Consider the following 72,089-nt stretch of genomic DNA (forward strand, 5'->3'; position numbering starts at 1 on the left):
ATCATTTGATTGCGATTGGTAGTGTTCTTGACAGCTTAAGTGCAAGGTCGCTAGAGTTTCTAGGCAGTGTTTGATGTCGAGTTCAGGTCCGTCTTTGGCGTCGAAGGCGAGGGTGCAGTTGGGTACGACAACTCTCCTCAGGTATGGCTGTTCTCATCCCGTCTCTCCTTTGATTGTCTTGCGCTTAAACGACAAGGAAGAATGCAAACTTGGCAAGATCACCGATTCCAGCTTCTTCAGGCGACGTCTCGGGGACTCCGGCGTCTGAGGCAACGAGGTAAAACCCACCTCCTCGGGGTTAACGTCAATAGAAGAGAACGGTCATTGGTAGTTTAGTGATTATTGAACTGTCTAGCAGAACGCGCCGGATAGGTGGTGATGCGAAACTAGATTTGTAAAATATTGATCTAGATTATTTTGGTTGAGTCCGGTTTGTATTTCGACTTTGAAACCCTTTCGGGATTGATTTAAAAAAAAAATTATATATTTTTGTTACTCCCTCCGTTTTTTAATATAAATCGTTTTAGAACTGTGCAGAAAATCATTAACTTTTGAGAAAATGACTAGGATAGCACAAAAAATGTTTTTGTCACAAATATAGTCTATAAGAATAAAAATGACCAAAATAGCACTTGATGTTTTATCAAAAGAGATAAATATACACTTATACCTCAATGGTAAATTAATTTAGACATTAGGGTTTAGAGTTAAGGGGTTGGGTTTAGGATTTAGGATTAGGGTTTAGGGTTTAGAGTTTAGGGGTGGGGTTTAGAGTTTAGGGTTTAGAGTTAAGGGGTGGGGTTTACGATTTAGGTTTTAGGGTTTAGGATTTAGGGTTTAGGGTTTAGAGTTTAGGGTTTAGGTTTTAGAGTTTAGGTTTTAGGGTTTAGAGTTGGGGAGTGGAGTTTTGGGATAAGATTTCAAATTTAAAAAAATTAAAAAAATTTTAAATTTTTCAAAAGGTAAAATGTTATTTTGGTCATTTTAGTTTTTGAAGGCTATTTTTGTGACATAAATTTAGAAATGTGCTATTTTGGAGATTTACCCTTAATTTTTTATATTTTCTAAACAAAAACATTATTAATTATTTACCTAAACACAAATCAACCAATAATAAAATAGAAATTATATTATTATTGGTCATATAACATTAAGTGTTAATAAATTTTAAATAGAAAATCAAAAACGTCATATAATTTGAAACATAAAATTTTCTGTAAAACGATTTATATTAAAAACCGGAGGGAGTAATATTTATCGTATTGTTGTTGGATTTTAGGAGGAATTACGTTGCGACATCACCAGGGTTATTAAGTAAGGGAGGTTCCACCAGAGTTACGGTGGGGAAGCTCGAACAAAGTGCAAATCGTGGGGAAGCTCGAACAAAGAGCAAATCAAGAGGCAGAGTCTGCGTGGGCTCCAGATTCAGTCACGGGATATTACAGACCTTCTAATTGTGCGGATGAGATTGATCCAGCGGAGCTTAGGGAGATGCTTTTGAAAAACAAAGCCAAGCCTTTGTGAGGATTTTGATTGGTTGGTTCTACGGGAGGCTGTGTCTTAGGTAGGGGATTGTCATGATTCCGTTTGTTATGTTCGTCACTCTGTCTATTTGCTATGGAGACTTGAAGTGAAATAAAGATAATATTAATCAGTTAAAAATATATTTGGATCCATTTTATATAAGTTCTGAACAAAGTGTTTCGTAAATATGCTGACTTGTCTTTTAAAAGAGATCTGAATGTTTTTTTAGGATATTACAATTACGGGAAAAAGATCACGTAGACGATTCGACAACCGACAATACTATCTGCATTATGAAAATTTACGTCTAAGTGCATCACCAGAACCGCCCTATGAAGATTGAAGTTCCATTGTAAGCATTTCTTCTATACCTTGTGTAGATGCATTAATGAACCCTTAGTCAAACCACTAGACTAAGGGGACTTCCACGGTTCTGAATGTTTAAAATTAATATTTGAGACGATTTATCATTTTAATCAGAAAATGAAACATATTGATTTGTGTTATAAATCATGGAGTGGATTGCTATTAACCAAGACCAGAAGAGAAGGCCCATCAGCCACGTCTAGGCCCAGCCGCGGCCGCGACCAAGAGGAGAGAGAGTCGGTCGGTTTAGACCCTCTTAGGATTATGACGTTTCTTTTTTCTTGTTATCTTTAGTTTTCCTATTTCCTTTTGGATTAGGTTTTGTACTCTTTCCATTTATCTGTTCTTTGTATCCCCTATATAAAGGGAACTTATATTCAGAAATAAAACACACAGTTTCCCCATTCTTTTACAACACGTTATCAGCACGATAGCCTCCAGAACCCTGAGACAAAAATCAAAACCTAAAAGCTTAAAACCGGCGACTTCTCTTAAACCCTAGAGACGTTCTTCGTCTGTTCAATAACCCAGACGATCCATCTCAACCCCTGAACGTCCCTAGCTCACGTCCCAGCTCAGACGAAACTTGTCCAGCTCGCAGATCGCACCCGAGACACCTCGCACCCGAGACAAACCCCCCAGCTCGCGTCCGTCCCGATTCCGCGACCCGATAGGAGGCAGCAAGTGTCCGTTCGTCTCAGCTTGGAGTTTCATCCGTTCATGTTCTCTCTCTTTTCTTTGGTGGTCCGGTTCTAAAACCTCTACAAAGCAAAGGTATAACTTAATCTGAGAACCTAGAAAGATCAAAACCCTAATCCATTATTATGGAAACTTTGTTCTTGATGAAACCCTAGAAATTACAAATTTAAAATCTACATATCTTATAACTAGCAATATAAAAATCGATTCCATTAGAACATAATTGATTGATTATTTGTTTCTGATCCGAATTTGAGAAACCCTAATTTTGGAATCGAAAAACCCTAAACCTAAACTTGAATCCGGTTTTATTTTGTTCTTGATTGATTGATTGAATTGATAAAATCTGAGGTTTAGGATATTTAGATTGATTGAAATAATTTGATCTAGAATTTAAATCTTAAAGGCCTTGAAACCTTAATTTTGAAATCGAATCCTACTAGTATTTAAATCGGAAACCCTCGGATTGTTTTACATTACTTGCATACATATGAATCTGAATATGGATTGCATTCATACTGTTTAAATAAGAATCGACCAGCATGTAGTTTATACAATCTTGAAACCGTTTGCATTAGATAGAACTGCATGGCCGTGTGGCTTGATGATTGATTCGCACCATAGTCGATTAGATTTTCATAAATGCGTAAGACAGGTTTGTGGCCGAGCTTGTTAATTACCCTGCGGCCACATGATCACATTGTGAACCTAAATTGTGAATGATAATGTGATTCAAATGTCGAAAATCTCAAACAGAGACTATGCAGCCCTTAATCTCTCCGAGATAACTACTTGCAGTGGGCGCTAGATACAAAGATCAGTTTAAGGTCAAAGGGACTTGGTGATACAATCATCAATGGCAACAATGAGGCCGATAAGAATCGGTACAGGGCTATAAGTATTATACGCCATCATCTCATTGAAGGTCTAAAAGATCAGTACATTACGATGGAAAATCCACTAGAGCTTTGGGATGCTTTACACCATAGATATGATCACCAGAAAACGGTGTTACTCCCAAAGGCTAGAAATGACGGGAAGAATCTAAGATTCATGGATTATAAGTCAGTGGATGAGTACAATTCAGTCTTATTTAAGACGGTCTCGATGCTGAGACTTTGTGGTGAAGTTGTAACCGAAGAAGAGTTACTTGAGAAAACATTCTCTACATTTCATTCATCAAACATAATACTGCAGCAGCAGTACCGAATGAAAGGCTTCGCCACATACACTGATCTGATCTCGTGCCTGCTACTGGCCGAGGCAAACAATGAGCTCCTGATGAAGAACAGAGAAGCTAGACCTGTTGGAACAGCCCCATTACCAGAGGCCAATGGGGTTGAAAAGAAAGATCCCAACGAGTGCAATTACATCCAGAATGATAAGAGATCACACGGCAAAGGCCGAGGTGGAAACAAGAACCGTGATCATGACAATTACTCGAACAAATACCTGGCCGTCCGGAAAGGAAACCACAATAACCGTGGTCGTGGTTCCAATCCCGGCCGTGGCCGAGGCGGTTATGGCCGAGGTCGAGGCGGTATATCCAAACCGTCTTACTCGACCAAATCAGTTTGTCACAGATGTGGGATGAGCAACCATTGGGCCAAGAATTGTAGAACTCCTAAGCACTTATGTGAGCTCTACCAAGAAAGTCTTAAGAACAAGAACCCGGAGGCTCACATGGTTCACGATTCCGGATATGAGGCTGATGATGTTTCCGACACTGCTAAAGATGACCTAATGGATTTTGAGACTTCTGATTGTCTCAAAGACTAAAAATTTTCGATACGACTTGTTTTATTGCTTTAGGATTGTTTTATGATTGCTTTGGTGTTTTTAATTTCATTGTTGGTGTTCCGAAACTTTTTTAAATGAAAGTTTTTAAAGTTTTTATAAAGTCCCTGAGATTAGAAATCTTATTACTTATAGAAATGAAAGATGATATGAGCATACTTGTGGTGGATAGTGGCACAAGTCACACAATACTTAGAGACAAAAGATATTTCGTAAATCTCACAATGCAAAGTGCAAACGTACACACCATTGCAGGTGTAGCCGGCCTGATTGATGGTCACGGCCAGGCACGTGTATCGATGCCTAATGGCACTTATCTAGAGATCAAAAATGCCTTGTATTCCTCAAGCTCTAAAAGAAGCTTATTGAGTTTCAAAGACATAAGGTTAAATGGTTTCCATCTTGAAACATGGGGAGAAGGAAATGAAGAATTCCTTAATATAATTTCGATCACCAAAGGCAACAGAAAGATCCTAGAAACCATACCTGCAATGTCTACTGGTCTATACTATGCAAAGATCAGTATGATCGAGGCTAATGCCTGCGAAATTTTCACTCTGTGGCATAATCGGCTTGGCCATCCCGGTAATAACATGATGCGAAAGTTGATGATGAATTCACAAGGGCACACGTTCAAAGGAGTTGTCCCAAACAATCTCACATGTGCAGCATGTGCAGAAGGGAAACGCATAACTAGGCCATCACCAGCCAAAGTTAATAAAGAGATAATAATTTTCTGGAAAGGATTCAGGGAGACATATGTGGACCAATACACCCACCTAGTGGGACTTTCAGATACTTTATGGTTCTGATTGATGCATCAACCAGATGGTCACATGTTTGTCTATTATCCACACGAAACCTGGCATTTGCACGCCTGCTTGCTCAGATAATAAGACTGAGGGCACACTTTTCAGACTTCCCTCTAAAGACTATACGTCTAGACAATGCTGGTGAGTTTACGTCCCAGGCGTTTAATGAGTATTGTATGTCCATGGGGGTAAGTGTAGAACACTCCGTGGCACATGTACATACACAGAACGGCTTGGCCGAATCCTTCATTAAACGTATCCAGCTGATAGCCCGACCATTACTAATGCGGTCTCGACTCCCGGTATCAGCATGGGGACATGCAGTATTACATGCAGCAGAACTGATTCGCATCAGGCCATCTAGTGTGCATAGATATTCACCATCCCAGTTAATCACGGGTCATGAGCCAGACGTGTCCCACATCAAAACATTTGGATGTGCCGTCTACGTTCCAATTGCTCCACCACAGAGAACTAAAATGGGACCACAGAGAAGGATGGAAATATATGTTGGGTATGACTCCCCAACCATTATAAAGTATCTTGAGCCAACAACCGGTGATTTGTTTAAGGCCAGATACGCAGACTCACAGTTTGATGAGTCCACATATCCGACCTTAGGGGGAGATAACGGCCGGTTGAGCAATGAAATCGAATGGTCTCGACCATCAATATCTTGGCAAGATCCTCGGACTAAAGAATGTGATATGGAAGTCCAAAAGATTATACATCTTCAAAAGCTAGCTAATCAGTTGCCAGATTCATTTGCTGACCCAAATAGAGTGACAAAGTCATACATACCGGCTTGTAATGCACCAATAAGAATAGACATCCAGAAGGGACAAGGTCAAGTGGCTACAGAGTCTAAACAACGTCTCAAACGTGGTAGACCTATTGGTTCCAAAGATAAACAGCCTCGGAAGTCCAAGAGAGGTGATGGATCCGAGAGCATCAAGGAAACCGTCCAGAACATTGATGGACCGGCCGAGCCGACCAGAACGGTTGAGCCAAGTGAGCCGGCCACACCTAATGATCTGACCGTTCCAAATGATGGGGTTCGGGACGCCGAACTTCATGGGACACAAGGGCCGGACAGTCAAGAGATCTCTATAAACTATATAATGTCTGGAACAAAATGGAACAGAAATGATATCGACGTCGATGATATTTTTGCTTATAAAGTAGCACTTGAGATCATGGAAAAAGATGAGGATCTAGAACCCACGTCCATATATGAATGCATGAAAAGATCAGATTGGATCAAATGGAAAGAAGCTATAAACATGGAGTTAGAATCATTAAAGAAAAGAGGCGTTTTTGGCCCTATAACCGTGACACCTAGAGATGTCAAACCAGTGGGATACAAATGGGTCTTTGTGAGAAATAGAAATGAGAAAGGAGAAGTAGTGAGATACAAAGCACGACTTGTAGCACAAGGATTCTCACAATAACCAGAAAAAGATTATGAGGAGACTTACTCCCCTGTGGTGGACGCAACTACATTACGATATTTGATCAGTCTGGCCGTAAAAGAGAAACTTGATTTACGCCTAATGGATGTAGTAACTGCGTATCTATACGGTCCACTGGATAATGAAATTCATATGAGAGTTCCTGAAGGTATTGAGCTCAAAGATAAGAAAGGTTCTCGAGAACAGCATTGTATTAAGCTGAATAAAGCCTTATATGGTTTGAAACAATCAGATTGAATGTGGTACAACAGATTATCAGAGTACCTAATGAAAGAGGGTTATAAGAACGATCCAATAAGTCCATGTATTTTTATAAAGAGATTCGACAGCAAGGGCTTCATGATCATGTCGGTTTATGTGGACGACCTGAATATAATAGGAACCTCTGGAGAGATTTCCCGAACAGTCGAATGTCTAAAGAAAGAATTCGAAATGAAAGACTTAGGAAAAACTAAGTTCTGTTTGGGACTGCAATTTGAGTATGTAGACAAAGGAATCCTTGTGCATCAAAAGACATATACAGAAAAGATACTCAAGCAGTTCAATATGGACAAGGCTCATTCCTTGTCGAGTCCTATGGTCGTGAGGTCCTTAGACCTAGAGAAGGACCCATTCGGACCAAAGAAGCCGGACGAAGAGACACTCTGACCGGAAGTGCCTTACCTAAGTGCCATTGGAGCCTTAATGTACTTGGCTAGTCATACTAGACCGGACATCAGTTTTGCCGTGAGTTTACTGTCTAGATTCAGTTCATGTCCGACACTTAGGCACTGGAACGGAATAAAACATCTGTTCAGATATCTGCAAGGAACAACGGACCTCAGATTGTTCTATATGAGCCGACCAGGAGATAGCTTGGCCGGGTATGCATATGCTGGGTACTTATCTGACCCACACAATGCTAGATCTCAGACAGGATATGTGTTTATGCATAGTGGAGCTGCAGTATGTTGGCGGTCCACAAAACAATCCTTAGTGGCCACATCCTCTAATCATGCCGAGATCATAGCCATGTTTGAAGTAAGCCGAGAGCTTGTTTGGTTGAGGAACATGACCGGCCATATCTTAAAAGAGAGTGGCCTGGCCGTGGGAAAAGAAAAGGAAGAGCCAACGATCATCTATGAGGACAATGCAGCTTGTATAGCTCAGCTCAAAGATGGATACATTAAGAGAGATAGAACGAAACACATCCTGCCTAAATTCTTCTTCACCCACGACCTGCAGAAGGCTAAGGAAGTACAAGTGGTTCAAGTTCGGTCCAGTGACAATTCAGCCGATCTTTTCACTAAGTCTCTGCCAACCTCAACATTCAAGAAGCTGGTTCATCAGATAGGAATGCGCCAGCTGAAGGATCTTCAGTGATGCCTTCATCAGGGGGAGTGTCATGTGTTGTACTCTTTTTCCTGTCTACGGCTTCCATTTTTTCCCACCTTGGGTTTTTGGTTTTTCTAGAGAGGTTTTAATGAGGCAACGTCGTGCATGATACAAACCCATATGGTTATAGCATCCAAGGGGGAGTGTTATAAATCATGGAGTGGATTGCTATTAACCAAGACCAGAAGAGAAGGCCCATCAGCCACGTCTAGGCCCAGCCGCGGCCGCGACCAAGAGGAAAGAGAGTCGGTCGGTTTAGACCGTCTTAGGATTAGGACGTTTTCCTTTTCTTGTTATCTTTATTTTTCCTATTTTCTTTTGGATTAGGTTTTGTACTCTTTCCATTTATCTGTTCTTTGTATCCCCTATATAAAGGAAATTTATATTCAGAAATAAAACACACAGTTTCCCCATTCTTTTACAACAATTTGTCCCACTTTATAGTTTTTTGTACAACATCAAAAATAACAAAGAAGATCATGTATGGTAGTATTATTTCATGGTTGCTTTTTGTGTCTCGAGGCAGCTAAGAGCTTAATACAATGTAAATAGACTCTTCTTTTAGGAACTGGTCGAGTTAAAACCTATATGACCTTTGCATGGTTTAATCAGCTATGAATTTCGTGAAACTGAGGGAACAAGCGGTTTTTCACGGAGATGAGGATAGGGTTCCTTCTTTTGCCTTTCAGTTCGGACTGGGCATAATTATCCGTTATTCAGCACAATTTCGCTAGCTGTTTTGTACCCGGCTTGAAAACAAATATTTAGTGTTGTCAAGTAGAGTATCACATATCTAAAATTTGTTACTCGCTAATAAGAGATATGGATGTTTAAAATTTAATATTGAGGTGGTTTATCATTTTAATCTGAAAATGAAACATACTGACGGAAATAGCTAAATTAGTTTAAAACGTCAATTAAAAAAAAGATAATTTCATTGTTGATTATATATTTCGTCCCATTTTATAGTTTTTTAACAACATCAAAAACAACAAAGAAGATCATGTATGGTAATATCATGGTTGCTTTTTGTGTCCATAGTCTTGTTGAGGCAGCTAAGAGCTTAATACAATGTAAATAGACTCTTTAGGGGACTAGTCGAGTTAAAACTGATATGACCTTTCCTTGGTTTAATAAATTATAAATCTCGTGGAACTGAGGGAACATGCAGTTCAACTGTTATTTGAGCCTTCACGGAATCGAGGGTATGGTTTCTTCTTTTGCCTTTCAGCTAGGGCTGTACATAATTATTCGTTAATCAGTCTAATTTCGCTATTTGTTTTATCTCGGCTTGAAACAAGTATTTAGTGTTGTCAAGTCAAGTATCAAATATCTAAAATTTATACTCGCTATACAAGTATTAAGTATTATTAATTTGTTCCCGTTTACTTGTTAATCGTTTATTTCATATAATAATTATACTTAATAGGTGTTGTTAGTAATTGTTTCTTTATAAAGAAAACCCAAATATTTGTTTTAAAAATTAAATTCTTCACTACAATATTAAAGCCAAATAGTCTATTAGAAGAAAATGAGTTTTACCGTACTTTAGATTTAATAGATTCAAATAATCAAATATTTTAAATTAAATAACGGATTTGATTAAGTAACATAACAAGTCAAACAACTAACTAGCAAGTATCAAAATTTTGACAAATATTTGATATGTCGAGTACCTGTTTTAAACAAATCAAGTCCAAGTAACAAATTTGATTACTTAAAAAAGCCAAACCAAGTAATAAATATAGAAAAATTAACGGCTACTTATCCCGTGCCCAGCCTTGCTTTCAGCTGCCGTAGGACGTTTTTAAAACAATAACATGGTTATGATGGCAGAAGACAAGAGGGAGATTGTCTGTCCTCTCGAATGCGCAAGTCAAAATACCAAAACTAAAGGAGAAAGATAATAGGTTTAAAGAGTCAAGTAGTGGCCGGGACTTTATAATAAATAAACACTTATGAGAAGAATCAGCTCACACTATCTGGTTCCCAGGTAGTATAAAAACTGGAGGGCATGACTAATCTCCCAAAGGCATCATGCCTATTAGCCCAATCTAGTTGGATATTTATTTCAACTGAGTTTTAAGTTTTGCAAACTATAGGGCATGACTCTGTACAGATTCTACATCCATGTCTGAATGATGGGGTTAGTAGGATTATATAAGAGTTACTACTAAGCTTCAAACCAAATGAACTTTGTTTGTTTTGGCTTACAGTTTTCTAAGTGACATTTAGAGACGTCAGACGGGCCAATCCGCGTTCAAGTAGCCCAACCAGTAGCGAGTTCAACTACTCTGCGGACTGCGGGCTGGTCCGCTGTGGATTGCATTTTGTATATATATGTCAAAGCCCGCCCACCTAGTTAAGCGGTTTTGTGGGCCATCCCACGGGTTCAAAATATGTTATCTAGTTTCCATGCTATGAATTTCATTTTAGAATTATATAGATTTATGCTATGAATGTTGATATGAAATAAGTTTAATCCTAAGTAGTTATAGTACTTTAGGGTCAATCTAACCTCTAGATAATTTCAATCACTAAGAATGCAAGCCGTACAACTAATTAATCTAAATGCAATCAAGGTAGTGATGTAAACAAGTCATAAGTAACTAGCAAGGCAAAACAAAACTCAAAATTTCAATCAATAAGAGAAAATTGGACTCATGGGATTAAGCATTTGACTTAAAGTAGCTAAGATCCAATCTAGAGTGGCAAGCTATAAATCAAAATATTTTCTTAAGTCTAGACAACAATCATAAACAAGTTCTTTGTCAATGTAAATGTTCATTTACTTTCATTAATCAAACATCAAATGTCTTTGGTTCAATTCACTCAAGCGATCATTAAGAACAAGTTTGCTAACTGTCTAAGCTTCTCTAACATCAAATGTCTTTGGTTAAGCAAGCAAAGAGCAAAGTTGAGTTGGTTCAGACATTTCATCAAACACCTTCCGGATATGAAATGTCTAGAGTTCTTATTTAGAGAGATTAAGACCATCATTAAAGGGGATCCTTAACAATGGGATCCTTAACAAAAAATAATTAAATATTTGAGTGGGCCCCACAAAAAAGTTAAGGATCGGTGATAGAAAGCACAAAATAAGGACCGATCTTGGAGGGGTTTTTGCACTGTTCGCGGGGCCCTCCGACACGTGGCGGCCTGCGATTGGTTCGCTTTTTAATTTCTTTTTTCAGACAAAAAAAACAAAAAAGGTTTCCTAAGAAACCGTGCCACCGGTGTCAGCGATAATTATGCTCTAAGACTAAACTAGCATTAAGAGCACTCAACAAGCAAGAAAATAGATGGATCTAATACTAAACACCCTAGATCTTCACTTAATCACTCTAACCGATGAACCCAAAAGGTAACTACTCACTAATAGACATGAATAACCCCAAAACATAGATGATTGAAAGTTAATCATGATTAGTGATCAAGATAATCCAATAAACACAAGTGATAAAGATGAAAAGAAGCTAAAGATTGAATCTTTCACCAAAATAGATTTTGTGTTTAGAGAAAAAAAATAAGTCTCAGTATTGGGTCTAAAATATTTATAGAAGTTTAAAAACGAGCTGGGTCAACCCAATAAAAAAGTGGTCTTTTCGTCTGTAGCGACTTGGTCTTCCCACTACATGCTGGTCGCTACGAGACTTTCAACTCTTCAGGATTTGTATCGACCTCCCCATGTCGCTATGGAGGTCGCTATGCTGACTCGCAGGACATCCTAGTGACTAGATGACGTCGCTAGGACCACGCCGCTAGGATACTTGGTCGTCTTTAGCTTCAGTCTTGGTCTGCTCGTAACGACCACCCCTGGTCGCTACACATGTCGCTAGGGAGAATCACGTGGCGTCTTAGCGACTTGAAGTCGCTACGATACCTAGCACCAGAAAACGATCTACGCTCCAAACATCTCTATTTTGATCTCAAAACATCTCAAATGTCTTCAAAGTCACCAATAAGCATCTCCAATGCCTGATATAGACATATGTAATGCAATGCAACCTAAATGTACACTAAATGCATCCAAATGATCAATATGAAAACTAAAATGAAGCTTAAAACCATGTAAATACATAAGATATCAAATGTCACTTTTAGAATGAATAATACTTATGAAAAAAAAAAGTGACATTTTTTTTGTAAATGACATACATTAGTGCATTGGATTGAAAAACGTTTATTTTAAAAAGAAACGGTAAGAGAATTGTAGAAAAACGAAAGATTTTAAACAAACACTCTTACAGGTTAAACTTTTGCATACAATATATTCGTTTTCAATTATCATCCAATACTTGTGCTCAAAATTAACAAAGTTGAGGATAACCAATTCAATAATATATAATGAATTGAGATACAAAAGCCAAAGATCATCCTTAAGCCTATATCAGCTGATACAAAACAAGTGAAAATTAAGGCGTTTAGATATTTGATTACAAAATTCTCTTCTTTGTGTTTGTTGTAATAATTAGATTCCAAAGTTCCTAAAAGAAGTATAAAACCTAATTTATGTTGTACAAATATAAAATGCGATTTTCTTTAGATGTTTTGGTCATGCTTGTTTTTTTTCTATTTTTTCTTCGTTTTTATTTTAAATGGCTTAAATTTTTTTAGTTATCGAGAATAAAATATTTAAGAAAACATATGTGTCTCAAGCTATTCACAATCTTTTTATTCCATGAGAATTAATCAAGAAATATTGTAAATAAAAGATTGATGAAATTTAAAAATTAAAGAGGAAAAATAATATGGTTAAGATATTTTATGAACAAATAAAATTTAAAACATCAAAATATTTATAAAAGTTTAGTTGCCATTACTTATAACTTTTTCATAAATAAAAATTGTTGCTTTTGAAGTCAATAAACTTTTAATCAAATCAAAAGATTTTGAAGTAAATAAACTTTTAATCAAATAAAAATATAATTCAAGCGTTAGTTCAGATGGAAAAGTTCCAAAACAAATCATCTATCACAACTCACAAGAGGTCCAATAACAGTTAAAGTTAATATGATATATATGTAGTAGTTTTAGACCTAAAAAATATGAGTTTCCCATCCACAAATGGTATAATTGATATATTTGCGATTTATAGTATTTTGAAAAGTAATGGTCAACTTAAAATATTTTAAACAATTTCTCTAAAATCGTTTACTAATATTCACCTAATAACATATTGCATGAATACTTTGTTTAAATAGGAAGAATATCAGAAAATAAATTTAAAAACTGAAATACATGAATGAGGGTAAATATTTGTTGGGGGTCAAAATTGGTAACGACGGAATCAACGCCCGAAAGTTTCCGAGAAATATTTCTTCTAAAAAGAGAAGTAGTAAATCAAGACTAAAGCCTCATATAGGTTTAAAAAGAGTTATACGAGAAGTTCTCATGATAGATAGTCCGATCTATTGGCAAGTAACTTCCGGGAGACAAACAATGAAACGGAAAAAATGCCGACCATCATTCCCTAACCATCTGAATCTCCCGAAGATAGCCAAAACTCGACCTCGGCCTTAACCGACTTGCCATAAGGCGAGCCGGGACTCGCCATATGGCGACGCCCCGCTCGCCATATGGCGACGCCCCGCTCGCCATATGGCGAGCTGGAACAGCATCTTCCCGCTCTTCATATGGCGAGCTGGGACACCATCATCCCACTCGCCATATGGCGAGCCGAGACAGCATCATCCCGCTCACCTCGTCTCGTCTCGCCATATGGCGAGCAGGGTCGTCTTCGTCCCGCTCGCCATATGGCGAGCATGATTGCACTTCATTAATGTCATGCACTCTCGTCTCGTCTTCATAGCTTTCTCCTTCAAGCCTCGGCTATACTGTCTCTTGATTCGTCTCGATTGGAGTTACCGTTGGAACTTTACGATAAAAACCACAAAGATTTGTTTCCTCGTATAAGTTCAAATTGATCGTATAAATGGCAACGGTTAACTTAACACCTTAGTTTTCTCGACTACACGATTAATTCGAGTTATTTTTAAATAACCGATGTCGCACCAAAGGTAATCTTTCAAAGAAATCGTAAAAACGTTAAGTCAAAACACGGCCCAAAAAGATCTAAAATGCGGCTAAAAGTCCACTTACGATTTTAGGCGAAATTGAGCCCAAGGTTACTATGACGGCCTATCTTTTATTCGCAGGAAAAAGATAAATGACAAGTTTCGAAGATAAATGTTAAGTTTCAAGGGATAATCATGAATATCGAAGAAAAATGAAATATTTCTGCGAAGTGATAAACTCGACCTGGGGGCAGAAAAGAAAAGCCCAAACCAACCTAGGAGGAGTATATAAGGGATGCCAAGGCGGAAGGCGCAATAAAAAACTTTTAGACACATAAAATTTAGCACTTAGAGCAATAGGCAAACTTTCCGTTTTTGTTATCGAGCCGTGACTTAATTAGGTTTTTGCAGTCTTGAGTTGTTAGAACTAGGGAACTCACCGAAAGCTCTTGTGGCCAAGGCTCTTACCTTTTTTATACACTCTTACGCAAATTCGGAATAAGACTTCCTTTTCTCTCTTTTCGATCTATATTTATCGTTTTTTTATTTCGTGTTTCTGATTGCTTGGCGTGTGGTTTAGCAGATATCTGAGACCTCTGGAAAAGTTAGGTTTTCTTAGCTTTTCTAATTTAACGGAAATTGACTGTGTGAATTTCGGTTCCACAATATTAGTAATGCTTGGCTCCTCCATCTTAAGTTGTTCTTTTACTTTTGAACATCTTAAAGCTCTGATAAAGTGGTAAGAGTGAAAAATTGAACTCAAGCTTCTGCAAGCTTGTCAAATGGTATATAGAATCTATTGTGCGATTTGAATACATTCATAAGAGAAAACTAGTTTTTGACATGCGCATCCGCGTGGGTGTATGTTCATGTTTTTTAACATTTAAGAATATCATAAACATAATTGTTTATGTTCTAGTTGTATATCCATAATTTTTAACAAAGTTGTGTCATGCTCGATGTGTTTTGCGATCATTTATAAACTAGAGATTGTGTTTTATCCTTTATTGTTATTTTATTGATTATACTTGGAAAACCAAAATTAAAATATAAAAGTTTCAAGTATACTTGTTGGTTTTATGAAATTATAATATTAATATTCAGATTTAAAGTTGAATATGCTTAATAAATTTTTATATTTATATATTAAAAAAATACATTATTTAGACAGAAACATTTAAAATAGCGCTTGCATATTACGAAATAAGAACATACAAAAATAAGTAAAGGCTTTTGCTAATTTTATACAGCAAGACTAATTTAAATTAAACAATTGTCCCATTTCGTTATCATTAAAATTTGGTACTGAACAAATTTACAATATGGATTGTCGTGGACTTAAAACATGAATAAAAATCCATATTTTTTCTTGGAAAAAAAACAGAAACTCAGTTGCTTTCTACCGACTTTTCACATCTACGAAGAAAGTTTAATCTTATCTCTTTGTCGGCACCAACCCTTTGCATGGTGATTTCTTTCTAAAAATCAAGAGAAATTGTTCTTAGATTTAACACACCCTCGTGGTCAGAAGATAAATCAATCGATTACTACTGCAGATTTCTGCATAAAGGTTTGCTAACTACAGTCCTCAAAAAGGTTTATTTTTGGGTTTTAGATAAATGATGACCATGTTATATACAATTTTAATTCAAATATGTAGAAATTAGATGATTAATATTTCTTTTCAGAAATATCTTTTCATTTTGAAAAAATAACTTGCAGTTTTATTACATTTTAGAACACTACTTTTGATTTTATATTTCTGATTAATAATATTTTATATTTTATTTATATATAATTTATTTGCGATCAAATTTTACAATTAAGTTATAAATTTATCATAATATGTTATATTTGTGTCAAAATAAGATAATTCATTTACTTAAATTGTCTGAATTGATTTGAATTTTATTTTAATTGGTTTAAATTTTAATTGGATAACCCACAAATTAAGTAATGAGTTAAATGTAATTTCCCTAAAATTTACTTATGAACAAAGTATTTTCAAAATAATGAGTAAGATTGTTTTTTACGACGATTTAGGAATGTTAACATAGTTATAGGAATATGCAAAGTATAAGTCAATTTTAAGGATTAATTGGTATCTTAACAGATTGTAGAGAATAATCTGGCATAAAAATTATAGAAAATTACCAGTAAATATTAGTAGAATATATTGGTTGCTTTCATATATTAATTCGTAAGAAAAAAAATAGACTTTAATTTATTATATATTTACATACTAAAATGTAAACATTGTCTATATATGATTTTATCTTATGATCTAGAACGTAATTTAGACTATCATAAAAAAAATATATTGTCAAATGCTAGTAGTTGTAATTATATGTAAAAGCATATTATATTTCATATTATTGTATAGTATATCTCTATTTATAATCTCACGTCATTTAAATATTGAGTAATATAACTTTTGAGTTATTTGTATTGTTCTCGAATGGCCTAAAAATTAATATCAAAACTAGATTAAGACCCGCGCATTGCGCAAGATGAACATCGTATATAAAATTATTTTACATATTATATGTTCTTTTATATATTATAAAATAATATATATATATATATATATATATATATATATTGGATAATGAAAAAGTAAGTAACTATTGCGTATATAAATAAATTGGTATGAATATGTAAATAAATTTTATTAATCCAAACGATCACTTTTTCTATTTTCTATTTTATATAATAAAATTTACATAATATATAAATAGATAAATAGTATATTTTTAAATGATGCATTCCAATTATTTGTATCTTTTTATAACAAAAAATGTAAATCGCTGATAACAAATTTTCATTGTGCAATGTTTTTGAAAGTCTTAGTAATTTATAATTTTTATAAACATTCAATGAAAATTTTAAATTTTAAATATTAAGTTTTCAGAATTTGTTCAAAGATTTTATCAAAAAGAAAAATTGTTCAAAGCAAATTTCAAAATTAAAATCTTTGTGTATTTTCTATGGTATATAGTTTAATTAAAAGATATTAATATATAAGAGACTTTCTACTTACATGATTTTGTAATAATTTGTATCTTGTCATAAAAAATTAAATCATGGATCATAAAAATTTCAATGTGAGACTTTTTAAAAAGTTCAAAATATAAAATATACGAAAATTTTAATTTTTTTATTATATGGTTAATGTGATTGTTTAATTTATTTTAATAACTTAAAGTTAGAAAAAATGATAGAGAATACACTAATTTGTATCAAATCTTTATTATTCAAAATCATTAATTGTCATATATACTTTAGCCACATTAGGCAATTTCGTAATTTTTTTTAAGGAAATAATTGAGAACATTAATAATTAATTTATAGTTAGTTTAATAAAAAGCTTATTATATATTTAGATGAACCAACATATTTCTATAAGAATTCTAAGAATCATTGTGGTGATGATACGTGGTTACCTCAAATGTTGTAATGCTTCTGTTTTAATATATAGGGGATGATCAATATATTAATATTATGATTAGGCTAGATTTATATAATAGTAGGGAAACCTAGTGGCAACACATTAATCCCCTACGTATTAAAAGAAAAACATTACAAATTTTGAACTATGACACGTGTCATCACGAGAATCAATTTCAAAATCTTTAGAAAAATCGGTTGGTCCATCTAAACATATAGTATACTTTTCATTAACCTAATCATATAATTAATTATTAATATAAAAATATTCTTCATTATTTCCTTAAATAAAACATACGGACTTACCTAATCTGATCAAAATATATATGATAATTAATGATTTTAAATAAAAAAAATTTGATAATAATTTATACATCTTCTCTCATTTTTGTTCTATATTAATATTATTAAAATAAATTAGACAATCAAATTAACCAAATAATAAATTTTTTGATTTTTCTATATATGTTATATTTTGAATTTTTAAAAACGAATATAAATTAATAAAATTTTAAAAAATCTCACTTTGAAAATTTGTGATCAATGGTTGAATTTTTGTTTATAACAAGATACAAATGTTCATAAATGTATATGAGTAAAATGTCTTATTTAATAAATATTAGATTATATATATATATATATTAGTATCGTTTGACTTAAATTATATATTATATAAAATGCATAAATATTTAAATTTCAAAATTTTTATTGAACAAATACTTAGAATTTAATAGTTTAGTTTCAAAAATTTCATTGAATTTGTAAAAATGATTATAAATTCATAAAAAATATTAAAAGTTCCATATTGAAAATTTTATTATCAATGTTTATTAAAGATCATAAAACCATGTGAATAGGAAACTTTTATTTAATAAATAGTCATATTTAAAATATACTATACATTGATGTTCATATCATTTAAATTAATTATAAACAATATAAAAATAAAAAATATTATTTAGATTTATTTATCATAAAATGATTGTGAATAACAATAATTATTTTGATTTATATGTCTGCACCAATTTAGTTATATATGTAATAGTCACTAACATTTCACTAATTTAATATAAGTGAAAAAAACAAAAATAAATAATAATACATAAAATTGTATGTATACACAATATTCATTCCGCGCAAGGCGAAAATCTTGTACTAATATATTATAGTATCCTTTCATGAGCAGATATTAGTATAATTATATTATTTATATATAAATGGTTTGGACATTGAATATCGAATAGGTAAAGATTTTGATGGTTTCGTTTGTGTTTTTGAGAACGTGCAGATTTGCTCAAGAAAAATGATGTGTGCAAGTTAATAGTGTAGTGAGAACAGTGCCGGCCCAGAATAAAAAAACGCCTAAAGCAAATTTACAAAAATGATGTCCCTTACTAAGGTCAAATCCAACATTTATAGAAGATTTGTAAACTCTCTAGCCACTACACCACCCAGATATTTCTGTTACTGGCGCCCCAAACTCCCCTATACTATTTGGCGTTCGAAGTCCATGCTTCACGCCCAGGATGGAGCCTGAATAAAAATTAGATAAATTTGCAAACCAAACTCACGAATTATAAATTTTCAAATTAAACCCACAAATTATTGGGCTAGGGAACGTCAATAGTGTATTTATTAGAAGCGAAGTAATGGGTAGGGAATGTGTTAAACGCCCGATTTTAATACCAAAGGCAATCCCCATTATATCAGTTGAGAAGCGTTACAACTTCTTTTTGTAGTCACATATCATAACTAGTATGATTCTTAGAATTCTTAAAAAAATAGGTTGGTCCATCTAATTATATAATAAGTTTTTCATTAAACTAACCATAAATTCATTATTAATGTTCTTTATAATTTCCTTAAATAAAAGTTACGAAATTACCTAATGTAGTTAAAATATATGTAACAATTAATGACTTTGAATAATAAAGATTTGATAAAAAAATAGTGTATTTTATATCATATTTTTTCAATTTTAAACTATTAAAATAAATTAAACAACCACAATAACCATATAATAAAAATTTAGATTTTTCTGTATATGTTATATTTTGAATTTTTTTAAATGACTACAAAATAATAACTGTTAAAAGTTTCACATTCAAATTTTGTGATCCATGGTTTAAAATTTTTGTTATGACAAAATATAAATGATTACAAAATCATATAATTAAAAAGTATAATTTAATTAATTATTACGATTAATATATATATATATATATATATATATATATATATCGTTTAAAATTAAACTATAAACCATATAAAATATATAAATATTTTAGTTTTGAAATTTACTTTGAATATTTTTTTTTGATAAAAGCTTTGAACGAACATTGACAACTTAATTTTTTTAAAAAAAATATAAATTACTAAAACTATTAATCCCATAGTGAAAATTTTGTTATCATTAATTTAAATTTTTTTGCTATAAAAAATACAAATGATCAAAAAAACCATATGAGTAGAAAGCATCATTTAATAGACATTAATTTTAAGAATATACTATGTATGTTAATATTATTTAAATTTAATTACATTTCCTATCATATAGAAAAATAAATTATTGTTTGGATTAATAAAATTAATTTATATGTTCGCACCAATTTAATTATATATGTAATAGTTACTAATTTTTAATTATTCAATATAAGTAAAAAATATAATACATAAAATCATTTATATTTATAATGTTCATCTCCGGCAAGGCGCTGATCGTAATCTAGTATTTATATAATTATTTAGAAAAACTCAATGTTAATTCCTAGTCGTACAACCGAAAATATGTGAGAAAATACTGTTACAATACTATATGAAATGCAAGAGGAAAAAGTAGTTTGGATTACAAATGCCAGTAGTAATGGGCTTGACCCAATCTGCAGTAAACGACTCCGTATCAAAATAACTCAAGGTTAATTCATGGAAAATCGGTCAATTCCTACGTCAACAAGGGTCAACGGTTCCTATGTTATCTATGCGAAAACATACATCAACTAGTATAAAATTTAATTTTCATACATGAACTTTCAAATTTTGGTTTTATCATATTACTTAATTTCCGTTAGTCAAACGTTGAGTTGTCGTTAACCGGTAATAAAAAATCTGCTAATTTCTACATCAACAGGGACCAATGGTACGGATCAATACATAAACACTTCACTTGTGCAAAAATATACATTAACTAATACAAAATTTAAATTCAATACATTAACTTTTGAAATCTGGTTTTAACATATGCTAAAGCTTGACATTTACCTAATTTCCATTAGTCAAATAATATCGAAGATAAATTGTCTGTCACGTATTGATTAAGTAAGGTTTTTATTTTATTATGTGATAATTAAACTGTATTACGTAGTAATTGAATGAGAAAAAAAAATCATGATGGGCAAACGATTTTTTTCTCGTGTAATTCATTAGTTAGCTTTTCTCTTTAATTTTTTTCTTCAACTTTTTCGACAACAGAAAACACTAACAGTAAAACAACAAAAGAAGACAAAATTGAACAAAGAGAAAAGAGAATGTCTTCGATAAGTTAAACATTCTCATTTTTCTCTGTCAATTACTATGTACTATGGTTTAATTATCACATAATACAATAAAAACTTTACTTAATCAACACGTGACAAACAATTTATTTTTGGTATGATTTGACTAGTGAAAATTAGGTAAATCTATTTTATTAAATTTAAGTACAAAATAAATCTAGCATTATTTTCAACAGATTTATTACATCTTTTCTTTCCTTATTTTCACTCAACTTAACTACTTTATTAATTGCATTTTTTCCAAATAATTTGACAGCACGTCTTATAGAAATATAAAACAGAACTTACCTATATTTAAGTGTTTTATTATATCTTTTATATTTTTTTATACTTCTTAACTACTTCATTAAAATATGGATATCAGGTATACGGTTGGATATGGATTGGTTCTTTCGGATATCGAGTTTTTTTTTTAGGTTTTGAAATTATGCTTTGTTCGGGTATTATAAATTTTCTGGTGGGATTCAAATAGGGTCTTTCGAGATCCGGGTGGGTTTGGTTTTTATGTGTAGGAACATAAAAATGAACAAAATCTTATATATTTAGGAATGTCATTAAACAATTTATAAAAAAAATTAACAACAAATATCCGCGCGGACGCGCATGTCAAGCTTTAGTGTATGTTAAAACCAGATTTTGAAAGTTCATGTATTGAATTTAAATTTTGTATTAGTTGATGTATGTTTTTGCACACATGAAGTGTTTATGTATTGATCTGGACCATTGGTCCATGTTGATGTAGAAATTAGCCGATTTTCTGTTACTAGTTAACGACAACTCAACGTTTGACTAACGGAAATTAGGTCAATGTACGGTAAAACCAAATTTTGAAAGTTCGCGTATGAAAATTAAATTTTGTACTAGTTGATGTATGTTTTCGCACAGGTAACATGTTTATGTACTGATCGGGACCGTTGGCCCTTGTTGATGAGGAATTAGCCGATTTCCCGTTAATTCCTAGTCGTACAACCAAAAATATAAGAGAGAATAATGTTAGAGCATGTTTATCCCTTGATCCTTAAGTGTGTTTCTTAGTGATTATTTAATAATTTAATTGTACTTAAGTGGGGTTAAGAACCATAGTTAAGAAACTCCCATTTGGAGCGGTCCAATGGGAGTTTCTTGATTAGGGGTTCTTAAAAGAAAAAAAATTAATTTTTTTATAGATAAAATTTATTTATTAATTCAAACATATTAAAAGATAACATTTAAAACATACTTATTAAAAAAACATAAAAATAAAGACTAGTACAATAATCGAGAATAATTTAGAAAAACATCTGAGTTTAGTATTTGTCTCCATCACGTCCAAATTTACGCCATATATGGTCTCCACCATGTGGAAAACTTTGATAAGGAAGGGGTTCAGGAAACAGACTATCTTGTTGACTGTTCAAGAGGTCAACAAAATTTGAGGTCCGGCTATAGGGATTGGTAGAATCCATATCCTAATTTTCCAGACAAGTGAGAAATAAGAAGAGACGTGTTTTGTGTGAGCTGGAAAGGGAGAAGAGACGTGTTTTGTGTGAGCTGGAAAGGGAGAAAGCGATATAATATGAAAAGAAAGATAGAAAGCTCCGGCTTTAATAGATGAAATTAGAAGAAGATGTGTTAGATACGGATCTTTCAATGCCTAGACTCTTTAAGCTGAGTTCAATTCAGATGACTAGACATGTATCTACTTCTTTCTTACCTAACCACACGTTCATCACAAGCATTCATAACACGAGCATTCATCACAGAAGCATTCATCTCACGCATATTCCCTAACCGTAACCTAACTCTAACAAGCATTTATTAACCTAACTACTTTCCACAAAGAAATTAAGAAAAAAGGAAGACAATGAAACAACGTTTTGCACAATTTACTAACCGAGAGTGTCAAGTAGTGGTTGCGGTCTGTGGTGGAGGTTTTGCTTGCTTCCATTCGCCAACCATCTTCATACAGAACCAGTTTGCTTGAGCTTTTCCTTGAGGAACCTGCACGTTAAGCCCCAAACAGATAAATTAAAGAGTGTCAGAATTTGCATAACTTGGTTACGGTATCTCAACTACCTAAAACGGCTTTAAAAAGAAATGAATTTGAAATTTAAAACAAATGAAATTGAATTTAAGAGCAATGATAAAATGGAATGAAATTGAAAGCATCAGAATCAGGTGAGAAAGTTCATAACTTGGGAAGTGATCTCGAAGTGGAAGAGAACGGGAGCGAGAGCAGGAGCTGAAAGACCAACAGAGGAGACGCCGAGAAGATGGAGGAGGCGCCTTGACTTCCCGAGAGACTCGTCCTCCGTCGTGGGTTTCGGTCACTCTGAGGGAGGAGAAGAGAGAACACAGAGGAGACAGAGTCGTCGATCGTCTCTAACAGAGAAGACGAGAGAAGGCTTGGTCGGTTTCGATCGCTCTAACGGAGGAGACGAGAGAACACAGAGGAGACAGAGTCGTCGATCGTTCGATCGTATCTAACAGAGAATACGAGAGAAGGTGTGGTCGGTTTCAATCGCTCTGAGGGAGGAGAAGAGAGAACACGGAGGAGACAAAGACGACGATCGTCTCAAACAGAGAAGACGACAGAAGAGGTGGTCGGTTTCGATCGATCTGTGGGAGGAGACGAGAGAACACGGAGGATACACCGTCGTCGATCGTGCTTGACAGAGAAGCCGACAGAAGAAGAGATCGGTTTCGATCGCCTTGACGGAGAACACAAGGGACGAAACCAACAAGAAACAAAAAAAAAAAGAAAGGAAACAGATAAACCAAAAGACGGAAAAAAAAATTAGAACGCCCTTGCACTTGACACGTGCCTAAAAAACCCCACTAAATTTCGGTTTCCAAAAACCCAATTTAAGGATCGCTTATCTCTATTTTAATTATTTTACATTTAATTAAGAAACTGTGATAAACATGGCATTACAATAGTACATGAAATACAAGAGGAAAAAGTAGTTTGGATTACAAATGCCAGTAGTAATGGGCTTGACCCAATATGCAGTAAACGACGCGGTATCAAAATGCAATATTTGCATTTTGCAGTGACTAGAAAGTGTGTTCGATTTGCCGTGCTTTCGCTTTTCTCTGCTCTCTTCTGTTGTCTTTTTTGCTTATATCTTAAAGCAAATCTGATTTCGAAAAGGAAAAAAAAAAAAAGAATCACCGACTAAAGAAAAAAAGAAGAATGAGTGAGGGGAGGATAAAGAAGAGTGTGAACGGAGGAGCACCGGCGCAAACAAATCCGGATGATCGGAGATCTAGTGTTGAAGCATCTTCTCAAGGGGCGGGGAAGCAGCGAGCTGTAATAAAGAGTGCTGATATGAAGGAGGATATGCAGAAGGAGGCTATCGATATCGCTATCACCGTTAGACTCCCTTACTCTCTCTCTCTCTCTCTTGATGTGTACATTCTTAGGGATTTCTGATTTTTGATCCTTGAATTAGTGCCTGTGAGTTGCCGATTTCATCGCTGAAGTTCGATTTGATGTTAGTGAGCTCAAGTTTATTGTTGATAATCTGAAGTAGGGAACTAGTTTCCCATCTCTCTTATAGCTGTGTGTGTTGGTTAACTAAAAGTCTATGGAATCATCCTTTGGAGTTATTATTATTATGACTTATCGTTGCTAAATAAAAGGTTTTACTTTTGTTTCAGGCATTTGAGAAGAACAGTGTGGAGAAAGAAATAGCTGAGAATATAAAAAAGGAGTTTGACAAGAAACATGGTGCTACTTGGCATTGCATTGTTGGTCGCAACTTTGGTTTGTACTCTACTCTACTTCCCCTCTTATTCAGGGGGAGATCTCTTAGTAACTTAATTTAGCTCTGAACATGTCTTCTTTGGCTCGTTTGATTTTCCTGCTTTGTCTCTTATCCTTGTGAGTTAGATCAATTGTTTGGTTTGGGAAGGTTGTTCTTCTTGCGTTTGAATGGGTTTTGTCCGCTTAGCTTTTGGGATGTATAGGTCTCTGCTCAGTGACATTTATGCTTAAATTATTATTTAAGCTAAGCAACTAATTTAGTCTACAATATGAAATTCCGATCTATTATCTTATAGCTAGTAGCCTCATCAGACTTCTTTTTTTTTTTGTTATTTGCCTTGTTCGAAACTTTATATATTAAGGTCTTTTGTGTGTGTTTCTTGAACAATTACATTGAGTGGTTCTGATCGTACATTGCCACACCTTAGTCTCACAGTTCTTGGATGTAGCTTTTCTTTTCTGACAAACAACTAAACAAGGGATACATTTCTGAAACCTATATTATTGCGTGTGGATGAGAATAGTATCACTCTACTATAGTTTTTACTCTTTCCTTAACCGATCAATTCATTTTCCTTTCCCCTGCAGGTTCTTACGTAACACACGAGACTAACCATTTCGTTTACTTTTACCTCGACCAAAAAGCTGTTCTGCTCTTCAAGTCTGGTTAAGAATTCCGAAACCAAGAAAGCTCCTCAGATGATCGGAGATCTAGTGTTCACCAACAACACTTTAAACTGTATGTATATTCGATTTGAAGTTTTCAGAAAACCGGAATTTCTGGTTTGTGTTTGTGTTTGCTGCTTCTTTCTGAATTGATCAAAGTGAACCAGTACAAAAAAAAATTCTTAAACAAGTCTTAAAAAGAGCAAAAGTGAGGGGTTCATAAGTAAACAAATCAAACTTTGGGGGACTGAAAGAGTAAATTCCGTAGACGCAATGGCAAAGTTGAATTTGTATTAATTACGATTCAGACGGAGGAAGAAGAAAAGAAGAATCAGATCGGAGAAAATGACGACGTCGATGATACAGAGGCTGTTCACGCAAGGCACCAAGATCGTCTGCGTCGGGCGTAACTACGCCGCTCACGCCAAAGAACTAGGCAACGCGGTTCCCAAGGTCTCCTCTCCCTCTCTCTCTCGCTCTCTTGCTCGATCACAATCCCTTAGAACGTCGTCTCTCTGTAATCCAATCGCGACTCAGATCACAATTTTTGTTGATGAGAGATGCATGCGTTTACGAACCCTAAATTGGAAACCTCTGATGGAAACAGGAACCAGTTATATTCTTAAAGCCGACGTCATCATACTTGGAGAACGGAGGAACGATTGAGATCCCACATCCTCTAGAATCACTCCATCATGAGGTGGAGCTCGCTGTAGTGATGGGAGAGAAGGCTAGAGATGTACCCGAGGCAACAGCCATGGATTACATTGGAGGTACTAGTGTCATCTTTTGTTCAATTGTACATGTATCATCCATCTCTCCTTAATCCTTGGCTTTTAAGGATATGCGGTTGCTCTTGATATGACTGCTAGGGAGCTCCAAGCTTCTGCCAAGGTAGTACAAACCCGATTTTACTTCTATATCAGTCGCTCTTGTGGTGGTGTGTATGCGCAATTTTCATGTTAGCTTGCTTCTTGCTCTGCGTTTACCAAGACATGGATGAATTAATGAAATTTCTTTGATTAACATCCTAAACCATCTTCATGGGTGTGTGGGTTTTTGCATAGACAGTGATTCTTTTTAGTTTTCTACGCGTAAGTGACTCAGTGCTCCCATACGGGGGAATTTTTTCCCTTTCGTTAGTTAATCCACCTTTTAAGGGCTTGTAAGAAGCAAGATTAACTAAATATGTTGTTTTTCGCTTATGCAGGCATCTGGTCTCCCTTGGACACTTGCTAAAGGACATGATACTTTCACTCCAATAAGCTCTGTTGTAAGTATTCTCTTCTGAAACACTAGATGCTACTTTCTCTTTTCTATAATTGCAATATAACCTGATCGCTTATGCGGTTAGAGCTCGGTCTGACCCTATATTATTTGCTCAAACCTGTTGTGGTGATTTTATATCTATTTGAGACTAGAAAAGTCTCACGGTTATTGCTTCCACACTCACAGCCGACTTGACACTGAAATCAGATACCTATGTTGCTGAGAATCAAAACTATATATCAATTTTGTTTCTGTTCCCGTGTTTCAGCTACCAAAGGCTATGGTACATGATCCCGATAATCTAGAACTCTGGCTGAAGGTTTGGCATCCCCTACTCTCTTTCTACTGTTGTTGCTTAAAAATGTTGTTTCCCTCTGCGAAGACCATAAGTAAATCCCTTTTGTGATATCAGGTTGATGGTGAAACAAGACAGAAGGGTTTGACAAAAGATATGATCTTCAAGGTCCCGTATCTCATCAGCTACATAAGTTCTATAATGACTCTCTACGAAGGAGATGTTATCTTGACAGGTTTAGTTAGTTTACTTACAATTTCTGTGTGTTTTACCATGTTTAAAAACATTCAGAGCCAACCATAAGAAACTCTTGAGCAATGCCTTCAAATTATAGGTACACCAGAAGGTGTTGGACCTGTAAAGATAGGACAGAAGATTACCGCAGGGATCACTGGTCTATCTGAAGTTCAGTTCGACGTCGATAGGCGTGTAAAGCCTTTGAGCTAAGTGTTTTGTTGTATTTCATTAAATTATGAACTGTGTCAAATCTTTTGTGGTAATAAACCATGCGTTTCCTTACAACACTGAGAAGGGAGAATATAAGCTCAAAGTATCAATAATTATGTAGTTAACTATTTAACTTTCTGATCTAATTTTGAATTTATTTTAAATAAATTTTGATTATGAATATTTAAGCTTTTTTTTTTGTAAATATCTTATTTTTGGAGGGTATAATGAAATTGATAAGTTTCATACTTTTATTCTTACAAACAATTCAAATTTTAGGATATAACAAAATATTATGATAGTTTGACAGTTATTTCAATAAAAAGTGAACAAATGAATTTCCCTGGAAGATATGAAAGGAAGTACCTAGCAATTCTCAGCCGGAATCAACCTATTGTTGATGATTTCTTCGTCCTTTTGGTACTTGTACATATTCTATGGGAAGATACTAAAGAAAGTACCTAGCAATTCAATTATAAAATTAATTTTTAACGGAAACTATCGGAATAAAGCAAAGTCTACTCTTCAACTTACCAGTATAAAGTCTTCTCCTTGAGGTCGACCATTTCCAGAGTCAAATCATTCCAATAAGGTCGTTGGGTTGGATACTTAGATCATCTTCGACTTAACCCAAGAGAGAGTAATTGAGATGGATGCTAGAGCTGTTCTACTTATCGGCGAGACTGACAATTACGATGGCGTTACCGTAACCATGGAGGAACCAATGGATGCTGAGGTTTTCACCGCAAGGCTTAGGGCTTCGCTTTCACATTGGAGACAAGAGGTCTTTACATCATCAATACCACTTTTCAGATCTCTAGGGATTTCATTGTTCTGATGGTTAGTTTTATAAATTTGCAGGGGAAAAAGGGGATTTGGATAAAGCTACCTCTTGGATTGGCTAATCTTGTAGAGCCTGCAGTTAGTGTAAGAGATTTTAATAAATCTTGTCTTTGTTTTGTTTGTTGACTTTTTTGTAAGAGATTGTTTATTTGTTTGTGTTTCTTCAGGAAGGGTTTAGATATCACCACGCAGAGCCTGAGTACTTGATGCTTGTTTCATGGATCTCTAACACCCCTGATACAATCCCCGCCAATGCTTCTCATATTGTAGGTGTTGGTGCTTTGGTTCTCAACAAAAACACTAGAGAGGTAATAAAACCATCTTTGAATCTCAAAGGGGCTGAAGAAAAGATGAAGAATGTCTCTCACACCCGTCGCATTGTTTTTCTCAATGATGTTCGTTTGTGAAAAAAAAAAGAACATTACTTTGACTGAACTGAGATGAAACTAAATTGAATGAGCGCAGGTCCTCGTTGTCCAGGAAAAGAGTGGTTATTTCAAAGATAAAAACGTGTGGAAGCTGCCTACTGGTGTTGTCAACGAGGTGATTTACATTAGTTTTTTTTTCCTGTCATCTTTATTACCCAAATAGGATCTCTTGCTCGTATCATGAACAATAATGAGTGAATGGAATTTAATCACATGAGCATCCAAAGAGAACTTGACAAGCTTTTGAATAAATGTAGCAGCTTAATTTTGAGCTATAAGCAGTGTTTTTAAACCCGGACCGAAGCGGCGATCGGACCGGGTTGAACCATGAACCGAAAAAAATCTGGATTGGGTTAATGCTAAAACCCAACTAAAATCGAACCAGTTAAAAACCCCTATCAAACCGTCAAAAACCTGGGAACCGACGACCCAATGAACCGACCAAAACCCGGTTCGTATATAAGACAAAATTTTGTTAATGAAACAATTAATTTTTCTTCTTTTTAAAATAAAAATAGGATTTATCAAAGATTAATAAAGTATCATCTCTCGTCTTTTTATCTTGTCGTCTATACAACTCATAAATTACAAGATTCACAAAGTTTAATATTCACGTCAAGATATTGTTTTTGTCTACTTTTCTCTATTTAAAAATTTTTATTTCATGATCACTTGTTTTGAAGACTAAATAATTGAAACATTTTCATTTCTGAAATTTTGTATTTCAAAATATAACTTTTACCTAATGTGTCTATAATTTTTTTTTAAAAGGTGATGAAGATCTGCGAATAAAGTTTAAATGTGCTTTTCATATTGATTTTAGATTTTAATTGTTATTTTTAAGTTATTCTACAAATTATGGTCATTTAAACATTTTATTTGATATGATCTATTTTTTAAAAAAATATGCATATTATTAATAAAATATCAGTAAATTTAGTTTAATCGAAGTAAATCCGATCAAACCCGGTTCAGACCCAGTCGAACCACAATGACCCATGACCCAAAAAAATTTCGGTTCGCTAGCCGGTCCGGTTTTAAAAACACTGGCTATAAGTCAAGTATCTCTTTTTAAGTACCATTTAAAACTGACAATTTCTCCTCGTATGGTTTTTTGATTATTTGTATCTTTTATAGCAAAAATTTAAATTATTGATAACAAAAAATTTATGGTGAGATTAATAGTTTTATCAATTTATAATATTTTAAAATTTTAAATTGTCAGTGTTTGTTCAAAGATTCTATCAAAAAAAATTTGTTCAAAGTAAATTTTGAAAATAAAATATTTATGTATTTTTATATGGTATATAGTTTAATTTAAAATGATATATATATATATATCTTTTAATCTTAATAATTATTAAATAAGACTTTCTACTTATATGATTTTGTAACCATTTATATCTTGTCATAACAAAAAATTTAAACCATGGATTACAAAATTTGAATGTGAGATTTTTAACAGTTTTGGTAATTTGTGGTCATTTTCAAAATTCAAAATATAAGATATACATAAAATATAAAATTTTATTATATGGTTTATGTGGTTGTTTAATTTATTTTAATCGTTTAAAATTAAACAAATATGATAGAAGATACACTAATTTTTATCAAATTTTTATTATTCAAAATCATTAATTTTCATTATTCAAAATCATTAATTTTCATATATACTTTAGCCACATTAGACAATTTCGTACCTTCTATTTAAGGAAACAATAAAGAACATTAATAATGAATTTATGGTTAATTTAATAAAAAACTTATTATATATTTAGATGGACCAACTAATTTCTCTAATGATTCTAAAAATCATTGTAGTAATGACATGTAGCTACAAAAAATGTTGTAATGTTTCTAAATTATTATATAAAAGATATTTTGGTCATTATTCTCGTTGTGAGCCATTTTTATGGTAAAAAACTTTCAAGAGTTATTTTACGGTATTTTCTAACTTTTAAATAACTAACTCAATTAATTAATAATATTTTTAAATTATATATTTTATATATTATATAAAATAATTGAGTTATTAAATGATAAATACGATTAAATCAGTTATTATAGTAATTATTTTATGGATTATAAAATTATATTTAAATAACTACGTACATGAAATGACAAAATTTTAATATTAAAATAATTTATTTTAAGTGAATATTATAAAATAAAATATAAAACTAATATCAATTGAATTTTGATTTATAAAATACATTTTATAAGACTTAAATATTGAAAATAAGTTAATATATATTAAAACTTATAAAAGTGCTTAAAATTATATTATGTGATGGTGGATAATATTAGAATTGATATTCTTGGGTTGTGTATTTTATTATGTGAACACTTAACAGCCATATAATAAAATTTGTATGAACATAAGTTTATTCTGTAAAAATATTATAATTTAAAATTATGGTCACACGTTTTATCACATTTTGAAAAATCAAACATAAATGTAAAATTATCTAGCTAAAAGTCACATTTTGACCAACCGAATAGAGATAAGTCCATTCACATCCGTCGGCTATAAACCATCCAACACACTTGACATGTCCACCTAAGCTTGTCGCCAAACCCTGTAACTGACCATGCTCGACCACCAACCTAGTAACCATCCAGCTTGTCCACTAGCTCACTCCAACCGACCAACTGCCTCATACTCCATCCAACTAATCTGAGCTTTCCGGCAGATGGTTCAGCTAGCTGAGCTCGAATTTTCAGCTGATCCAGCTAGCTAAACTTAAACTTTAATGAAACACCCCATCCCAGAAATCTTTGGAAACCGATGAATATTTTTAAGTAAGGATCGAGTAAACGTTCATCAAATAAATGCAAGAAAATGCTACAACTTTATTAACAAAAACTGAGTTTAATAACTAAAGACAATAAGCATAATGTTTTGTAAAACTCCCATAAACATGACAATTTAAACATATCATCATCAACACAATCTGACATGCAAAAGACTAAGAACGCAAAGAACCTTTTTTTTATCTTTGAATAATCAATTTGAAGAATGAATAACAAACTTTCCATAAAACACTTTATTCATACACAAAACTCGAATATATGAATCAAACTCCCTAAAACATAACTAATAAGTTGCCAGGAGTCACGTCCTCATCTTAGTTGAATCTCAAGGATTCAAAGACTTAGAACTTTCTTAGTGTTTTACGGCGAAGAACTTATTTTCTCCTCATCGTTCATTCCCTCTGCTCGAACTTCTCTATCTTAAACACATTGTTACTCTGACTTCTCTCTAGGACTCGTTTCTGAGAAAAACTGATATTTGGACGTCTTTTTATATATTCACCAGTTCGATCTAAAAATCATATAATTCTAGAATAACGAAACAAATTACTTATTTTATTAACCTACACTTTTGAGGTTTAGTTACTTAAGAGTATACCTATAGAAATATGTATAATACTTTTTTTTTTGATGGAATTTAAAATTTATTGAGCTTTCAAAGATTGTTATATACATATCTCAGCCCCTTGCTTGTAAAGAATAAATCTCTATGCTATGTATAGGAAAGAAAAAAATATGTATAATACTTTACCAATCTAGTATATGTAAACTATGTGTAAACTAAGAAGTGTTTGATTTATTAAATGAGAAACCAAAAAAATTATAATAAATAGTTCAAATATCTCATTCTTACAATTATAATAGCTAGATATGTATTAGGGAGAAACAAAAATTAGAAGAATGATTAAATCTCTCATTCTTTGAACAAACTCAAAATGAGGTGATTGGAATCTTGTCATGATATTTCATTAAAAGCTTTTTAGGAATAAAAATCAAGACTAAGTTATTCAATCTGAATGAAATAATATATATAGTGCTTCCAATATTAAAAATCACTTCGATTTGAAGAAATGTATTTTTGGGATTGGATCAAATAACATATTAGAAATTACCTATTTAAAACATAATTTGTATATGTAAAAGTATATACATTAGAGTAAGCACATAAATCAAAACCAATATCTTTTGTTTATTTAAAATCATGTTTTGATAAATAAATCAAAACAATCATTTTATTTATTTTATATGGTATATAATTAAACTTTAGTGATATCTACATAGATATATATAGTGTATTTTATTATAAATATTTATTAATTGTACTTCCTACCCATATGATTTTATTAACATTTGTATATTTGTTGTAACAAAAATTTAAACCGTTAATCATAAAACTTTTAATGTGAGATTTTTCAATACAAATTTCAAAATTAAAATATTAAGATCTCAATAATTTTTCAATGCAAATTTTGAAACTAACATATTTATATATTTTTATATAGTATATAGTATATAATTTAATTTAAATGATATATATATATATAATATGAATATCTATTAATGAGACTTCATATTCATACGATTTACGATCATTTGTATCTTGTTTGAACAAAAAAAAGTTAAACCACAAAAATTTCTAATGTGAGACTTTTACCATTTTTAGTAATTTATAGTCGTCTAATTTTTATTATTATATGCTTAATGTGACTTTTTAATTTATTTTAGTAATATAAAATTAAACAAATAAAAAGAGGATACAAAAATTATTATCAAATATGTATTATTCATAATCATTAATTGTCTATATATATTAATCATATTAGGTAATTCCATAGTTTTTATTTAATGAAAGAATTGAAAATATTCTTTTGTACCCTACTAATCAATTTGATAAGAGTTATTCTTGGGTTCACCCCCTAGGGTGAACCTTTAGGTTCACCAACCAATAGAAAATTGTCATTTTAAATCTACTATCTTTTAATTAAGGAAACCAAATAACTTGTAAATTATATTATTTTTTCAAAATAAAATTTAAAAATAAATAAAAATAATATATAAAAAACGAATTCAAAAAAAAAATGTTGTCAACAAAACACTAAACCCTAAACTCTAATACTAAACCCTAAACTCAAATCCTAAACCCTAAATCCTTGGGTAAACCCCTAAACCCTTGGAAAAACACTAAACATATTGTCAACAAAACACTAAACCCTAAACTCTAATCCTAAACCCTTGGGAAAACCTTAAACCCTTGGGTAAACCCTAAACCCTTGGGTAAACCCTAAACCCTTGGGTAAACCCTAAACCCTTAGGTAAACCCTAAACCCTTGGAAAAACACTAAACATTTGGATAAATTCTAAATTATAAATCTTAAACACTAAACTCTAAATCTTAAAAATAAATATTTTTTTTAAATAATGTTTTTTTAGAACTATTGTTATTTTTATTTATTTAATTTTTTATTTTTTATTTTAAAAGCATAATATAATTTGGCAAGTTATTTTGTTTCCTTAATTAAAAGATACTAGATCTAAAATGACAACTTTGTAATGGTTGGTGAACCTAAAGGTTCACCCTAGGGGGTGAACCCAAGAAAAAGTCATTTGATAATTAGTTTAATAAAAAGTTTAACTTATATTTATATAGACTAACTTATTTTTCTAAAGATTTTAAAATTATCATAGTGATGACATGTGGTTACGAATACATGTTATAATGTTCTATGATTAATATATAAGGACTTTCATGTCTTTCACACCAAGATGGACACTTAATCTCGTTTCTTTATTTGGCTTGGTCAAATCATACCATTAATAACTTGACTCATTCTCCTATAATTTATTTCCTTTTTCTTTTCAACATACTTTCTGTATATGATAGAATCCCCCAATAGTAGTCAGTCAATTTCCTTACTTGTAAATTGCATTGTACGATAAGTGGCCTTACCTTTATAACTTTATTGTATTTGTGGTTTCGCTCTTTCTTTTACTTAGACCTCGGTTGTTCCATCATTAGTTTATCGTCACTAGGACCAAGCAATTGTCGTTTTAAGTTAATAAGGAACATTCTATACTTAGAGAAAATCGAATTTCTATTTCCTTGCTGCCTCTAACGAGAACTTTCCAAATCCACAGGGTGAGGATATATGCACTGGAGTTGTTAGGGAAGTGGAAGAAGAAACTGGTGTATGTATCTTGCTTTCAGAAAAGAAATAAGGATCCTTTATTTACTTGCCACACTATTCTAAAATCTGTTTTCTTTTTATTGGATATTTTTTACTTCAGATTGTTGCAGATTTTGTGGAAGTGTTGTCTTTCAGGTAAATTTATGCTTTCATTGCCTTGGCAAACATTTGATCTGGCCAAGATTTGATGTATCTTAATTCCTCATTGGTCCACTCTTTCTTTACTTGTAGGCAAAGCCACAAAGCATTCTTGAAACAGAAAACGGATTTGTTCTTCTTGTGTGTCTTAAGTCCACGCGCCTACGAAATCACTGAACAAAAATCTGAGATCTTGCAAGCTAAGGTAACTTTCCACTGTAGATGGGACAAGAAAATGTTGAGTTCTTGTCACCTGTGCTTGTATATATCGTTTTTGTGCAGTGGATGCCGATCAAAGAATATGTAGACCAGCCATGGAACCAGAAGAAGGAAATGTTCAAGATCATGGCTAACATCTGTCAGAAGAAGTGTGATGAAGACTATGTGGGATTCTCCACTGTGGAAACTGAAACAGGAACTGGTAAAAAGAGCTTTCTCTACTGCAATGCTGATCACGCCAAGAGCCTTAATGCAACGCGTGACCAAGCCTCCTCTTCTCCCTGATAACATTATATATGTTGCATTTTAAGCAAAAAAAAACATTATGTTGCATCTCAAGCATTTGTGTCTGTCTTCTATCTTCTTCCAATGCATCCTTTTGCTGTCTTTTAATCTATTTTCAGTTATTACTCTCCAAAATATCTAAACGTTAAACCGGTTTTAACTCCCAGCTTTATATTTCATGTTATTTCTGGTTTAATCTGGTATAACTCGGTTTTATACAGTTTAATTCAGTTTAATCTGGTCTAATTTGATATACGGGGATTATTTATCCTGCTATAAACTTTTTTTTTTTTTTTTTGGTAACTCTGGTATCTGGGCAGCGACATTACCAATTATCCCCCGTAGGGGGTCCAGCGCCCCAACGAAAGGGATGTTAAATCCGCTGTGGCCGGGACTCGAAGTCGTGATGGCGGGCACCTCACCGAGGTTCCTTTACCACCAGACCACTAGGCCCGGTTATATATGCTATAAACTTGAATGGTCAATCAACTAAATCATATAACAACACAAATATTCTTGTTTTATTTGATTCGTTTCAATAGAAAATGAGTAATTTTTATTTCAAATGAACTTTTGAAAGAAACTGTGAATGTGTTGATTGATCACGTCAGGATTTTCCTCGTGGAGGAAATGTCCCACTCCGTTGAGCACGACGGTTTCATCGAGCAACTGTACGTCTCTCTTAAATCCACCACCGTGAATGTATTCCTTAATCCCCGGTGAATTGTACGTCAAATCTTGATCTCCGACTATGAACTTTACCGGTACACCAATCTTGGCACCGGTCGAAGGTGCAGTTAGCTCCCAGTTTCTGATTAAAAAGCAAACCGGGATTTAGACCGATTGGTTAAAACTGTGATCGTATATTTATTGAACCGGGTGATATATACGTACCGGTCAATGTTGCGGTAGTAGTTAATTGCTCCAGTGAAGCCTTTCTTCTCGTACTTGCTGACGTAATATTCAAGATCTTCTTGTGTTAACCACTGTTTTGTGGCAGACGCAGCGTTTTCTGGGCGTTTGAAAGTTTGCCTTTGGGGAGGTAAAGCGGGCCAGCCGTTTTGTACGTGAAGAACTCTTTCAACACCTTCTCTGTTCCCAACTCTTTGAACTCTGCTTCTATTTCTCTAGGTTTCTTGATAACAAAAGTAATCAATCATAAATATTTTTTAGAAAAATTATTTAGGATAGTATTTTTTTAATTTTTTTTTCACCAAAAAAACCGTCAAAGAGAAAAATGACCAAAAAAGTTTCATAAAAATAAATATACATTTATATCTCTAGGATTAACTAATTTTATTCTGGAGTACTTATAGTTTAAAGTTAAAAGATGGTTTTTTGGGTGTGGGGGTTTAAAAGTTTTAGGAAATTTTTTTTTTTTTTTTTTAAATTTCAAAAATAGTTTCAAAAAACATTTCGAATTTCAAAAAGAAAATTTGAAAAAAAAATTGAAAAGTTTTTTATAAAAAAAAATAGAATTTGAAAACATATAATTCGAAACTATATTAAAATTCGAAAGTTTTTTCGGTGAGAAAAACTTAAAAATTGCTATTTGAAAAAAATGCCCTACTTTTTATCATCAAAATATGCTCATAGGTTAATTAAATAAATTTTGATTTTAAGAATTTGAGAACTCTAATGTTTCATCAAGTCATGTCAGGACCCCCCCCCCCCCCCCCCCCCCCCCTCTGATTACATAATAAAAAATGCCCTACTTTTTATCATCAAAATATACTCATAGGCTAATTAAATAAATTTTGATTTAAAGAATTGGAGAACTCTGTTGACAAAAAAAAAAAGAATTTGAGAACTCTAATGTTTCATCAAGTCATGTCAGGACCCCCCCCCCCCCCCCCCCCCCCCCCTCCTCTGATTATATAATAAAAAATGCCCTACTTTTTATCATCAAAATATACTCATAGGCTAATTAAATAAATTTTGATTTAAAGAATTGGAGAACTCTGTTGACAAAAAAAAAAAAGAATTTGAGAACTCTAATGTTTCATCAAGTCATGTCAGGACCCACCCCCCCACCCGATTATATAATAAAAAATGTCCTACTTTTTATCATCAAAATATACTCAGGCTAATTAAATAAATTTTGATTTAAAGAATTGGAGAACTCTGTTGACAAAAAAAAAAGAATTTGAGAACTCTAATGTTTCATCAAGTCATGTCAGGACCCCCCCCCCCCCCCCCCCGATTATATAATAAAAAAATGCCCTACTTTTTATCATCAAAATATACTCATAGGTTAATTAGATAAATTTTGATTTTAAGAATTGGAGAACTCTGTTGACAAAAAAAAAAAAAAGAATTTGAGAACTCTAATGTTTCACCAAGTCATGTCAGGAGCGAGAACTTATTTGCCGTTAGTTTGGTTTGGTTTAATTATAATTTGGTTCGGTTACTTTCAAGCCAATCCAAATGAAATAAGATTAGGGCTAACAAATTACCTGGAATCTGCAAATGTAATAATCGTCACCAAAGAGACGTCTAAACGTCGGCATCGGGACACGATCTTGGTTCCTGGGAGATAAGGCAACGCTCATGTTGACCAGAGCCTTGACTTTCTCCGGTCGGTACATACACAACTGCCACGCAATCAACGCTCCCCAGTCATGTCCCACCAAGAAAACCGCCTCATCTCCACCGGCCACGGCGTCGATGAGTGCCACCAAGTCTCCGACCACGTTTAAGTAAGTGTACTCCTCCACTTTCTCCGGCGCGTCGGTGTCTCCGTACCCTCGAAGATCCGGGGCTATCGTCCGATATCCCAAGGACGAAAGCGCGGTCATCTGGTGCCGCCACGTGTACCAGAGCTCTGGAAATCCGTGGATGAAGAGGATGATCTGATCTCTTCCAGATCCGGATGCCGGAATCTCGGCCACGTGCATGTTTATGCCGTTTACCTTGAGGGTTTTGTGTTCTACGCCGTCGAGTCCTGACATGTTCACGGTGGTGGAATCGTTTGATGTAGAGGAAATGTGGTCGTAATAGGGTGTTTCCCGAGAAAATGAAGGAATCTTAAAACGAATTGGTTTAGGTTAGTACACAACATTAGTGGGTTTTGGTTTTGATACGGCATCGTATGAGATAGTCTCTGTCATTTCAGGCTAAAGGGAATCAAATGTGTCTCACGAGGAATAAAAAAAGGAAGAGCAAAATAAGTATACGACAAATTAACAAGTTTATTGTATTTTTGTTGCTGTCGGTATTACCATTTTATATAGAAATTTTTATGAATAGAATAGAATAAAATTATGAATAGTATTTTACTATTGAAAAGGTTTTTAAAAACTCATCGATCTGGACATATCACAAAACTATTTTTTTATTTTATAAAAATATATCAGAACAAAACATTTCGATCATGTAAAACAGACCAAAATAAAGGTGAAGCTATCAAAACTGTATTAAATAAATTCGAAACAAAAATGTATTAAATTAGATGTATGAAAAGAACAATAGTGTTTTATTAAAATTAACTTAATTAATTTCTTTGAATTTAAATCACCCAAACCTTCGATATCTCTGTAATTTTACGTTCCAATTCAATAATTAATCTTCACATTCACCACAAAGGAGATGTGAATATAATTATATAAATGATCTACCAAAGACAATCATCCCCACCTACACTACAAACACAATATATTAAAAAAATATCAAGCAAAGTTCCAAAAAGAAAATATCAAGCTATACATTACATACGAACAACATATCAGTTTGTTTTATGCCCTCATTACTATTTTTTGTTAAAGGGTTTATGCCCTCATTACCATTAAAAACACTGGTTTCATAGTCCCCGCAAGCGCGGGGCCGGAGACAATGATGATGCTTGGATGGGATTTTGATGTTTGTTTTGTGAATTTTATTTGTTCGGGTTTTAACCGAAAATGGTCAGGATTGAAATTTGTAAATCTCCCAGCATGTTTGAATTGATATAAAAATAATTAGGAATTCATATGCTTTTGATATTTCCATATATTATTTTAGATGATGTTATCGAGTATTTGTGTTATTAGTGCTTTCATGTTCAAGAGTTGTGGTTTATGGTGTTGTTATTATCTAATTAGTAGGTTGTTAGTATATTAATGTTAAATAGTTGAATGGCATTAAAAATAAAATGGTTTTTAAGATGTTTACAAATTATACAAAGAAACATAGTTTAATGGATAGAAAAGAGAAAGGGAGATCATGTTGTTTAGGGCTTGTGCAGAATGTTTAGGGGTTAATATTTATTAGTGAATAAAGAATTTTATTTATTAGTGAATAATTTTTTTTATTTACAGATAAGAATGTTTAACAAATTGAATTGTGTCTGTATTTCCATATTTTATTTTTGTACGATTTAATCGGATCATTACGTTATTAGTGATTTCATGACCGTAGGTAGCAAAACTTAGGTAGTTGTTAATATAAAACTCTAATATTGGAACGTAAAACAATTTTTTTCCAAAAGAAATTTAATTAGTTTTTTTTTAAATGTGTCATGACATGTTTTTGAAAATATATAATTGTAGTATAGCTTCTTTTAGATAGATTAATAATGATATAATTTCATATAATTATATAGTTGTATGTCTATTTCATTCGTAGTTTTTTATATTTGGTAAAAATATTGTGGATAGTTTAAAAATGGGAATGATGGACTAAAAAGGTTAAAGTAGTATAGGTCTATTTTCGAACACAATGAAAACGTAATAGTTGGGTTTTTAAATGATTGGGCTTGAAAATCGGTGGGTCTTGAGTCACAATTTAGGTCTGAAACTGGAAAAACGGTTTAATCTCCTTTTTTTTCCTCATCATCGATAGCTTCACAAGTTTTTACGATTCCTGGCCTGATTGCATTTTCAGTGTGTGAGTTTGTAAAATTAAGGTTACTCTAAAGGGTCATGGAAAAAAGATTTGCTCACCTCATCTAAGGCTGTCTCTGCCGCATTCATTGCTCAGTGCTCATTTGTTGCTTTGTTGTTCTTGGATCCTAAAATAAGAAGGTTTGAATTTGTTAATTGAGTTTGACAATTAAATAAATTGATTATTAAGCTTAATGTGTTTCCCTTGTTACCATAGATTTATCTTAAATTTCCAATAGATAAATTTTGAATAAAACATAACTTACAAAAAATACTAACAAACAAAAATCATCAAATAATGAAAGAGAAGACAAAAAAAAAGATAAAGTTCTTTTGGCCAATTAGATCCATTAAACCACAAAATAAACAATAACTATTAAATATACTAAACACATAAACTACATTAAAATTCTAACTAAATGTATATAATAATTAATTAAAAGAAATATTAAACTTTTTGACCAATGAAAAACAGATAAAAGGATAACCTTATGAATTGTTGGACTAATAAAAATGCAGATTTATTCTTCTCTCTCTTTCTCTCTGCAGACACATATTTCTCATTCCCTTCTCTTTTTTTTTGGTATGAATTTTCTCTTCCTCTTCTTTCTTACCATTTGTTTTTCATATTTGATCAACAGAAAATATAAAAAGATGATAATGGAGTTGAAGAATATGAAGATTCGCTGGTGACGAAGCTCTGGAGGCTCCCCAGAGACGAATCCACGACGGAGCTCAAGGTCGACTTCACACCATCATCTCACATGTGCTCAAACTCAACGTCACACCATCTTCGCAATCTCGCCGTCACGCCATCGGCTCGAGTTCGCCGTCAATCTAGCCTAACAGAGAGGAGGAAGATTCTTCCCAAATCTCCATTATTCTTTTTCATTATTCTTTAATCTGCCGACGCATGGATCTGATATGTTTGTGATGGTGAGATTTAATGTTCTTTTGTGGGTTTGATACCTAGAAGATCTGAAAGCTGAACCGAAGATCTGCATATAATCTAACGGTTTAAAAAGTCTACGACAAAAAAAAAGAAACTACGCAGCTGATATCACTGAATATGCCTTAAAATTGAAATATTCAAGTTTTAAAAAGATCTTACCATTGCTTCTTATATATTTTCATCATTTTATTCTCAGGGCATCATGAAGCAACTGTTTTTACTGATGTAACACCAAATGCATCTGTTCTCACACCTCGATCTGGAGTGTTGTCGTGCCAATCACAATAGAAAACAGTACAGCGCAATCCAACCATGCCCAAATACTTGATTTTCAAAATCTCATGTATGTGTCCGTAGTATACATCATCTCCTGATGCAGAACAAACGCCAGCATCATAAGTCGTACTCGAACGTCTCCTCTTCTGAGTTGTGAATGCATATCCTCGAGTACAAAATCTCGGATATGACTTCACAACAAATTTTGGTCCAACGACCATCTCACGTATCCAATCGTCAAATGTTTCACCTCTGGCCAAACCAGCAGACACCTATTAATAGCACATATATATATGTTATATCAATAAATATGAATTAGTATAAATATGTGATAAAATATATTTTAATTTGTTTAAAGCACTCACATAAGTAAACATCCATCCAGTAAATTCTCTCTGCTTTATTTCTTCTAGTTCGTCCTCTGTGGCGTATCTATACTCGAACCGCTTTTCTGCCATGAAAATCCTGTATATGATGACAATAATGTAATTAATTAAGATTTAAATTTCAACTTGTTAAAATAAAAATTTGTAAGCTAATTTATTTACCTCTCATATTGAAGAACGTCTTCGCAGTTGGTGAGCAAATATGTTTGCAAATGACTGCGCTCCTGCTCAGTAAGTCGACGGTCCTTTGGTTTTCCGCTAAGTCGTCCAACGTCTGTGAAAATGTCTGGAACCGTAACATGATATTGTGCCCGTTCGCCTCTATCATCATGCCGAGCAGGTCTTCTGTTTTTGGTCTGAACTTCTGCTGGAAAGTAGTACTCGGCAAAGTTTGAAGTTTCTTCATTGATCATCTGTGCGACTATAGAACCTTCCACCCTACTTAAATTTTTCACCATCTTCTTCAAATGGAACATATACCGCTCATACAGATAAATCCATCTATACTGCACAGGACCACCAAGTTCCAATTCTCTTGCCAGGTGAATAACAAGATGCTCCATAACATCAAAAAATGAGGGAGGAAATATCTTCTCAAGGTTGCACTGAATCACGGCTATGTTAGTCTTCAAATTTTCAATACCTTCAAGAGTCACTGATCTCGCGCATAAATCGCGGAAGAAACCACTTATCCCTGCAATTGCTTCATGAACATTTCGTGCTAATAGTTCCTTGAAGGCGAACGGAAGGAGGCGCTGCATCAATACATGGCAATCGTGGCTTTTCAAGCCAGTAAACTTTCCTTCCTTTATGTCGATACAGTTACGCAAATTTGATGCATAACCGTCTGGAAATTCCACATCGTTTGAAATCCAATCAAAGAACGCATCTTTTCCCTTTGCATCAAGTCGGTATATGGGAAAAGGAGCCCTACCATTCTCATCAACATGAAGTTCTGAACGAGCACATATATCGACTAAATCCAGTCTTGACTTCAAATTATCCTTTGTTTTACCTTGAACATTAAGGATCGTGTTCATGAGATTGTCAAAAAAGTTCTTCTCAATATGCATGACATCTAAATTATGCCTTAGCAGATGATCCTCCCAGTATGGCAGATCCCAGAAAATACTTTTTTTGTGCCAGTTATGTAGTTCTCCAACAGCATCTACCGGAAAACGCTCATGTCCACCGATGTCTGGCGTCCTTTCTGCACCAAAATCTCTTAGTTGTATCTTCAAATCTTTCCCACAAATTTCCGGAGGTGGACTGTCAAACACCCTCTTATTCTTCGTAAACAAATTCCTACTCCTACGATATGGATGATCAGGTGGTAGGAATCTCCTGTGACAGTCAAACCAACACGTTTTCCTTCCGTTTTTTAGTTGGAAAGCATCAGTGTTATCTTGACAATATGGACATGATAGCCTTCCATGCGTTGTCTATCCAGACAACATACCATATGCTGGAAAATCACTTATTGTCCACATTAGTATTGCCCGCATTTGAAAGTTTTCTTTACACGAAACATCGTATGTTTCAGCACCTTGAGCCCATAGTTGTTGCAACTCATATATTAGTGGCTGAAGAAACACATCAAGTGATCTCTTAGGATGCTCTGGTCCGGGAACGAGAATCGAGAGAAACAAAAACTCTCGTCGCAAACACAAGTTTGGGGGTAGGTTGTATGGTGTAAGAATGACGGGCCATAGAGAATACTGTCTTCCACTCTTGCCAAACGGACTGAAACCATCAGTACATAATCCAAGGTAGACATTTCTTCTCTCATACGCAAAGTCGGGATACTTTGATTGGAAATGCTTCCACGCTTTTGCATCTGAAGGATGTATGATCTCACCATCTGTTGAGTGCTCCGCATGCCATCTCATTGGTTGCGCTGTGCGTTCAGACAGATACAACCTCTGCAACCTTTCCGTCAAAGGTAAATACCACATCCTTTTATATGGTACTGGAACTCTTCCACTCGTATCTTTATAACGAGGCTTTCCACAAAATTTGCATGTAACCCGCTGTTCATCCGCCCTCCAATAAATCATGCAGTTGTCGCTGCATACATCTATTACCTGATACGATAAACCAAGACCAGCTACGAGTTTCTGAACCTCGTAGTATGAACCAGGAGCAACATTATCCTCGGGTAGAATACCTTTTACAAAATCAGCAATCGCATCCACACAGTCTTCAGCCAAATTATAATCTGTTTTAATGTCCATCAATCTTGTAGCAGATGATAAAGCTGAATGACCATCTTTGCAACCTTCGTACAATGGCTGCTTTCCAGCATCCAACATATCATAAAATCTACTAGCTTGTGCATTGGGTAAATCTTCCCCTCTAAAATGATCATTTACCATCTCCTCAGTACCTACACCATAATCTACATCCGTTCTAATTGGTTCTTCTAATCTAAACCGCTGGCTGAGGTTCGCTAGTACTACTATGTTCATAATCAGTTTCCCCATGATGATACCAAATTTTATTTTATTGTATATTTACTTATGTAACTGTTTTTCTTTTAAATCAAATTATAATATTATGATATATCTTTAATGTAATATTTTTATTTTTTATATTTTATATTTACTTATTATTTATTTTATTATAGATTTTTTAGATAGATGTCTAATGTATTTTTTGTATTTCTTATATTGTATATTTACTTATTATTCATTTTTCTTATATTTTATATTTAGTTATTCTAATATAATAATATAAGTGTAATCTAATATTTTTATGTTGGATATTTAGTTATTATTTATTTAACTATACATTTTTCAGATATATGTTTAATTTAGTTTTTCCTTTTTTTTTATATTGTATATTTATTTACTGTTTATCGTTCTTATTTTATATATTTATTTATTCTAAATTTTGTTGCTTTTATATCAATGATTATATTACGATATATATTTAATGTAATATTTTTATTTCTTATATACTATATTTACTTAATATTTATTTTTTCTTATATTTTATATTTATTTTTTCTTATATTACGATAATTGTATAATATAATATTTCTATATTTTATATTGTGTATTTAGTTATTATTTATTTAACTATACATTTTTCAAATAGATGTTTAATATAGTTTTTTTTCATTTCTTAATTGTATATTTACTTATTCTAATTTTCTTGCTTTATATCAAATGATAAATTATGATAGATGTTTAATGTAATATTTCTATTTCTTATATTGTCTATTTTCTTTTTATTTATTTTTTTTCTTATATTATATATTTACTTATTATTTCTTTTTCTTTATAAGTATACTTTTTTTTATTTATTTTTATTAATGTCATGTGTCATCTTTTAGAAGAAGTTTTTTTTCGCTGATACAGACGCTGCCTTAAAAGCTCCATTTTATTAGTTTAGTTCGTATATTTTATATTTAGTTATTTTAATATTATAATAGATGTTTAATCTAATATTTTTATGTTGTATATTTACTTATTATTTATTGAACTATACATTTTTCAGATATATGCTTAATTTAGTTTTTCCATTTTTAATATTGTATATTTACTTACTATTTATCTTTCTTATTTTGTATATTTATTTATTTTATTTTTTTTGCTTTTATATCAATGATAATATTATGATATATATTTAATGTAATATTTTTATTTATTATATACTATATTTACTTAATATTTTTTCTTATATTTTATATTTATTTATTCTAATATTACGATAATTGTATAATATAATATTTCTATTTTTTTATATTGTGTATTTAGTTATTATTTATTTTACTATACATTTTTCAGATAGATTTTTAATTTTTTTTTTCATTTCTTAATTGTATTAAATGATAAATTATGATTGATGTTTAATATAATTATAATAGATGTTTAATGTAATATTTCTATTTCTTATATTGTATATTTACTTTTTATTTATTTTTCCCTATATTGTATATTTACTTATTATTTTTAATGTAATATTTCTATTTCTTATATTGTATATTTACTTATTATTTATTTTTCTTTATATGTATATTTATTTTTTATTTTTTATTAATGACGCGTGTCATCTTTTTGAAAAAGTTGTTTTCGGTGATGTGGACATTTTATTAGTATAGATACATTTTTCAGATAGATGTTTAATTTAGTTTTTTCATTTTTTAATTATATATTTACGTTTTCTAATTTTCTTGCTTCTATATCAGATTATAAATTATGATAGATGTTTAATGTAATATTTTTATTTCTTATATTGTATATTTACTTTTTATTTATTTTCCTTATATTATATATTTACTTATTATTGTTTAATGTAACATTTTTATTTCTTATATTATATATTTATTTATTATTTATTTTTCTTTATATGTATTTTTATTTTTATTTTTTGTTAATGCTACGTGTCATCTTTTAGAATAAGTTTTTTCCGCTGATGTGGACGCCCTATGGAGCCTCAAAAATAGATACATTTTTTAGATAGATGTTTAATTTAGGTTTTTCATTTTTGAATTATACATTTATGTTTTCTAATTTTCTTGCTTTTATATCAGATTATAAATTATGATAGATGTTTAACGTAATATTTCTATTTCTTATATTGTATATTTTCTTTTTATTTATTTTCCTTATATTGTATATTTACTTATTATTGTTTAATGTAACATTTCTATTTCTTATATTATATATTTACTTTTTTTTTTTTTTTTTTGACAGCATTATATATTTACTTATTATTTATTTTTCTTTATATGTATTTTTATTTTTATTTTTTGTTAATGCCACGTGTCATGTTTAAGAATAAGTTTTTTTAGCTGATGTGGACGTCCTATGGAGCCTCAAAAGCTCCTTTTTATTAGCATGTCATGTTTTAGAATAAGTTTTTTCCGCTGATGTAGACGCCCTATAGAGCCTCTCTTTTTTTTTTCCGGCGCCCTATGGAGCCTCAAAAGCTCCTTTTTATTAGTATGTCATGTTTTAGAATAAGTTTTTTCCGCTGATGTGGACGCCCTATGGGGCCTCTTTTTTTTCCGGCGCCCTATGGAGCCTCAAAAGCTCCCTTTTATTAGTATAGATTATAAATTATGATAGATGTTTAATGTAATATTTCTATTTCTTATATTATATATATTTTTTTTTCCTTATATTGTATATTTACTTATTATTTTTTAATGTAACATTTCTATTTCTTATATTATATATTTACTTATTATTATTTTTTTTATATGTATTTTTATTTTTATTTTTTGATAATGCCACGTGTCATGTTTTAGATTAACCCGGGCTACACCCGGAATTTTAATTTTTTTCTAATTTAAATTGTTAAATTATTTATATTTAGGTTATGATATGTATTTATATAAATGTTAAGATGCATGTCATAATTAAAATTTATTTTTAAATTTTAACACGTTAAATTAACATATTTTTTACTATTTAAATATTTTTTTGGCTATCTAGTTATCATATTTAGCGAAACTATCTGTTGAATGTTGGAATAAATTTTTTAGATATTTAATTAAACTGCAGAGTAATTTCGGATCGACCACATGTTCAACAATCGATCAATCCGTAAAAAGATGGTCGATTTTCTTGTCTAGGTAAGTACAATTTTAGCAAAAATATCTTTGATTTTCAAATATTAAGTATATAACTATTCTTTTGAATATTGTTTTTTGAATTGTATTTTTTGATTAAATTATTGTATTATAATGTTTATGTAAATATTTTTTGTGATGTTTGAATTTGTGTTGTTCGTATACGTAACCTAGATGATATTGATGTTTAACAATTTATTGTTTTCTGGAAATAGAAAATAATGATATATCAAAACATATCTAATACTTGTTAAATGATAGTATAATGTAAATTACCTCTATTATTTGAAAATAACCGTTTGTTGTTTTTATTTTATTTTTAAATCAGAAATTATTTTTATTTAAAAACATTATTCATATATAATATAATAGTTTAAGTTTGGAAGATTAATCTATATATATAAATTATGTATATTTAAGAAAAATAATTTAAGATATTATATATTGAGTAACTGAATAAAAGCTGAATTTCTTATCTTGAAAATCAAATATTTATATTTTTGTCTTCATGTTATACTCATCAATCCATCATAGATATTTATAACTCAGTATGTTTTAAAAAAAAAATTAGTTTTAAGTAATAAATGAATTTAATAAATAATTCATCACCTATAATGTTCTGTAAACTATATTTGAAAACTCTCTAAAATTATATTTTAAGCATAATATTACTATTATTTAATTTAAGTTATTTTAAGCATAATATATGCTAAACCAACTTAAATTATATTTACAATAGGACCATCCTAAACCGGTTAATAAACCAAAAACAATACTAAACCAACATGAACCAATACCTGATTCGGCGAGGAAGGAAGTGTTTCGGGATAAACGCTTGAATGGTTATTAACTGTAGTGGTTTGATCATGAAAGAGTTAGTATGAATATTAACAATAAAATTATGGATTAGATTAATTTAAATTTGTAAGAATACCTTTGAGTCTATGAAAAGCAATTCAATTCCCATGAATAAGTTTGGTTTTTGGAAGTTGCGGGTTTTCCAACAATGAATCCATCTAACAAAAAGTTCGTTGTTATAAAAAATCTTCTTCAAGGTCATTAAAGGTTTTTGGGACGGCAAGAGTTGATGGTGGAACCATTTTTTTGCTCGAGTGCTTTGAAGTTTTTCTTGATAGTGTGAGGTTTGATGTTGATGGAATAATGAGTTTTATAGGAACTTTCTTGATGTAAAACTATAGATTTTTATTTATTTTTGTTTAATGTGGTATTTCTATTTTTATATAATTTACTACCATTTTAAGTTAGATGTACATTTTAATATAGATGTTTAAATCTTAATGTACTTTTCCATTTTTTTAAATGTTTATTTCCATTTCTTATATTTTTATTTACGTAATATCTATATTTTTTATTTTAAAATAGATATTTAAATCTTAATGTAATTTTCCCTTTTTTTAAATTGTGTATATGTTATATCTATATTTTAAATTTTAAGATATATTTTTAAATCTTAATTTAATTTTCCATTTTTTAAATTGCGTATTTACTTATATTATATATTTACTTTTTTTTTATATTTTGTATTTCTATTTCTTATAATTTCTATTTACTAATAATTTTATAATTTAAGATAGATTTACATTTTAAGATAGATGTTTAAATACTAATTTACTTTTTCCATTTTTTTAAATTGTGTATTTCCTTTTCTTATACTTTCTATTTGCGTAATATCTATATTTTACATTTTAAGATAGATGTTTAAATCTTAATATACTTTTTCTCTTGTTTTTAAGTTGTGTATTTCTTTTTCTTATACTTTCTATTTACTTAATATCTATATTTCACATTTTAAGATAGATGTTTAATATTTAATGTACTCTTTCCATTTTTTTAAAAATTGTGCATTTACTTATTATTGTATATATAATTCGTATATTTATATATTTATAATATTTACTTACTATTCATTTTTCTATATATTGAGTATTTCTCTTTCTTATACTTTATATTTAGTTAATATCTATATTTTATATTTTAAGATAGATGTTTAAATCTTAATGTATTTTTTTCTTTTTTAAAGTAAAATGGCAATGTTTAATAGAAGAACTTGGACAAATAGTCAAATAGTTATATTTATGTTTTTTTCTTTTTTTTTTATAAAATGGTAATGTTACATTATGGAGATAAGCCGTTTTCTTAGTGAAAAATGGTAATCTTACTTATGTTTAATATAGTTTTTTCATTTTTTTATGTTGTATGTTTACATATTATTGTTATTTTAAAATATAAATGGTAATCTTACATATGTTTAATGTCGTATTTCCATTTATTATGTTGTATGTTTACATATTATTTATTATTTTCAAAATTATATATAATGTTTATTTTTTACAAAATAGTAATGTTATATTATGGAGATAAGCCGTCTTTTTTTAGTGAAAAATGGTAATCTTACATATGTTTAATGTAGTTTTTCCATTTTTTATGTTGTATGTTTACATATTTTAAAAAGAAAAAGAAAATGTAAAATGGTAATCTTACATATGTTTAATGTAGTATTTCCATTTTTTTTTTGTATGTTTACATATATTTATTATTTTCGAAATTATATATAATGTTTTTTGTTTTTTTTATAAAACGGTAATGTTTCATTATGGAGATAAGCCTTCTTTTTTTCAAGTGAAAAATAGTAATTTTACATATGTTTAATGTAGTTTTTTCATTTTTTATGTTGTATGTTTACATATTATTTATAATTTTCGAAAATTAGTAATATTAAAATGTAAAACTATATTTTATGCCACGTGTCATCTTTAGGGAGAAGTTTTTTTAAATTGCGTATTTACTTATATTATATATTTACTTTTTTTTTATATTGTGTATTTCTATTTCTTATAATTTCTATTTACTAATAATTTTATAATTTAAGATAGATTTACATTTTAAGATAGATGTTTAAATACTAATTTACTTTTTCCATTTTTTTAAATTGTATATTTCCTTTTCTAATACTTTCTATTTGCGTAATATCTATATTTTACATTTTAAGATAGATGTTTAAATCTTAATATACTTTTTCCCTTATTTTTAAGTTGTGTATTTCTTTTTCTTATACTTTCTATTTACTTAATATCTATATTTCACATTTTAAGATAGATGTTTAATATTTAAAGTACTCTTTCCATTTTTTTCAAAATTGTGCATTTGCTTATTATTGTATATATAATTCGTATATTTATATATTTATAATATTTACTTATTATTTATTTTTCTATATATTAAGTATTTCTCTTTCTTATACTTTATATTTAGTTAATATCTATATTTTATATTTTAAAGTAGATGTTTAAATCTTAATGTATTTTTCCATTTTTAATGTAAAACAGCAATGTTTAATAGAAGAACTTGGACAAATAGTCAAATAGTTATATTTATGTTTTTTTTTTTTTTATAAAATGGTAATGTTACATTATGGAGATAAGCCGTTTTTTTAGTGAAAAATGGTAATCTTACATATGTTTAATATAGTTTTTCCATTTTTTTATGTTGTATGTTTACGTATTATTGTTATTTTAAAATGTAAAATGGTAATCTTACATATGTTTAATGTTGTATTTCCATTTATTATGTTGTATGTTTACATATTATTTATTATTTTCGAAATTATATATAATGTTTTTTTTACAAAATAGTAATGTTACATTATGGAGATAAACCGTCTTTTTTTAGTGAAAAATGGTAATCTTACATATGTTTAATGTACTTTTTCCATTTTTTATGTTGTATGTTTACATATTTAAAAAAAAAAATAAAAATGTAAAATGGTAATCTTACATATGTTTAATGTAGTATTTCCATTTTTTTGTTGTATGTTTACATATATTTATTATTTTCGAAATTATATATAATGTTTTTTGTTTTTTTTATAAAACGGTAATATTACGTTATGGAGATAAGCCGTCTTTTTTTCAAGTGAAAAATAGTAATTTTACATATGTTTAATGTAGTTTTTTCATTTTTTATGCTGTATGTTTACATATTATTTATAATTTTCAAAAATTAGTAATATTAAAATGTAAAACTATATTTTATGCCACGTGTCATTTTTTGGGAGAAGTTTTTTTTGCTGATGTGGACGCTCTATGGAGCCTCAAAAGGTCCTTTTTATTAGTATAGATATTGCAAAAAAAAATGTAAAAATGTAATCTTACATATGTTTAATGTAGTATTTCCATTTTTTTTGTTGTATGTTTACATATATTTATTATTTTCGAAATTATATATAATGTTTTTTGTTTTTTTTATAAAACGGTAATGTTACATTATGGAGATAAACTGTCTTTTTTTCAAGTGAAAAATAGTAATTTTACATATGTTTAATGTAGTTTTTTTCATTTTTTATGCTCTATATTTACATATTATTTATAATTTTCGAAAATTAGTAATATTAAAATGTAAATCTATATTTTATACCACGTGTCATTTTTCGGGAGAAGTTTTTTTTGCTGACGTGAACACTCTATGGACCGTCAAAAAGTCCATTTTATTAATATAGATTACTTAGCAGTTCAAAATTATGAACACCTAATCATTTTGCGCAAAAAAAAAACACCTAATCATATTCATATTAGTTTTCGAATTTAACAACAAAAGCCGCCACCATATGATCCCAAGATTTTCATAAGGCTTTGAATCGATCCAAAGGCCACCATATAACCCCGAATAGCACATTTGCTCTGTTTATATATTTCATTTCTTAATTGCCTTAGTATTTAATATTTGTTTTGTTCTTTTAGTGTAAAACCTATAAAATTTCATAGCTAAAACAGAGCAATTTTCGTAAACAGTTTAACTTAAGAATGTCATCATTAAAGAAAATCAAACATGCTCTAGCCTGAGAACATAAATAATTTTCTATGAATCCTGATATTCATTTTCAAAGACTAAAGAATACAATTTTCATAAACATCAAAAGACTTCACCAACAAAACATCAAAAAAGAAGAAATTAGGTTAAAAGACATCAAAATAAAAAGAAAAATATAAATAATTCAGAAACTTCACATTATCATGAGTCACATACTCATTTAAGTTGATTTGGAATATTGACGACTTTGAACTTTCTAGTGTTATTTCTGCAAAGATTCCGACTTTATAACTTTTCTCTTTTGTTGAAATTTGTGGACTTGCTCACGAATTTGATCACTTATGTTGTTGTCTTATGTGGCTTTATCATCTTACCCATTAATTAATGAGTCACATAGTAATTTACAAGATATTTTACATTTGATTCCCGCATACTTGAGTGTTCTTTCTAACGTTTTCCCCGTCCATGGTCAAAGTCGTGTTAAAGGGATCCGAAGTTTTTCAGTTTTCCTATAAATCATTAATGAATTTGTTGTTAAGTCGTTTTCAGATTCAATAGGTCACATAATTTATGAATTCAAATACTCTTAGAGAGTTTGAATACTTAATAAAATATAATTTTTATCAATAACTCAATGATTATAAATTCTTAAACATTTTTTAAAATCAACCATTCTTATATAAAACCCTTCATGAATCTCGTTCAAGATAAATTTATTTCAGTTTTAGATCGCTACAAATGTCTCTCATTTGTTTGATATTTTTTTTTCAAAATTTAAACAAATAGGGAAGATGCTTTGAACAGACCTAGAAACTTAAAAGAAAACTAATTTTGACAACCTTTATGATTGAATTTTTTCAACTTTTTGTTAAATGATGGTATCTTACTATCTTTGTTACTACTTTGGTCAGAAGGAAAAAGATAATGATATTCGAATGCGTAATAGTTAAGCTGAACTCAGCCCTCTTTTTGTCAATCAATATGTTATGGTTTTGCATAAATATTCTATATTTTTATTTTGTGAAATTGCATCCCATATACACAACTTTTCTCATAATTAACTCAATATCCTAAATTACACACCATGGTATCTTTGTTCATAGACACACAACTTATCACATCATGTGTATTTACCTAATTTCCAACTACTTTGTGGGTTTTTTAGCTAATTGACTCTTATTTTCAAAATTTTAAATTAATTGAAAATATAACTGGAGATTTATAATCCAAAATGATATTAAAATGGAGTATTCAAAGCGGCGAGGACTACATTTAGTGTATAGAAAATTTAACTGGAGATTTATAATCCAAAATGATAATAATTATGTACCATCTTCTCCATCTCATTACCATAGAGAAACGTCACTGCTCGCTTGCTCGAAGCAAACACTGCTCGCTTCTTTGCTCCCTTCGGCGGCGACCACAACAACCTTATACAAACATGATTGATTTTCTATATATTTTCGTATTCATTTTTAGTTTTCTTTCGGCATTCTATATAAACAAGCTTCAATGGTAGGCCTTTCATATACTCCCTGTAACTAGAATACCAATTCATCGGTCTTTCTCAATACTTTCTAAGCCATAACGATGGTCTACCAAATATACCTCAGTGAACAATGCAATGATTTGTTGCTTAACCATTTTAGACTGAAAAGAAAAGAAAATCAGTTATAGTATAACACTAATGTTTGTAATCAAGAAATATAATTGTCATCTTAATTCACAAGCCGCAGGTCTTTAACTTTGAAGTGTTAGAAAAATAGTCTATGCACATATATGATCATTTTAATATTTTGAACACTTCAAAAAAAAAATTGAAAGCCTACTTTCTCTCAACAACCGAAAACAAAGAAATGTATCAATCAATACACAAAAGATTAAAAGCGTCAATAAGTAAATGGAGTTGATCAAAAAAAAAAAGAAAAAGTAAATGGTCAAGATTGGCGTCTTCAAATTCCGATGTCCCGAGAGACCATCTCTCTTTCTGTTCTCAAAAACACTCGCCAATACTAATATAACCACAAAAGCTTATTTTCCTCTCTCTCTCAGTTCCCACTCGTGATCATCCGAAAGCATGAGTCTTAGAGACCCAAATCCAGTAACTAACACACCCGGATCCTTTTCGGATCCTGCCGGCTTCGCTATAAACAGCAGAATCATGTTCACCGCCATAATCATAATCGTATTCTTCGTCATTCTCATGGTCTCTCTTCACCTCTACTCTCGTTGCTACCTCCACCGCTCTCGCCGTTTCCACATCCGCCGCTTAAACCGCAGTAGACGCGCCGCCGCCGCTATGACCTTCTTCGCCGATCCTTCCTCCTCCACCTCCGCGGTCACCACTCGCGGTCTCGACCCCTCGGTCGTCAAATCTCTTCCCACTTTCACGTTCTCCGCCGCAACCGCCTCGGACGCGATCGAGTGTGCGGTTTGCCTGTCGGAGTTTGAGGAGAGCGAACCGGGTCGGGTTTTGCCCAATTGCAAGCACGCGTTTCATGTTGAGTGCATTGATATGTGGTTTCTTTCTCATTCCTCTTGTCCTCTGTGCCGATCGCTCGTCGAACCTATCGACGGAGGAGTAAAAACTGCGGCGAAAGAAGTCGCGATTTCGATTTCTGACCCGGTTCCAGGCGACACAAACGACGTTATAGGAGCTGGGACTTCCGATCATGAAGATTCCAGGGGGAAACCGGCGGCGATTGAAGTCCCGACGAGGAATCTCGGGGGAGAATCGGAGAACGAGTTGAGTCGGAGTAACTCGTTTAGGTCACGGGTGATATCTTCCACGCGGATTTTCAGCAAAGAACGGAGAAGCGCTTCGTCGTCTTCTTCTATCGGGTTCCCTCCGCCTCCGATCTCTAGCATGCCGATGACGGAGTTAGATATCGATTCTGGAGGAGAAGAGCCTCGTTGACTTTAAGACGCTAAATGTTTACTGCTACGTGGACGTGTATGATTTGTTATAAATGTTTCCTTGTTTAGAGTTAAGAATGCGGAGCTACAATACTTCTTCGTTACTTTTCAGTTCAGGCGTTTCCAAAAAGGGTTAAAATGTAGATTTCATTGTTTAATGAGTTTGCACCCGTGACGTAATCTCAACTGTCGTTTTTTGGGACATTTATAGTATGTTTTACTACTATTGAACAGAGAGACGCATCGTAAAATACATTGCCAGCCGAAAATAAATTAAATTTTGAGTCAAAATTGGCAAAAAACGAGATTTTGCCAGACTAAAATTATAAACGGTTGATACTTGAAGCCATAAATGTTTTTAGTTCCGAAAACGAAACGATACTACATTGAACTGAATCGAGACTTGAAACTTACAACAAACAACCAATAAAAAATGTTTATTCTTTTTTACCAAAAAACAATGTTTATTCTTGAGAACTGACACTGTGTTTAATTCTACATAACTGAGACTAACCAAAGATGTCCTTGCCCAACCATCAATAACATACTTTTCGGAATGTAAATTTTGTAATTTCAGATAACTAAAACTTCACAGGCAGCAAGATAGAGACGCATAGGCCGTGAATGGTAACTTGCTGAACGATATATGGCGAACTAATGTCAAAAATGTAATTTTACTGTATTTTACCAATACAAAAAAATGCAGAGTGGAAAATAAATCGTGATAACGTATGTTTGCGTTTTTGCTTTAAAAACTTAATCAGACATAATGTTGCAAGATTCTACTAGAGAAGAGTAGCGGTTCTTCTAGAGGCACTGTTGCCAATCTAAAATATCTTTCTATGGTACATAAAGCAGAACAAAGCTGAAAGAGTTAACAACCACACCCATCACGAAACCTAGTGAGATGATGAGATCCCAACGATCAAACCAAAGGATTCCGGTTTATCTTTTTTAGTTATGGCCATGTTCGTTTATGCATCTGAATGCAATATCTAGATGCTGAATCTGAATGCAACATTCATTTAAATGTTGTTCGTTTTTATAGCTTGTATTTACATTGAGATGCAACATATGAATGTTACATTGTTCGTTTTTTGGATTTTATAATAGCATTTGAATACTAGTAGTTAATATGACAAAAATGGCAAATTTTTAATTCTTAATAATGAATTGATTATAATATTTAAATAAATTATTTTGCAATTTTTACGGAAAAAGTGATTTCGCAAATTTTTATGGGAAAATTAATTTTGAGATTTTTTATGATAACATAAAATTTGCGGTTTTCACGGGACAATGCAATTTTTCCGGTGTTGGTGGGAAAACACATTCTCCGGTGTTGGCGGAAAAACGTGTTTTCCAGTTTTGGCGGAAAACACACATTTTTCAGTTTTGACGGAAAAACATATTTTCCAGTTTTAGCGGGAAAACACAATTTTCAGGGTTTGGCGGGAAACATGTTTTGGGTTTCGTCGGGAAAACACGTTTTTTCGTTTTTGTCGGGAAACATATTTTTCGGGTTTTGGCGGGACAACATGGTTTCGGATTCGGTGAGAAAACATGTTTTTTTGTGGGAAAACATGTTTTTTTTTTTGCGCAAAAAATGCATTTTCAGATTTTGGCGAAAAAATGCATATTTCAAGTTTTCGCGGGATAACATGTTTTTGTTTTTTGGCGGAAAAATGTGTTTTCGGGTTTCAGAGAGAAAACGTATTTTCTGGTTTTGCGGAAAAACACGTTTTTGGATTTAGGCGGAAAATTACAATTTTCGGATTAAAATTAATAATATTATATAATAATTATAATAACTAGTTTAAGTCATTTTATATTTGTATTAAGCTGTTTAGGTCTTTTGTATTTTGAAATGCAAATGTAGCATCCAAACTCTATTTTTAGCATTTTAAGAATTTAGAAATTGTAGATATTATAAATGTTGCATCTAGATGTTGTATCTAGATGTTGATGCAATAGTGTTCAAATGAACGACATCTAAAAGATAGCATCCAGATGCAGTGTCTGAATTTCAAAACAAACATGACCTATATGTAATCAAATCGCTCTTAGTGACTCAAGGCTCTTGTAAAATAACTACATGTAGGCCAGGAAACAGTCTTTACACCAAGTCCACATTCAGACGCCTGATACTTAAATAAACATCTACCATCTGGAGATTAGATTTGAACATGTCCAAATGTTATACAAACTTTAAAATATCCCTAACAAAACCAAACATAACCTACGATCAAAATGATACATACCTTATATTCAAGAGGCAATTCACATACCTGAGCATTTCGGGTATCGGTTCGGTTTGGGTATTTCGGGTAGTTCGGGTAGGGAGATAGATGATCCATTTCCTATTTTCGGTTCGGTTCGGTGCAGATAGTTTCGGGTTGGTTCGGTTCGGTTATGATAGTTTCGGGTTGGTTCGGTTCGGTTATGATAGTTTCGGGTTCGGTTCGGTTTAGATAGTAAAAAACTAGAAACCAGAAAATATCCGGAAAAATTGGTTCTCATTTGGTTTCGGTTCGGATTCGGGTAATTCAGATAAAATATCAGTTATTTAGAGTAAAATATCAAATAATTAGGATGATTTAAATAAGAAGTTTGGATATTTCGGATTACTTTGGATATTTCGGATAAAAGTATTTGGATAGTTTCGGATAGTTTGGATTTAGTTATCCTCAACTATTTTCGGATACTTTTAATAGATTTTTAAATTAAAAAAATATACATATTTAGTTATGTTACATGTATATATATTTAGTTATGTTACATGTATATATAATTAATATTTTTTTATATATTCGGGCACCCGTTCGGTTCTCGGTTCGAATATTTCGGATATAGAAATATAGGAACCGTTCGGATATTTGAAGGTTCAATCCGGTTCCGATTTTGGGTATTTCAGTTCGGTTCTTCGGTTCCGGATTTTTTGCCCAGGCCTAGCCGTGAACGGTGAAAGTACCCATTATCTCCCGACTCCCATGCATGATCGGACATGATCCTAACTAACGGATATAAAGACAATATGTAATCAGCAAATACATTCATATCAGCAACTACCATAGAACAAAAAAACACCCGGTTAATGGATGATACAGCTTCAAAACTGACTTACCTCTCAGATGGAGTATGCAAAGTGATCTACAGAATGGTTAGAATCCTAACACCAACAAAAATAAACCAATATCTAACCTTTTCACTAACAATCAAGAATCAATAGGTCGCCGTTGATATAGTCTACACTGCTTTCTCTAAAAAGGGATCACTCTTATACAGGGCTAGTAAAACTGATTTGAGCTTGCAACTTGTACAGAACGGAGAAAGTCTTTTTGATTCTAACTCTGTTTTCTGGAAACCTCATGAGGATACACAATGATTGGAGGGACATGGATTTCGATGTAGGATGTTGACTGTTTTAGTGATGACAAACTGACAATATATATGAACCTAGGAATACAATACATATACTATATATACCTCCCAATAAAAAACTGTACAAATCTTCTTTCGCTCCAGATTTATATACACAAAGAGCTTCTCCTTGGAAAAAAAAAGATAGAACTATAAAGAGACATGCTTTCATGTTTAGCAAAAAAAAAAAAAAAAGACCAGCTTTCAATAAGCGTTGTAAGGAATGCGTCTCTTTGTGATCCATGCGTTGCCACGTAAAAATTCCCCGGGAGCGAACCCCCTGGCTTGCCTAGCAGAGATTCGTTGAATACCCCTCCATCTGACCCGGCGGGCCTGACCCGAGCCACGACCTCTGTTGCGATACTCGGAGTAGAACAACGTTTTGAGAGCGAACGTCTCGTTCCACTTCAACCAACCTTCTGGGTCTATCACATCATCGATATCTGTGTTCATTATGATTGTCCTTGAATATTCTTTCCATGGCCGTCCCAAAAACGCTCTGTTCCTGTAGAGATATATAAAGGTCCATATATATAACGCTAGTGATATAAGGCTAGTAACGTAGTTAAACTTTTATATAAAGTAATTATTATGGTTACTTGTCTTTGACGGGACGATATGTTGCATCGCCAGTTATACGGCTATTGTGGATAACTATCCCAGTCGTCTCACGCCTGTCTTTCCGTCCTTGGGCTGTAACGATGCACTGCTGGTTATCCATGGGACGGCGGATGACAAATTCACAGTTTTGGAAAACGGCTTTGGCATCACCGAAGACGAAATCGATGGTGCCTGAGATGCGGCAGTCACGATAGAATTGACGGTGTGTATGGACGTAAAGTGTGTCTTGATAACCAGCCATATGACAGTTGAAGAACACAGCAAAATCGGCCGAAACTCGGAGTGCAACTGCTTGATGGCGTGCTGCTCCTGCCGTGTTCTCGAACCCTATGTCCTTCGCCATGAAATAGTCACCATTTACCGCTTCAAACACCGAAAAAAACATTAACACATTAACATCAAAAATAACTTAAATAATGCAATACAAGTGTTATGAATCATTTATGAATCTTCAGGTTAGCTCAAATTACCTAAATATATTCCCTTTGTTTTTAAGAATTATTAGATCATCATCCGCGCGCCAGCGTGGATATGAATTTTCAGTTTTTAATTATTATTAAATGATGTATTTGTAATATTCGTTCATATTATATTCATTAAGTAAATATTTTTTTTTTACATCTTAAACTATCTATTTTTTTACGAATGTGTGATATCATATTAAAAAAACAAAAATGAGTATAGAGTTAATTAGATAATTTTAAAAACATAATTTTTTCTTTCGTGTGCGATATCATATAAATAATGATCCGCCCAGTTTACAAAAATCATGATTATTTTATGTGTAATTTTTTTTATTTTGACCATTTACTTAAAACTATATTAAATTGTACATATTATAATTAGAATATTTTTAATATCTTTACCTTTTTATTTGAAATGCAACTCAATATTTTTTTAACAATTATAACAAAATATTTAAAAAATATTTTTAGAATTTGTTTGAAAAATATGAAAATTACATTTTAAATTAAAATTATCATAAAATATGATAAGTTTTGATGTAAACGAAAACTCAAATTATGTCAAAATAATGATATTCAATGATAATAACAATTTTAATTGATTATTTTTAAAAAATACATTTACAAAAATATTGTTTGAAAGAAAATTCATTTATCTTTCAAATATAAAATGAAAATATTATAATTAAATAATAAAAAATATAAATAAAAACTATAAATTTAGCAAATGACAACTGAGTTATATTATGCTAAAAATTTCTTTCTAACAATTTATCAAATAACAAATGAGTTATGAGCAAATAATACCATATAATGTTTAAAAACATAGCCATTCTTAAATATTTTTTGAATAAATAATTATTTTTAAATTTAATCAACTGAAAATAATATCCATACAATTGTGTGAGTCAAATTCTAGTTTTATTGATGCATGTTATATATTAGTGCTGCATGTTTTAGGTAACATTTTAATGATGCACGTTTTTAAAAATTTCCATTATTAAAATTATGCACGTAAGGATAACTCATGAGTTTTTTGGTTGATTAAATGACATTATGTCCAAATTTATTTAAAGATATTTCATTAAGGTAACTCAAAAAGACAAACAATAAAATAGGAAGTTTAAATTCATTTAAGCATATTTCATTAATGTAACTGAAAACACAAGTAATAAATTAGGTAGTTTTATTCGTTTTAGGATATTTCATAAATGCAACTGAAAAAGACAAGCAAAAAAACGGGAGTTTAATTAATGAAGTAAAAACATTTTCAAATGGGTACTTCTCTTTTAATAATATAGATTTGTTCCAAATTTGAATAAGTTTTCAATTGTCAATAAAATTATTTAAAATTTATGTTATATGACCAATGTATTATTCATTTTATTTTCCTATTGGTTAACTTGTGGTTAGATAAAATATTTAATAATATTACAAATTTTGAAATATTACTTATTTATATTTTTATAATTATAGAATTTTATTACTCAAAAATGTTTTCAATTTTTTTTTTTACAATTTGTGAAAAAATTATAAAATTTTAATCATAATATTATTAGCTTCTTTTATATATCTACAAATTTTAGAAATACTATTCAGTTGTACTTTTTGATAATTTTACAAATTTTTATCAAATTTTTATTAATTTTATACAATTTGATTTGATACATTTTATCCAAAATAAATAGATAAAAATCTATCTAAGATTATAATGTTAAATTTATGGATATCTATTATTAAATATAATTTAAAATAAACAAATTGTTTATTTATCTTAATTTTATGTTCAATTAAATAATAATTTATATTTAAATATTGATAAGAAAATAAGAAAATCTAAAATAATAATAACATTTTATTTTCAATACAATATAAATTTAAAAAAATTATTAATGCACAAGGCGCAGGAAAACACCTAGTTACCTATTAAAACGGAGGGAGTATAAATTTTTAATGTGAATTAAAGCAGAAAACCTTAAAAGAATGGTATATATGAATTTACCGAATGTGGAAGTGCGGTAGGTGCCGATGCGATCGGGCAAAAATGCGACGTTTCCCGTGATGATAGTTTTTGTTGGCCCATCTCCAACAAACATGACGTTTTTCATTTTCTTTGTTACCTCAATCTTTTCCTTATAAACACCTTGTTTTATGTAAATCACGAACTTCCTTCTGTTCTTCATTGGTACCATTGCTAATGCTTGTTCGATCGTCTTGCACTTACCACTCCCGTCTTTTGCCACCACTACGTTCGCGCTAATTCTTCTTCCACGTGCTGCAAGCAGCCTCCGGGAATGCGTTGTTACCCACCGTGGGAACCCTCCTTCCTCTGATAAGTGTCTATCCTCCAATTTTCCAAAAGGATTCAATGCTTGAAGCGGATTTAATTTTCGAAGAGGATCCAACGGTCGGCTTTCTGAAGAATCGAGAGGTTGATTTCTGGAAGAATCCAACTGTTGGGTAGTGTAAGAATCTGAAGGTCGACTCTCGGAAAGATCTGGTTGCTGATTCTTGGAAGGGTCCAAATTATGAGGAGAATACTTGGAAGAATCAAGCGATTGGTTCTCGGAAGAATCCATCGGTTGGTTCTCGGAAGAATCCATCGGTTGGTTCTCGGAAGAATCCAACGGTCGTTTCTTGGAACCATTCAAATTTTGAGGAGGAGAATCCTTGGAAGAATCCAACCGTTGATTCTCTGAAGAATCTCCCATTTGAGGAGAAACCTCGGAAGAATCCAATTGTTGATTATCAGAAGAATCTCCCATTTGAGGAGAACCTTCCGGAGAACCCACCGACTGTTCTTCTGGAGAATCCGAACCAAAAATGCCGAGTCCACCACTTCCTGGCTGTTGGAAATATCAAGTCCGGTGTGGATTATATATTAGAAGGAAAACATTGTTTTTTTAAAAGAGCAAGTAAAATTGGAAACTCAATAGAAATTGTGAAATCTAATATAAAAAAAATTGTCATCACTGTTATAAATCAATTGATGGATGTACACAACCGGTTTGGTCCATAACCGGCCCATACACTTAGAGAGAGAGACGGTCCAATCCTAGAGAGAGGCGGCGGCCGGAGACTTAGAGAGAGACGGCTACATGATTTAGGAGGAAAGAAAACTCAATTTCATTTTCTTTGTATGATTAGGATTTCTCTTTTCCTTTTATGTTTATGATTTGTAATCTTTCCTTTTATCTATCTTGTAATCCCCTATATAAAGGGAACACTTTATGATTAATAATAGACATAAACTTACAGTTCTAAATCTTAAGTTTCACAACACGTTATCAGCACGATAGTCCCTAAACACCCTGAGCCTAAAAACCTTTTGTAATCTCCTATATAAAGGGAACACTTTATGATTAATAATAGACAGAAACTTACAGTTCTAAATCCTAAGTTTCACAACACGTTATCAGCATGATAGTCCCTAAACACCCTGAGCCTAAAAACCTAATCGAAAACTCCTAAACCCTAATCCTAGCCGGCGACCTTAAACCCTAACCTGACGAACCCTAATCTGTTCTTGCAAGCGTTCCAGCTCGTGTTCATCCGATCAGCCCCAGCCCTAAGGCGTTTCTGATACTAGACGAACTCAGCCTCAGCTCCATCCATTCTCAGCTTGCATCCCGGACAGCTTCAGCTCCCGTTCGCGACCCGATAGGAAAGAGACAGCTCGCGCCTCAGCACGCGTCCGTTCCAGCTCGCGTCCCGTCCAGCTTGAGGTTCATCTTGGTGGTCCGGTTTCTACAATCTGCAAAGCTAAAGGTATTTCAAATTCTAAGAACAGAATCGAACTTGGTTGATTGTAGAGATTGAAACCCAAAAATATAATCTCTAAAAGATGAAAGCCATAGGATAATAGATCAATCCCTAAAGAGTGAATCGAAGCTCGAATAAGTTCGATCCCCTAAACCCTAAAAAAATCGAGATTGATCTATTGATCAATTAAAATAAAAGCCTTAAAGGTTTTGAATCTCAAATCAAATCTCCTTGATCTACGATCAATTTTCGGAAACCCTAATTTCGAAAACCCTAAATTAAAAAAAAAACTATTGATTAAATTGAGATTGAATTGATCACTCTGAAATTGGAATTGCTTGATTAATAAAATCGAAACCCTAAAACCCTAAATTGAAAAATTTATTTTTATTGAATCTTGTTTGATTGATTGATCACCTAGAACTATTGATTAGGATTGTTTAAAACTCGAATCAAACCTGAATTGCGGCCGTGCGGCCTTGTTGCATTCATACCTAAACCTAATCATATTGATTGATTGCAATTGCACTTAGAATCTCATGTTAGGATGGTATTGAATTAAAATCAAGTAACCATGATGTTTGTTCTTTACTTGGCCGTGTGATCATATAGAAACATCTATGCTAGGATTAAAATTACACAATGAACCATATGCATTAGAACAAACCGAACTGAATGCATTCATCAGCCGTGCGGCTTGTTTCCTATTGTGGTCGTGTGGCTTAGTCTTGGCCGTAAGACATATTAATTATCCAAACACTAATAATACTTCTAAAAGACCTAATATAATTAAATCTATGATTTCAGATGTCGAAAATCAATAACTTGGACTTTGCTGCCCTGAATCTCTCTGGAGACAATTATCTTCAGTGGGCGCTTGATACCAAGATTATCTTGAAATCCAAGGGTCTCGGTGAATGTATCACCGAGGACAACAATTCTAATGAGAAAGATCATTACAAAGCCATTTTGATCATTCGCCATCATCTAATTGAGAGTCTCAAGGATCAATACCTAACCATTGAGAATCCATTAGATCTTTGGAACGAATTGAAATCAAGATATGATCACCAGAGAACGGTGATCTTACCTAAGGCTCGGTCTGATTGGAGAGATCTAAGAATCCAAGACTATAAGTCCGTGGACGAGTACAACTCGGCCATGTTTAAGATCGTTTCAAAATTGAAACTGTGTGGTGAAAGTTATATGGATGAGGATATGCTTGAGAAAACTTTTTCCACTTTCCACAGAAGCAATGTGCTGTTACAACAACAGTACCGATAGAAAGGTTTTAAGACCTATGCTGATCTTATTTCTTGTCTCTTGCTTGCTGAGCAGAATAATAAATTATTAATGAGAAACAGTAAGATGAGACTTGTTGGCTCAGCAGCACCACCTGAAGCACACACCACTGAGGACAATAAAGAGTCCCACCATGTCCAAAGAAACGGCTATCATGGCCGTGGTCGAGGAAGTTGAAACGGACGTGGTTGTGGCCGAAGTTCCTTTGGCCGCGGACGATGGAATCAGAATGGACGAGATCATGGACGTGATCGTGGCTCATTTGGAAGAGGCCATGGTCGCGGCCATGGGTCTTCGTTCAAACCTCAACACTCGACCAACTCAAGTAAATCAGTGTGCCATAGATGTGGTATGGGTAATCATTGGGCTAAGACTTGTAGGACTCCCAAGCATCCAGTTGATATCTATCAAGAGAGTTTGAAAGAAAAAAATCCTGAAGCCCACATGACCTATCAAGACAATGAAAAAGACTTCGATAATGAGAATGACGATCTTATGGATTATGAAACTTCAGATTGCCTTAAAGATTGAAGATTGATTTCGACATTTGTAATCTAAAAATTCTATGTTTTGGTGTTTCTATGTTGTCATTTCTTTGAACTTGAAAACTTAATAAGAAATGAAATGATTTTATATATGAAGTCTCTAAGAAGCATCCTTTTGAATCTTGTTTAGAAATGAACGAGAACAAGGATGTACTCGTTGTGGACAGTGGATCAAGCCACACGATCTTAAAAGATAAGAGATACTTCATAAACCTAACTCTGAAAAACGCCACCATCTCCACCATTGCGGGTATTTCTAGTCTCATAGAGGGGCACAACCAGGCTAATATCATGTTGCCTATGGGTACACATCTTGAGATATCAGATGCCTTGTATTCACCCAACTCTAAGAGAAGTCTATTAAGCTTTAAAGACATTCGATTGAATGGCTATCATATTGAAACCAAGGGCGAAGGACACAAAGAGTTCCTCCAGATCATTGATCTCGCCCAAGGTCATAAGAAAGTCTTAGAATCCATACCCTCACTATCTACTGGTCTTGACCATACTAAAGTCAGTATGATCGAGGCCAATGCCACTTTTAATAAAGAGGCAATCGACAATTTCACTTTATGGCACGACCGGTTTGGCCATCCCGGTTCGACCATGATGGGTAAACTGATCCTGAACTCAAACGACCATTCCCTTAAAGAGAAACGAATCATCTCTAAGCACATATCTTGTGTTGCTTGTTCCCAAGGGAAACTAATCGTTAGGCCATCACCAATTAAAGTTACTAAAGAGACTATAAACTTTCTGGAAAGAATTCAAAGAGACATATGTGGACCAATTCACCCACCTTGTGGGACATTTCGATATTTCATGGTCCTCATTGATGCGTCCACTAAATGGTCGCATGTTTGTCTCCTGTCGACCAGAAACTTGACATTTGCCAGGTTACTTGCTCAGATAATTAGATTACGAGCTCATTTTCCAGATTTTCCTTTAAAGACTATACGTTTAGACAATGCTGGTGAGTTCACTTCCCAAGCGTTTAATGATTACTGTATGTCTATGGGGGTAAGTGTGGAACACTCCGTGGTACATGTATATACACAGAACGGCTTGGCCGAATCATTTATAAAACGCATACAGCTCATAACTCGACCATTACTCATGAGGTCGAGACTTCCGGTCTCAGCGTGGGGACATGCGGTCCTTCACGCGGCCGAGCTCATACGCATCAGGCCATCAAGTGAACATAAGTATTCCCCATTACAATTACTTACGGGTCATGATCCAGAGGTATCCCATCTTAGGACATTCGGCTGTGTCGTTTATGTTCCAATAGCTCCACCACAGAGAACAAAGATGGGACCTCAAAGGAGGACGGAGATATATGTTGGATTTGATTCCCCCACGATTTTAAAGTATCTTGAGCCAACTACGGGTGATTTGTTTAAGGCGAGATACGCGGATTGTCATTTCAATGAATCCAAACTTCCAACATTAGGGGGGATAGCAGTAAAATGGTAAAAGAAATATCATGGAATCAAACATCCATATCTTGGCAAGATCCTCGAACTCAAGAATGTGATCTAGAAGTTCAAAAGATCATTCATTTACAAAAGCTAGCTAATCAATTGCCAGATTCCTTTGCTGACCCAAAAAGAGTGACAAAGTCATATATACCAGCTGCTAATGCACCAATAAGAATTGATGTTCAAGAGGGACACAATCAAGTTGCTACAGAGTCTAGACAACGTGTGAAACGTGGTAGACCAATAGGTTCCAAAGATAAGAACCCTCGAAAAACAAAGAAATGTGCAGAAAATAAAACCGAGGTTGTTTAGACATCAGACATGGCCGCGGCCGATCCAGCCCGTGATGTGGTCGCGTCCAAACCTACGGCTTTAGACATGGTCGGTACTGATGCCACTGATGTGTCCGGCCCTGATGTGCCAAATAATGTTGCTTGGGACGCCTTGCTTCATGGTACTGATGGTGCAGATAATAATGAGATCTCAATAAACTATGTCTTGTCTGGGAAACAGTGGAACAGAAAACATGTCGACATGGATGATTTATTTGCTTATAAAGTAGCACTTGAACTTATGGTTAACGAGGATTATGAACCCACGTCTATATATGAATGCATGCAACGACCATATTGGCTTAAATGGAAAGAAGCCATAAACGTGGAGTTAGAATCATTGAGAAAAAGAGGTGTATTTGGCCAAATAATCCGAACACCTCATGATATCAAACCAGTGGGATACAAATGGGTTTTTGTGAAAAAGAGAAAAGAGAAAGGCGACGTTGTGAGATACAAAGCACGACTTGTTGCACAAGGATTCTCACAAAGACCAGGAATAGATTATGAGGAGACATACTCCCCTGTGGTGGATGCTACGACCTTCAGATTTTTAATAAGTCTGGCCGTGAGAGAAGGTCTAGATTTACGGTTAATGGATGTTGTAACCACATACCTATATGGTCCACTGGATAATACTGGATAATAAAATTTACATGAAAATCCTAGAAGGTATCGAATTGAAAAACAAAGAGAGTTCTCGAGAACAACATTGTATTAAGTTGAATAAATCTCTTTATGGACTGAAACAATCCAGACGAATGTGGTACAATAGACTCAGTGAGTATTTAGTAAAAGAGGGATATAGAAATGACCCTATCAGTCCATGTATTTTCATTAAGAAATTCGAAAATCAAGGGTTCGTGATCATAGCAGTATATGTTGATGATCTGAACATCCTTGGAACCTCTGGAGAGATTTCTCAAACGGTTGAATACCTTACGAAAGAATTTGAGATGAAAGATCTCGGGAAAACAAAATTCTGTTTGGGATTACAACTTGAGTACAGAAATGATGGTATCCTTGTGCATCAAATGGCTTATACAGACTAGGTACTCAAGAGGTTTAACATGGCCGATTGCCATCCCTTGACATGTCCCATGGTCGTGAGATCACTTGGTCTGGACACTGATCCCTTCCGTCCCAAGATGGACGATGAGGATGTCCTTGGTCCTGAAATGCCTTATCTCAGTGCCATTGGAGCTTTGATGTACTTGGCAACTCATACACGGCCTGATATAGCCTTTGCCGTGAATCTACTGTCCAGGTTCAGCTTCTGTCCGACCCTAAGGCACTGGAACGGGATCAAACATGTTCTTCGTTACCTGCAAGGAACGAAAGACTTGAGTCTATATTATACTAACCATAACAAAGATGGTTTAGTTGGCTTTGCTGATGCTGGTTATCTATCAGATCCACATCAGGCTCGATCACAGACATGATATGTCTTTACATATGGAGGTACGGCCATATCATGGTGTTCCATGAAACAGACCATCGCGGCCACATCATCCAATCATTCGAAAATACTAGCCATTCATGAGGCCAGCCGCGAGGTCATTTGGTTGAGGTCGATGACCCAACATATCCGATCAGATTGTGGGATGGTCGAGTGCAAAGACCCGACTGTTATCTTCGAGGACAATACGACTTGCATTTCTCAGCTCAAAGATGGTTATATCAAAGGGGACATGACAAAGCATATTTTGCCTAAATTCTTCTTTACCCACGATTTGCAAAAGGCCGGAGAGGTCAAAGTGATCCAAGTACGGTCCAGTGATAACTCGGCCGATTTATTCACTAAGGCACTTCCGACCTGCACATTCAGGAAGCTCACGCATCAGATTGAGATGCGTAGGCTGAAAGACCTCCACTGAGATTCACATCAGGGGGAGTAGTGCGTGTAGTACTTTTTTTCCTTCATCATGGTTTTGTCCCACTGGGTTTTCCTGATAAATTTTTAATGAGGCAACATTAAGCGTATTACAATCCCTGTATGGTTATGGCATCTAAGGGGGAGTGTTATAAATCAATTGATGGATGTACATAACCGGCCCGATCCATAACCGACCCATACACTTAGAGAGAGAGACGGCCCAACCCTAGAGAGAGAGGCGGCGGCCGCGAGACTTAGAGAGAGAGAGACGGCTACATGATTTAGGAGAAAAGAAAACCTAATTTCCTTTTCCTTGTATGATTAGGATTTCCCTTTTCCTTTATGTTTATGATTTGTAATCTTTCTTTTTATCTATCTTCTAATCCCCTATATAAAGGGAACACTTTATGATTAATAATAGACAGAAACTTACAGTTCTAAATCCTAAGTTTCACATCAATTACTGATCATTTTGTTAAAAAATCTAAAACTTAGCTTAAAATCATTGAACATAAGAAATGTAGTTTGTTAGTTTTGAAAGAATTTACCCTGAGAAATGGAATCGGAATACGAAAAATCTTCAACAAAGCATCGAGATTTGAGGCGATCGCTAAACCGTTGCTAGTGAGATGCTGCCCCTTCCTCATGACCATTTCCATAATTTCGGCCGCTATACTATCAATCCCTTCAAATCCGTCGATGCACGTTTGTTGGTATGTGACTGAACCGCTTAGCCACACTAGAAGATCGTCAATGAAATCTGACAATCTGGTGAACAGAAACCCCTTGAATGTGTCCCTCGTTTTTAGAAGATCATCAATTGCAAAATCCATAAGCTCCCAACAACTATTAAGTGCGTCCCTCGTTCGCACATCCGCATCCGCCCTGCTCTCTATATCAGTCATCCCCCTGTTTATTCCACTACGAATTGATATGATTGCTAGATCGAAGGCAGCTCTAATCAGATTGCGAGGATCCGGGGACTTCACAGTCTCCAGACTCGCTATGCATTCTTGTTTGTAATCAGTGGAGGAACATATTATACTCACTGCTGTCTTTGTTATCATCAGTTTGCTTCCACGGTGAATCTCTTCGGTTTTTAGACTTGGGCTGCTGCCTTCATCGGCTTCCGCACAGAGGGCCATTGTCATAAAGAGAGATGTGATTCCCAAAAAAGCAAAACCTTTCATCTTGCTTGAATCGTTCCATCCATTCCGCATATTTGTTTTCGTAAATGTTTTTTTCTTTTAATTTAACAATTATTGCTAAATGCCAGTACGTAGGTTTCAAAGTTCAATTTACGTGGAAGAGGAGAGGGAAAGTTAGTTATATACCGTTAAATGAACATGAGGTGGTTACTAGTTTTTCAATTTTTTTTTAAAAAATAGTACCATTGGTTTTTGCTTTACTTGCGGGAATATTAATTTTCTTTTTAGATCATTGGAGGTGATTAGCCACAAAATTGAATATTAACTTGATCATCTTCAGTCCATTCTTGATCTCCACTTGGTTCCGAGACTTGCAATGATCAGGTGAATAAATCACTTGTAACTTTCATAATGGTGATATCACAATTCACATAGGTTTACTTGTTCGTTGGTTAACTTACCGTTACTTCAAACATAGAAAAGAAAAAATCATTAGATTTTATATTATTTTAGATACGAGTTCTTTTTGATATAGTTTCTTTGTTCTACATATTTCATATCAACATGAACCATCTAAACCGGATTGCACATAAAAGCAACAACTCTGCTCTATCGATCAATTCTAATGTTCAATGGTTTGTTCCCATTTCGCCTAATCCTACAAAATCTTAACTTATGATCTCAATTGACTTCCTAAATGCACTTTCTACAGAATGAATTGTCATCTTTTCTCTAGTTGAATGTACCAAATCAGTGCTTTAGTATTATTTCATGTAGACACAACTAACATACCAAGGTACAAAAAAAAAAAATTGGATATAAGTTATAGGTTTTTGCCAAAAGAGAGATAAACAAAATTTAGACGAAAGAACTCATGTTCATGTATGGTCTAGTAAGCGTGTTTTCGGGTGAAACAAATGCTAACATTTTCAATTTGTGATCAGTTCTAATCATTTACTTTATAAAATAAATTATTCTGTTCTTACATTTTATGCTTGTTCTTAAAATTATTATATATCTTATAATAATTTGTTATATATATTTATATCATGTCATATCTTCATCAGTATGTTATTTCTACAAATTACAGTAGTAAAAATAATCTGTTACACAAATATAATTGTTGTTACTTTGTTAGTGACTAGTAGAAATAACATGTCACAAAAAATATGAACAGCTAGCTATGAACGAAAATAAAAAATATATTCATGTCCAATAATAACGATCTAGAAAGAATTTTAGCTGCAAAATTCAGCATAGTTAAACTTTAAAATTCAGATCTAAGTCATTCGATCTCTCTAAACTTTGAAATCAAAATTTAAATCCACTTCAAAACTCATGAGATCCATGATAATCTGTTAAATATTCATTTATATCATGTCACCTTTTTGTTCTGCATGTATTTAGATCAATTATAATAATAATATAAAATTGTTGGCTGTTTCATCATTTAATAGATATCATTATTAATATATAATATATATCTATTTAAATTTAATTATATAAAATATAAATAGAAAAATGATTGTTTAGATTAATAAAATTTATTTATGTGTTTGCACCAATTTAATTATATATGTAATAGTTAAATATTTATAATTATTCAATATATATTTATTATTTTATAATATGTAAATGAACATATAATACGTAAAAATAATATATATATATATATACATTACTTGAAAGCGACACATTTTAAGAATAAATATTGATATTAAGCTTGTGGTTGTCTTAAAAATAAATAATTCACTACAATGTGTCCATTAATTTGCATAAATTTACCTTCTCTAATATTCGAATCTCAGATCTCCTGTGTAAAAACAGTAAAACCGTTAATCAAACCACTGAATCAATGGAGCTTACACCCTGAAGTTTGCCTTGTTGTACATAAAACATTAGTATTTTTCAATATACTTATTTCTTCATTTATGTTTACTTTGAC

The 72,089-nt window shown here is 32.5% G+C and overlaps 5 protein-coding genes and 1 pseudogene across 5 annotated transcripts; 4 read left to right on the plus strand and 2 right to left on the minus strand.

Moving 5' to 3' along the window:
* The first annotated feature begins 24,077 nt into the window (after nt 1-24,077).
* LOC106416174 (dynein light chain LC6, flagellar outer arm) lies at nt 24,078-25,663 on the plus strand. Its single transcript, XM_013857013.3, has 3 exons — nt 24,078-24,414; nt 24,702-24,807; nt 25,396-25,663. The coding sequence occupies exons 1-3, from the start codon at nt 24,235-24,237 to the stop codon at nt 25,476-25,478; spliced, it is 369 nt and encodes a 122-aa protein (XP_013712467.1). The 5' UTR covers nt 24,078-24,234; the 3' UTR covers nt 25,479-25,663.
* Nucleotides 25,664-25,684: 21 nt separating this feature from the next.
* On the plus strand, nt 25,685-27,556 carry LOC106416173 (probable acylpyruvase FAHD1, mitochondrial). The gene is made up of 7 exons (XM_013857012.3): nt 25,685-25,926; nt 26,081-26,246; nt 26,315-26,367; nt 26,684-26,746; nt 27,011-27,061; nt 27,155-27,272; nt 27,372-27,556. The coding sequence occupies exons 1-7, from the start codon at nt 25,819-25,821 to the stop codon at nt 27,482-27,484; spliced, it is 672 nt and encodes a 223-aa protein (XP_013712466.1). The 5' UTR covers nt 25,685-25,818; the 3' UTR covers nt 27,485-27,556.
* Nucleotides 27,557-27,798: 242 nt separating this feature from the next.
* Nucleotides 27,799-35,592, plus strand: LOC106412200 (nudix hydrolase 7-like). The gene is made up of 8 exons (XM_013853104.3): nt 27,799-28,268; nt 28,346-28,411; nt 28,495-28,635; nt 28,793-28,870; nt 34,705-34,755; nt 34,855-34,889; nt 34,986-35,097; nt 35,175-35,592. Exons 1-8 carry the CDS (start codon nt 28,134-28,136, stop codon nt 35,394-35,396), a joined length of 840 nt encoding a protein of 279 aa, XP_013708558.1. The 5' UTR covers nt 27,799-28,133; the 3' UTR covers nt 35,397-35,592.
* Nucleotides 35,593-35,869: 277 nt separating this feature from the next.
* LOC106414349 lies at nt 35,870-41,448 on the minus strand (annotated as a pseudogene).
* A 12,524-nt stretch (nt 41,449-53,972) lies between these two features.
* Nucleotides 53,973-55,397, plus strand: LOC106424908 (RING-H2 finger protein ATL17-like). The gene has a single exon (XM_013865654.3). It carries the CDS (start codon nt 54,355-54,357, stop codon nt 55,192-55,194), a length of 840 nt encoding a protein of 279 aa, XP_013721108.2. The 5' UTR covers nt 53,973-54,354; the 3' UTR covers nt 55,195-55,397.
* A 3,181-nt stretch (nt 55,398-58,578) lies between these two features.
* Nucleotides 58,579-62,463, minus strand: LOC106424971 (putative pectinesterase/pectinesterase inhibitor 43). Its single transcript, XM_013865710.3, has 3 exons — nt 61,701-62,463; nt 59,213-59,597; nt 58,579-59,118 (listed from the first exon to the last, which is right to left on the minus strand). The coding sequence occupies exons 1-3, from the start codon at nt 62,461-62,463 to the stop codon at nt 58,818-58,820; spliced, it is 1,449 nt and encodes a 482-aa protein (XP_013721164.3). The 3' UTR covers nt 58,579-58,817.
* Nucleotides 62,464-72,089: the final 9,626 nt, after the last annotated feature.

This window comes from Brassica napus, chromosome C8 (assembly GCF_020379485.1).
Source record: "Brassica napus cultivar Da-Ae chromosome C8, Da-Ae, whole genome shotgun sequence".
Taxonomy (NCBI): domain Eukaryota; kingdom Viridiplantae; phylum Streptophyta; class Magnoliopsida; order Brassicales; family Brassicaceae; genus Brassica; species Brassica napus.

Coding starts and splice junctions, on each gene's coding strand:
- LOC106416174 (XM_013857013.3), top strand. CDS start 24,235: ATGAGTGAGGGGAGGATAAAGAAGAGTGTGAACGGAGGAGCACCGGCG. Junction 24,415..24,701: donor CTATCGATATCGCTATCACC/GTTAGACTCCCT, acceptor CTTTTGTTTCAG/GCATTTGAGAAGAACAGTGT. Junction 24,808..25,395: donor CATTGTTGGTCGCAACTTTG/GTTTGTACTCTA, acceptor TTTCCCCTGCAG/GTTCTTACGTAACACACGAG.
- LOC106416173 (XM_013857012.3), top strand. CDS start 25,819: ATGACGACGTCGATGATACAGAGGCTGTTCACGCAAGGCACCAAGATC. Junction 25,927..26,080: donor TAGGCAACGCGGTTCCCAAG/GTCTCCTCTCCC, acceptor TGATGGAAACAG/GAACCAGTTATATTCTTAAA. Junction 26,368..26,683: donor AGCTCCAAGCTTCTGCCAAG/GTAGTACAAACC, acceptor TCGCTTATGCAG/GCATCTGGTCTCCCTTGGAC.
- LOC106412200 (XM_013853104.3), top strand. CDS start 28,134: ATGGATGCTAGAGCTGTTCTACTTATCGGCGAGACTGACAATTACGAT. Junction 28,412..28,494: donor TTGTAGAGCCTGCAGTTAGT/GTAAGAGATTTT, acceptor GTGTTTCTTCAG/GAAGGGTTTAGATATCACCA. Junction 34,890..34,985: donor GTGGAAGTGTTGTCTTTCAG/GTAAATTTATGC, acceptor CTTTACTTGTAG/GCAAAGCCACAAAGCATTCT.
- LOC106424908 (XM_013865654.3), top strand. CDS start 54,355: ATGAGTCTTAGAGACCCAAATCCAGTAACTAACACACCCGGATCCTTT.
- LOC106424971 (XM_013865710.3), bottom strand. CDS start 62,463: ATGGGAGATTCTTCTGATAATCAACAATTGGATTCTTCCGAGGTTTCT. Junction 59,598..61,700: donor CTACCGCACTTCCACATTCG/GTAAATTCATAT, acceptor CGGTGTTTGAAG/CGGTAAATGGTGACTATTTC. Junction 59,119..59,212: donor TATCGTCCCGTCAAAGACAA/GTAACCATAATA, acceptor ATATCTCTACAG/GAACAGAGCGTTTTTGGGAC.